Raw genomic sequence first — 65,247 nt, forward strand, 5'->3', positions numbered from 1 at the left:
TAGTTGCTGGATTTTTTCTTTCACCCTTTCTTGAACAGGGGTGTAACATTTGCAATTCTCCAGTCCTCTGGCATCACCCCCATATCTAAGGATGTTTGGAGGTTTTTTGCCAGTACCTCTGCAATTTCCACCGTTACTTCCCTCAGCAACCGAGGATGCATCCCATCCGGACCAGATGACGGATCTACTTTAAGTACAGCCAGCCTTTCCAGTACCTCCTGTTTATGAATTTTGAGCCAATCCAGTATCTCTACAACATCTTCCTTTACTGACACTCTGGCAGCGTCTTCTTCCTTGGGAAAGACAGATGCAATGTATTTATTTAGTACCTCCGCCATGCCCACTGCCTCCCACTGCTACCAATTCGTTATAATCTGGGCCAGTGGTGCAATGGATAATGCATTAGGTTCGATTCCTACCTGGCTTGGATTTTTTAATGCAAAATTTTATGGCCTTCAATACCTTTCAAGCTGTCCTACTTGGTGGTGCTGCCTGGCTCCATACCTGGTAAGTGCCTTCTCAGTGCAGCAAGCAGTGCATCAGTGTCATAATCTGAAGGTCCTGAATTCAATCTTCAGAGAAGGCATCAAGGATTACGAAGCTTTTTTTCCATCTCTCACCTCATCTTTCCATCTTTGCTGCACAGCAAAATCAAGAACTTTTGCTTCCTGCAGCGCATCAAAAGATTTGCTGCCCCTTGATCTCTCTGTACCCAAACACACAGTGAAGTTTAGGAAGTCCATGGGCGATGGACTCACTGACAACACTCTTGTTTCTGTATAATTGCACCAGGACAAACGGTGAGTGGAGAATAGAATCAACGATCCCGCTACTTCTCACAGGCCAAGTGAGCGCTCCACCAGTTGAGCTAATTCCTCGTTTGCTGTTTGTAAATCGCCCCTCACAGTTCCTGCCTCACACTCGCCTTCAAGCTGCTCCAAGACCAGCAGAGAAATCTTGCCTTGGGTTGCCGCTCCCTGAATATATTAAATACTTTGCTCCAATCGGCGGTATCGAGCATCAGCAAGTGAGGAACAGCAGAACGGGAAGCTGCAGTAATCATGAATGATGCTGAGAAGAGCCCGAGCCTTCGGAAGGAAGACGAGGTCACCGGAAAGCAACAGCCGCCCGAGCTCGAGGAGCAGCGAGAGCCCTGACTGACTGATCGAAGACCATTTTGCCTGAAATTGAGGGCGATTTGAAGTGTTGCTGCTCAAAGGCACTCCCTGCTGGTGAGCAGAGGGAAATGCTCGAGTGAAACAGCCGTGCTCGGGCAGACACAGAAAGCTTTCAGGTTTTGGAAAGGAAAAGTGGTGTCCTGTGCCTGAGTGGCAACATGTTAATCTGTGAGCTGCCTGTGAAGTTCAGAGAGCGACCTTGAGGTAATTGCTGCTTATTCCAAAATCACACTCACTCCTTCGAGCCGGAATTGAACCAGCGATCAAAGGATGACTTTATTTTGTTTTATTCACTACAGTCCTCCGCTCTACCCCTGAGCTATCGAAGGGAAGCGATAAACAGTGTTGTCTTTGGTGATTGTTCACCGTGCGCCTGTTGACACGTTCAGACTCGTGGAGTCCGGTGCTGATCGAAGACTTCTTTTGCCTGAAAGCGAGAGCTGAGTGTTTTGAAGTATTGCTGCTCAAAAGCGCTCCCTGCTGGTAAGCAGAGGCAGAGCAGCCTTGTTTGGGCAGACACAGAAAGTTTTCAGCTTTGAGAAAGGAAAAGAGGCGTCCTGTGCCTTCATGGCAACATGTTAATCTGTGAGGTGCCTGTAAAGTTCAGAGAGCGACCTTGAACTAATTGCTGCTTATTGCAAAATCACGCGTTCTCCTTCGAGCAGGAATTGAACAAATGACGGAAGGATGACTTTGTCTTATTTTCCACGACAGTCTTGTCGCTCGACCAGCTGAGGTATCGAAGGGAAGCGGCAAAAATGTTTCACTTTGGTGATTGTTCACCGTGCACCTTTGACACACCCGGACTCGTGGATTCCAGTGCTCATGACTGAGGCTGACTCGGTACCTGCTCATACCGCAGTGCTGTGGGAGTGGGAGCTGCTCCGTGTTCTCCACAGCCTGGGCCAGTGACACAATGAATAATGGGACTGATTATTGATCTGGAGATTGTGGGTTTAAGTTTACGGAGGGTGTAAAGTGGGAGGCCGGGCCTGGAGAGCATTGGAATAGTCGAGTCTGGAGGTAAACAAAGGCACGGATGAGGGTTTCAGCAGCAGAACCTCATTCTGGAAGTTGGGATTTGTTTCTGCTGATGTTAATAACCGCTATAACTGGGCTGAAATTCAATATTCTGGATCGATGTCAAATAAATCAACTTTGTTTCAAACAGAATGGGTCAATTACTTGATGAATTCAAGATAAGAGACTAATTGATGTCCTCATTACCGATTATTCTGCCTTTTCTCCTTTGTCACTGTAGATTATTTCAGTTCTCATACCTTCAATTACTCTCATGGCCAAGTCCCAGCTCCCCGGTCCTTCCCGCGTGCCTCTCCCAGCCTTGGGATCCAGGGAAGGTATCAGTAATGTCCCCGGGATCACTAAACACAAAACCCAGTCTGTGAATCACTTTCAGCTACTGGACTTATCGTGTGTCCCACAGCATCTCTCTCACCTTCGATGTGTGAATAGAGCATCAGGCCTGGGAATCTCGTCTTCAATTTAAATACACTCAGCAAATGTATTTAACAAAATACAAACAAGTAAACACATCACGGCCCAATAATCCAGCACTAAATTCAAAGGAGTAAGTCTGTTATCAAACTCCTTGAGTGGACAGAATAAAGAAAAATCCCAACTCTAAGATCCCCTAGAATCCTTTGCAAATTCCTTACAAATCTTGACAATAATCAACAAGTCTAATTGAATGTTGACCTTTATCTCGAGTGGGGTTGGAATACAGAAGTGATGCTTCAGTTGTAATGAACCTTGGTCAGACCCCACCTGGAGAACTGGGCACCGAACCGAGGGAGAGATAAATCGGCCTTAGAAAAGGTACAGTGCAGATTCACCAGAATGATGCCGGGGTTAAAAGGGTTAAATTATGAGGAGAGGTGGCATAAACTTGGTTTTTATTCCCATGAGTTTAGAACATTGAGATGTGACCTCATCGAGGTGTTTAAAATAATAAAATGATTCAATAAGGTAAATACAGAGAAATGATTCCTTCTGGAGGGGAATCCAGAACAAGAGGGCATAAGAAATAGGAGCAGGAGTGGGCCATACGGCCCCTCGAGCCTGCTCTGCCATTCAGTCAGAATCTGGCTGATCTTCTACCTCAACTCCACTTTCCTGCCTGATTCCTTGATTCACTTGGTGTCCAAAAATCTCTCGATCTCATTCTTGAATATATTCAATGACTGAGCATCCACAGCCCTCTGGGGTAGAGAATTCCAAATATTCACAAACCTCTGAATGAATAATTTTTTCTTCATCTCAGTCCTGAATGGCTGATCCCTTATCCTGAGACTATGCCCCTTAGTTCTCGACTCTCCAGCAAGGAGAAACAGCCTCTCAGCATCTATCCTGTCAAGCTCTCCAAGAATTTTAGACGTTTCAATGAGATCACCTCTCATTCTTCTAAACTCCAGAGAATATAGGGCCATTCTGCTCAATCTCTCCTCATACAAGAACCCTCTCATCCCAGGAATCAATCCAGTGAACCTTCGTTGCACCCCCTCTAAGGCAAGTATATCCTTCCTCAGGTAAGGAGACCAAAACTGTACACAGTACTCCAGGTGTGGTCTCACCAAAGCCCTATATAATTGCACCAAGGCTCCCTTACTCTTATACTCCAACCCCCTTGCAATAAAGGACAACATACCATTTGCTTTCCGAATTGTTTGCTGCACCTGCATATTAACGTTCTGTGATCTGTGTACAAGGACACCCAAATCTCTCTGAACAACCAACATTTCTTCGTCTCTCACCTATTCAAAAAATATTCTGCTTTTCTATTCTTCCGACCAAAGTGAATAATTTCACATTTCCCCACATTATACTCCATCTGCAACCTTCTTGATAATCTTACAATTCGAGCTCGGTCATTTACGAGCAAAATAAGGTAGCAATTTTTCACACAAAGGGTGGTGGAAATCTCAAGATCAACTCCCCGAAAGGCTGTGGATGCTGGGGGTCATTAAAATTTTCAATATTGAGATTGATAGATTTGTGTTGTGTGAGGGTTTAAAGGGACATGGGGCAAAGAAGAGTAAATGGAGTTGTGGTACAGATTAGTCCTGATCCAATTGAACGGCAGAGTGGGCTTCAGGGGCGAAATCACTAATTCCAGTTCCTGAAACAAGTCACTGACACCAATCTCCTCCTGTCTGATATAAACCAATCCCACAGTCACTGACACCAATCTCCTCCTCTCTGATATAAACCAATCCCACAGTAACTGACACCAATCTCCTCCTCTCTGATATAAACCAACCCCATTCTCACTGATACCAATCTCACTGAATGGTGGAACAGGATCGAGGGGCTGAATGGCCTACTCCTGTTCCTAATGTTCCGATGTCACACTGAAGTTTCTAACATTCCTCTTCACAGTTCTTAATGCTCCCGATCTTGGTGTTGTCAGGAAATGTTGATCTTATGCCCTTGTACCCAAGCCCAGGTCATTGCTCTGTATTGAGAAGAGCAATGGTCCCAACACTGCCCCTGGGGGACACCACTGTTTACATCCCCACAGTCTGAAAAACATCCATTAACCAATACTCTGCCCTTTATCAAACTTCCCATCCACACTGACCCACTCCCTGTAATACCGTGAGCTTTAATCTGATCAACAAGCCTCCTGTCCGGCATCTTATCAAACACTTTTTAACAATCCATCTTCACAACATCCATTGCATTTTATCCCGACACTGTGTTATTTCCTCCAATATTCCCTGCTGTCTGTCCTTAATTATCCATTTTATCCCTACACTGTGTTATTTCCTCCAATAATCCCTGCTGTCTGTCCTGAATTAATCCATTTTATCCCGACACTGTGTTATTTCCTCCAATAATCCCTGCTGTCTGTCCTGAATTAATCCACTTTATCCCTACACTGTGTTATTTCCTCCAATATTCCCTGCTGTCTGTCCTGAATTCATCCATTTTATCCCTACACTGTGTTATTTCCTCCAATATTCCCTGCTGTCTGTCCTGAATTCATCCATTTTATCCCTACACTGTGTTATTTCCTCCAATATTCCCTGCTGTCTCTCCTGAATTAATCCATTTTATCCCTACACTGTGTTATTTCCTCCAATAATCCCTGCTGTCTGTCCTGAATTAATCCATTTTATCCCTACACTGTGTTATTCCCTCCAATATTCCCTGCTGTCTGTCCTGAATTAATCCATTTTATCCCTACACTGTGTTATTTCCTCCAATAATCCCTGCTGTCTGTCCTGAATTAATCCATTTTATCCCTACACTGTGTTATTCCCTCCAATATTCCCTGCTGTCTGTCCTGAATTAATCCATTTTATCCCTACACTGTGTTATTCCCTCCAATAATCCCTGCTGTCTGTCCTGAATTAATCCATTTTATCCCTACACTGTGTTATTTCCTCCAATAATCCCTGCTGTCTGTCCTGAATTAATCCATTTTATCCCCACACTGTGTTATTCCCTCCAATAATCCCTGCTGTCTGTCCTGAATTAATCCATTTTATCCCTACACTGTGTTATTTCCTCCAATAATCCCTGCTGTCTGCCCTGAATTAATCCATTTTATCCATACACTGTGTTATTCCCTCCAATAATCCCTGCTGTCTGTCCTGAATTAATCCATTTTATCCCTACACTGTGTTATTTCCTCCAATAATCCCTGCTGTCTGTCCTGAATTAATCCATTTTATCCCCACACTGTGTTATTCCCTCCAATAATCCCTGCTGTCTGTCCTGAATTAATCCATTTTATCCCCACACTGTGTTATTCCCTCCAATAATCCCTGCTGTCTGTCCTGAATTAATCCATTTTATCCCTACACTGTGTTATTTCCTCCAATAATCCCTGCTGTCTGCCCTGAATTAATCCATTTTATCCCTACACTGTGTTATTTCCTCCAATAATCCCTGCTGTCTGTCCTGAATTAATCCATTTTATCCCCACACTGTGTTATTCCCTCCAATAATCCCTGCTGTCTGTCCTGAATTAATCCATTTTATCCCTACACTGTGTTATTTCCTCCAATATTCCCTGCTGTCTGTCCTGAATTAATCCATTTTATCCCTACACTGTGTTATTTCCTCCAATATTCCCTGCTGTCTGTCCTGAATTAATCCATTTTATCCCTACACTGTGTTATTCCCTCCAATAATCCCTGCTGTCTGTCCTGAATTAATCCATTTTATCCCTACACTGTGTTATTCCCTCCAATAATCCCTGCTGTCTGTCCTGAATTAATCCATTTTATCCCTACACTGTGTTATTCCCTCCAATATTCCCTGCTGTCTGTCCTGAATTAATCCATTTTATCCCTACATTGTGTTATTCCCTCCAATATTCCCTGCTGTCTGTCCTGAATTAATCCATTTTATCCCTACACTGTGTTATTCCCTCCAATAATCCCTGCTGTCTGTCCTGAATTAATCCATTTTATCCCTACACTGTGTTATTTCCTCCAATAATCCCTGCTGTCTGTCCTGAATTAATCCATTTTATCCCTACACTGTGTTATTCCCTCCAATATTCCCTGCTGTCTGTCCTGAATTAATCCATTTTATCCCTACACTGTGTTATTCCCTCCAATATTCCCTGCTGTCTGTCCTGAATTAATCCATTTGATCCCTACACTGTGTTATTCCCTCCAATAATCCCTGCTGTCTGTCCTGAATTAATCCATTTTATCCCTACACTGTGTTATTCCCTCCAATAATCCCTGCTGTCTGTCCTGAATTAATCCATTTTATCCCTACACTGTGTTATTCCCTCCAATAATCCCTGTCTGTCCTGAATTAATCCATTTTATCCCTACACTGTGTTATTTCCTCCAATATTCCCTGCTGTCTGTCCTGAATTAATCCATTTTATCCCTACACTGTGTTATTCCCTCCAATATTCCCTGCTGTCTGTCCTGAATTAATCCATTTTATCCCTACACTGTGTTATTCCCTCCAATAATCCCTGCTGTCTGTCCTGAATTAATCCATTTTATCCCTACACTGTGTTATTCCCTCCAATATTCCCTGCTGTCTGTCCTGAATTAATCCATTTTATCCCTACACTGTGTTATTCCCTCCAATATTCCCTGCTGTCTGTCCTGAATTAATCCATTTTATCCCTACACTGTGTTATTTCCTCCAATATTCCCCCCTGTCTGTCCTGAATTAATCCATTTTATCCCTACACTGTGTTATTCCCTCCAATATTCCCTGCTGTCTGTCCTGAATTAATCCATTTTATCCCTACACTGTGTTATTTCCTCCAATATTCCCTGCTGTCTGTCCTGAATTAATCCATTTTATCCCTACACTGTGTTATTCCCTCCAATAATCCCTGCTGTCTGTCCTGAATTAATCCATTTTATCCCTACACTGTGTTATTTCCTCCAATAATCCCTGCTGTCTGTCCTGAATTAATCCATTTTATCCCTACACTGTGTTATTTCCTCCAATAATCCCTGCTGTCTGTCCTGAATTAATCCATTTTATCCCTACACTGTGTTATTCCCTCCAATAATCCCTGCTGTCTGTCCTGAATTAATCCATTTTATCCCTACACTGTGTTATTCCCTCCAATATTCCCTGCTGTCTGTCCTGAATTAATCCATTTTATCCCTACACTGTGTTATTCCCTCCAATATTCCCTGCTGTCTGTCCTGAATTAATCCATTTTATCCCTACACTGTGTTATTCCCTCCAATATTCCCTGCTGTCTGTCCTGAATTAATCCATTTTATCCCTACACTGTGTTATTCCCTCCAATATTCCCTGCTGTCTGTCCTGAATTAATCCATTTTATCCCTACACTGTGTTATTCCCTCCAATATTCCCTGCTGTCTGTCCTGAATTAATCCATTTTATCCCTACACTGTGTTATTCCCTCCAATATTCCCTGCTGTCTGTCCTGAATTAATCCATTTTATCCCTACACTGTGTTATTTCCTCCAATAATCCCTGCTGTCTGTCCTGAATTAATCCATTTTATCCCTACACTGTGTTATTCCCTCCAATATTCCCTGCTGTCTGTCCTGAATTAATCCATTTTATCCCTACACTGTGTTATTCCCTCCAATATTCCCTCCTCTTTGTCCTTTATTAAAGTCCAGTTTTTCCCTCGAGTTTGACATCAATCAGGTTTAAAATTGATGCAGAGTTTCAGCCAATGAGGGAGATCCGGGCTCAGCCCCGCCCACTCGGTGCCGCAAGTCCCGCCCCTCACCCACTCCCATTGGTTGGAGGACCAACCGCCCGCTCGGTCCTCCAGCCCCTCTCCGCTCTTCCTATTGGTCCGGAGCTCCCGTCAATCACCCGGGCAGTGTGAGCTGAGCATGCGCGGCGGGCGGGGAGTGAGGCCGAGATCGTGTCGGCAACAGGTGAGAGATGGGCGGGGGGAGCGGGTTAATAAACCCCGGGGGAGGGGGCGGGGGCTTCACAAACCCCGAGTGCGGCCCCGGGCCCGAATATCAAACAGTGAACATTCTCCTCTCTCTCTCTACACTCCGGGGGCTCCGGTTTAGATCAGACCCGAAACTCAACACACGGCCCGCGGCCTCCGAGCATGCGCAGTGTCAGCGTCAAACCTCGTGACTCATCGAATCAGGGAGCGTCTGTAAATGAAGGAGAAATGGTGATCGGTCAGGGAGCGTCTGTAAATGAAGGAGAAATGGTGATCGGTCAGGGAGCGTCTGTAAATGCAGGAGAAATGGTGATCTCGACATCTTCAGTCATCCAGGGAGCTCGAGCTTTGGATGCTGTTCCTTTCCTCCTCGTGGGAATCTGTCTGCTCTGTTCCCAAACCAACTTCTCCTTGAAGGCCTCCCATTGTTCAATTATTGTTCTGCCTGCCAATTCTTGATGCCAATTAACCTGGACAAGATCCCTTTTTAACTCATGAAATTCGCCCTCCTCCAGTTAAGAATTTTCACATTTGACTGTCCCCAGTCCTTTTCCAAAACTATTCTAAACCGAATGAAATTATGATCACTGCTGCCCCACTGAAACATGCTCCACCTGCCCCACTTCATTCTCCACACCGAGCCCACTGCTGTACTCACACTCTCTCACACTCTCTCACACTCACTCTCTCACACGCACTCTCTCACATTCATTCTCTCACATTCACTCTCTCACATTCACTCTCTCACACTCACTCTCTCACACTCACTCTCTCACCCTTTCACTCATGGTTTCGGGCCACTGAAAGATGATGTGATGGGTTTGGATTTCAGCACAGGGAGGAGGGAGAGTGTGTGGGACGGGGATTTACAGCTTTGAGGAATGAGAGAGGAAATAATGTTCCATAGAAAGTAGAGTTATCTGATCTGAATTTCTATCCTGTACTTACATTGATAACTTTTATCAACTCCTTTAACAGGGGAGGATTTGCAGAGGGAAACTCAAACCAAAGATCACGTCAAGATCTGACAGAGTCACTTGATTCATCAGAACCTGAATATCATCGGCCTTTGAATGTGGAAGGAGAAATGTTTGTCTGTTCTGTCTGTGGGAGAAGATTTCAAACATCAGTGTGAGTGGAAAAGCACCGAGACACACACACACCCGAGTGAGAGTGTTCCAGTGCACTGACTGTGGAAAGAGCTTTAACCAGTTACACAGCCAGAAAAAACATCGCACCATTCACAGCGGGGAGAAACCGTACACGTGTTCTGTGTGTGGACGAGGCTTCAACTGATCGTCCAACCTGGAGAGACACAAGGACACACGGACCACGGAGAAACCGTGGAAATGTGGGGACTGTGGGAAGGGATTCAATTACCCTTCAGAGCTGGAAACTCATCGACGCCGTCACACTGGGGAGAGGCCGTTCACCTGCTCCGTGTGTGGGAAGGGATTCATTCGGTCATCCCACCTCCTGACACACCAGCGAGTTCACTCTGATGAGAGACCTTTTAAATGTTCTGACTGTGAGAAGAGGTTTAAATGCAAAAGGAATCTGCTGACACACCATCGTACCCACACTGGGGAGAGGCCGTTCACCTGCTCCGTGTGTGGGAAGGGATTCACTCAGTCATCCGCCCTGCTGACACACCAGCGAGTTCACACTGGGGAGAGGCCGTTCACCTGCTCCGTGTGTGGGAAGGGATTCACTCAATCATCCACCCTGCTGACACACGAGCGACTTCACACTGATGAGAGACCTTTTAAATGTTCTGACTGTGAGAAGAGGTTTAAAAGCAAAATTGAACTGCTGAGACACCATCGTGCTCGCACTGGGGAGAGGCCGTTCACCTGCTCCGTGTGTGGGAAGGGATTCGCTCTGTCATCACACTTTCTGTCACACCAGCGAGTTCACACTGGGGAGAGGCCGTTCACCTGCTCCGTGTGTGGGAAGGGATTCGCTCAGTCATCGACCCTGCTGACACACCAGCGAGTTCACACTGGGGAGAGGCCATTCCCCTGCTCAGTGTGTGGGAAGGGATTCACTCAGTCATCGACCCTGCTGACACACCAGCGAGTTCACACTGGGGAGAGGCCGTTCACCTGCTCAGTGTGTGGGAAGGGATTCACTTGGTCATCCACCCTGCTGAAACACCAGCGAGTTCACACTGGGGAGAGGCCGTTCACCTGCTCAGTGTGTGGGAAGGGATTCGCTCAGTCATCGACCCTGCTGACACACCAGCGAGTTCACACTGGGGAGAGGCCGTTCACCTGCTCAGTGTGTGGGAAGAGATTCACTCAGTCATCGACCCTGCTGACACACCAGCGAGTTCACACTGAGTGACCTTTAAATGTTCTGACTGTGGGAAGAGATTTAAAATCAGAAACGAACTCCTGAGACATTGACGCACTCACACTGGGGAGAGACTGTTCACCTGCTCCGTGTGTGGGAAGAGATTCACTCGATCATCCCACCTTCTGAAACATTAACTTGTTGACACTATTGAGTGACCTTTTAATGCAGTGACTGTGAGAAGAGCTTTAAAAGCAGAAATGCACTGCTGACACATCAACGCATGCCCATTGGTTGAGAGACTGTTCACCTGCTCCGTGTGTGGGAAGGGATTCACTCAGTCATCACACGTGCTGAGACACCAGCGAGTTCACGAAATGAGCAGGTCCAACGAGCCGGTCTGTAACACAGGCCAATGACTCAGTGCAGCTCGTTACCCAGTCACTGGGCTCCGTTATAGCCTCTCCTGTCAGTAACACACAAAGAGAAATTGTAAATCTGAAACAGAAAGAGATAATGTATAACACTTCATATCAACCACCAGTTTTTCCCTCTTTCCGGCTTTTAAAACAATCTGTTTCACAGTTTGTCAAACCCGAAACAGCCTCTGGGATTTGCTGATTGAGAATTTCAGTGGAAATTGGGACCGTCATTAAGTATCGGAACAAATATCCCCGATGAGGTTTCGGGATTGTTACTGGTTTATTTATATCAGTTAGTGACCGATTTTAAACTAGGTGAGGGTCTAAACCTCAGGTCAGAGCCTGGGATAGACAAGAGATTCTTCAATGTATCAAGTTAAATTGCACTGATTCCACCAACACTGGACATCACATCCCTCAAACATTGTTACCTGTTACTGTATAAAACTGGTGAGGGTGGAAATGGGAAATAACTGAAAAAAACTTCATTGTATCAAAGTTAATTCTGATCATTATTATTATACAAACATTCTACAGCCGGTCCCTAAAAAAGGACCCAATATCAAACCAGTCCCCAGTCCTTGGGCCTGTGCCTATGTTGTGATTTGCACCCGCTTCTGACTGACTTGGTATCAGACGCACTCCCGTCAACAGTAAACGGATGGAGCCGGATCCATAAGAGAAAAATGAGGACCGACCTCCGCGGTTCTCCCAGAGTGCGGGAGGCGGAGTAACAGCAGCAGACAGAGAGATCTCTCTAAACCAGCCGCTGCCGCCGGAGAGAAGCGAATCTCGTTCCGAGCCGTGTCTGTCAGGCGCCCGCTGACCCTCTCTTCACTGAAGGGGACCGATTCAGCACCAACAGCACCATTGGATCATTGAATCACCTTCAACACCTGAATTACATCACCACTTAATCCTCTATACACGAGGAAATACAAACCTTGTCCATGCAACCTGTCCTCATAATGTAACCATTTTAGCCCCGGTATCATTCTGGTCTTTCTGCGCTGCACCTCCTGCAAGGCCAATATATCCTTCCTGAGGTCTGGTGCCCAGGACTGAATGCCGTACTCTAAATGTGGCCTTAGCAGAGTTTATAGAATTCTAACATAAATTCCACCCTTTTGAATTCCAGTTCCCTTGAGATAAAGGCCGACATTCCATTAGCCATTTTAATTATTTTTTGCACCTGTCTGCCAACTCTTCGTGATTTCCCGAAGTATCTCTGCTCACCCACAGTTCCTGGCTTCTCACCATTTTGAAAATACTCTGATTTATCTTGCTTAGGGCCAAAGTGGATGGCCTCACACTTCCCCAGATTGAAACTTTGAACAGTCTGGGGCTCTTTTGTTTCGAAAAGAGAAGGCTGAGGGTGACCTGATACAGGACTTTAAGATTATGCAAGGGTTTGATAGGTCAGATGTAGATAAGGTGTTTGTACTTTTGGGAGTGGGGACGTCAGAACTTAGGGCCATGAATATAATAGTCATCAATAAATCCAATCTGGCATTCAAGAGAAACATATTTATCCAGAGAGGCGTTAGAATGTGCAGCTCGCTCCCACAAGGAGTAGTTCAGGCGAATATCATGGATGCATTTACGGTGAAGCTGGATAAACACATGGAGGAGAAAGGAATATTCAGGTTTGCTCATCGGGTTAGATGAAGAGGGGTTGGAGGAGGCTCGTCTGCAGCATAAACACCGGTATAGTCTGGTTGGGCCGAATTGCCTGTTTCTGTGATGTACATTCGATGTAATTCTATGTAAGCTCCATCTGACACAGTTTTACCAACTCACTGAATCTATCAATTTCCTTTTATAACTTTATGCTCCCATCTACACTACTCACTGCGCCAAACTTGGTGTCGTCGACAAACCTGGATATACCGCTCTCTATTCCTTTATCTGCCTCATTTATGCAGATCCCTGGGGGACACCACTAATCAAATCCTGTCAATTTGAGTACATACCTATTAACCCTACTCTCTGTCTCCTACCTCCAAACCAACTCCCTCCCCATGTCAATGGGTTGCTTTGAATTCCACATGTTCTCATTTCTGTTAACAGTCTCTGATGTTAAACCTTATCGAATGCCTCTGGAAGTCAATATACACATTACCCCCATTGACACTCCATTATTTACCACATTCGTTACATCTTCAAAAAGGTCAACTAGTTTCGTTAGACTTGACTAACACTTTACAAATCCATGCTGGCTCTCTCTGATCAATTCAGAATTATCCAAGTGCTCAGTCATTCTTTCCCTAATAACGGATACTGGTAACTTCCCCACAACAGACGTCAGACTAATAGGTCTATAATTTCCTGCTTTGTCTCTCCTACCCTTCCTAATTAATGGAATGACATTTGAAATTTTTCAATCCATGGAACAATTCCTGAATCAAGAGAGTTTTGAACGATCATGACTAAAGCATGTACAATTTCCTCACCTATTCCCCTTAGTCCCCTGGGATGGTCACCATCAGGTCCTGGAGATTGGTCTATCTTTAGTCTAATTGTTTTCTCCAATACCATTATTTTACTTACACTGAATCCCCTTGATTTATTTTCAGTTTTCCTCGTGTCTCTGGTACATTATCCTCATGCTTTTCTGTGAGTGTCAAAAAAGGCTGCTATTTCCTGATTTTTCAATTACAATATCACCTCCATTTGTCTTTAAGGGGCCCACATTACTCTTAGTCACCCTTCTTTCTCTTAATGTACGTGTAAAAACCTTGAAAGTTGTCCTTAATTTCACTCACTAGTTTTTCTCGTTTTCCCTCTTTGCACCTTTTACGATTTTTTTTTAGTTTCAGCACCACAATAAACAACTCTTCACTGTGAAATTTGCTCAATTAGTTCTTCAGTGTCAGAGCGAGAATTGTCCATCCCAAATTTATTTCAAGTAACAAACACAAGCACAAATATTCATTCGTGTATCAAAGCACTGATGGACACAGAAAGATAAACACAGCTTGAAACGCAGTCACTATCGGGATTCACAGGGAAACGGGCAAGCGAAATAGACAAAGATCAAACAGTCTGAACCCACAACAGAATGTGATGTGTAGCTGATAGATATTAATGAGAGGAGGTGGGAAACAGTACCATGACTTGGCTCCGTGGCTTAGTTGGTTAAAGCGCTTGTTCAGTAAACAAGAGATCCTGGGTTCAACTCCCTTTGTTTAATTCGTGGTGTTTAGTGAATTTTAGACGGAAAAACGCACAGTGCGGTGTTTGTGTTTTGTTCAGGAGCCAACATAGAACTGATCAGGAAGTCTCTTCAAAAATGCCTTTTCATTATACAGACAGCCCTCTCATAGAATGTGTCCGTGACACGTTCTTGTTTCTGGGCTCGTTGAGGTCGGGGGATAATTCTCGATTCGAGGGTCATACCCTGGAGAAGCCCTAATTTAGCCCCAGACTTTTGATCTCGACGTGCGGTTCAAACTTTTGCAAAGAGGAAAAATAAATCCCCAAATCACTCCACCTGAATCTCAAGCGCTTTCGGAAGAAGTTCAGTTCAAACAATCAGGACTTTAAAGGCACCTCAATGACCTGCACTTTCATTGAACGAGCTTTGCTTCCAATTGCATTCGACCTTGAAACCGCTCTGGGCTTTCATCTCACTGAAGCAGAGTGTGGCCGCTCTGTATCTGTGAGCATGTCGGTGACGAGGTTAGCTCTGATATTGGTCGCTTTCAATTTTTAAGATCTCGTCAAGTTCAGGGAAAAGAAACCAAGAATCGAATTGTCCCTGTAAGTGATGAATTGAAGGGATTGGTGCTCCAAGCAGATCTGGAAAATGCGCAGTGTGGTCGCTCAGGAATTCCAAATCCACCCTCTCGCCACTCGGCGATCATATTAACTGAGCTTTACTCTGGCCCAGTGACACCGCGCTGAAATCGAGTATTTCTCCGGCACGTTTCTCTTAACTTCACAGTTGCTGGTTTAAGAGTGAAGACCGGCTCGTTGGATTTTCACTCCTGCAAGTTTCAACCATTCATTTTGGAAAAGTAAACTGACAGTGGACAGCTGTTATATTGGTCACTGCAGCCTCAAGGTTTAGCTCAGTGAATTACTGGTTTCGCAGGTGACCTCTTCACTTGTCTCGATGGTGCTATTGGTTAGATTGATTCGAGCCCTTATTTTATTTTTCCTCAGGATTCATCGCCTCAAAGTTCCAGGGTTTCAATGTGTGTTTTGTCTGCAAGAAAATGTACCGTGATCATTGCCGGCTGAGCAGGGCTGATATTCCACCATTTACCCTGTGGACTAAAAAAAACCTTGTGATCGGAGAGCAGGCACATGAAACTTATAAAGGAATGGAACATTGGCTTCACGGAAATCACAATTCATCTTGAGACAAGGTCCCGAAAGGCGAATTCGCTGTGACATGGAGATTTCTGTAGTGAGCGAGACCAGACTGTTTCTATGTTCAGAGAATAAATGGCGCACGCTTTATGTTGGAAAAGCAAAACGGTGGGGATTTTTGTCATAGCCCGATGCCTTTCGTGTTGTATCAATTGTCCCTCGTTGCGTTACTTTCATCTTGATTGCATAACCAGTTAGGGCGTTCTTGTGATAAATGGCGACAATTGCCTGCTTTGATAAATTTAACAACGGCTGCACCAGATTCCTGGCGTCATAAACACTGAACTTTTAACCCCACTCTTAAGGTACAGTCTGTAAAATAATGAAATTTCATCACTTGCAAAGCACAAAAATCAAAGATTCCAACCACTCGCTGTGTAAAGAAGTTTTTACTCATGTCACCTTTGGTTCTTTTACCAATCACCTTAAATCTATGCCCTTTGGTTCATGTCCCTTCCGCCAATGGGAACAGTTTCACTCTATCTACTCTGTCTAGGCCCTTCATGATTTTGAATATCTCTATCAAATCTCCTCTCAACCTTCTCAGTTCCAAGGAGAACAATCCCAGCGTCTTCAGTCTATCCATGTAATTTAAGTCCCTCATCCCTGGAATCATTCTAGTAAATCTCCTCTGCACCCTCTCAAGGCCTTCACATCCTTCCAAAAGTGCACTGCCCAGAACTGGACACAATACTTCATTTGTGGCCGAAATAGTGTTTTATGAAGGTTCATCATGACTTCCATGCTTTTCTACTCTATGCCCCTCTTTATAAAGCCCAGGACCCCGTCTGCTTTATAAACCGCTTTCTCAACCTGCCCTGCCACTTTCAACGATTTGTGCACATATACCCCAAGATCCCTCTGTTCCTCTCACCCTTTTAGAATTCTGCCCTCTAGTTTATATTGCCTCTCCTCGTTTTTCCCACCGAAATGCATCACCTCGCATTTTTCCGTGTTGAACTTCATCTGCCACGTGTCCGTCCATGCCACCATCGTGTCCATATCCTCTTCAAGTCTATCCACCTCACTGTTCTCTACCCTTCCAAGTTTTGTGTCATCTGCAAATTTTGATATTGTACCCTTTACTCCCAAGTCCAAGTCATTAATATATATCAAGAAAAGTAGTGGTCCCAGCACCGACCCCTATGGAACACCATTGCCCACCTCCCTCCTGTTCGAAAAACAACCATTCACCACAACTCTCTGTTTCCTGTCATTTAGCTAGTGTTGCATCCATATTGCTATTGCCCCCATTATTCCATGGGCTGCAATCTTGACAGCAAGCCTACCACGTGGCACATTATCAAACGCTTTTTGAAAATCCATATACACCACGTCAACTGCATTGACCTCATCCACCCTCTCTGTTACCTCATTAACCAACTCTATCAAGTTGGTTAAACACGATTTGCCTTTAACAAATCCGTGCTGGCTTTCCCTAATCAATCCACACTCGTCCAAGTGACTGTTAATTCTGTCCCGGATTATCATTTCCAAAACTTTCCCCATCACCGAGGTTAAACTGACTGGCCTATAGTTGCTGGGTTTATCTTTACACCCTTTTTTTGAACAAGGTTGTAACCTTTGCAATTCTCCAGTCCTCTGGCACCATCCCCATATCTAAGGATGTCTGGAAGATTATTGCCAGTACCTCTCCAATTTCCCCCTTTACTTCCCTCAGCATCCTCGGGTGCATCCCATCCAGACTAGTTGACTTATCTATATTAAGTACAGCAAGCCTTTCTAGTACCTCTTCTTTCTCATTTTTTAGCCCATCCAGTATCTTGACGATATCTTCCTATATCGAGAATCTGGCAGCATCTTCTTCCTTGGTAAAGAACAATGCGAAGTACTCATTTAGTACCTCAGGCCATGCCCACTGCCTCCATGAGTAGATCTCCTTTATGGTCCCTAATCGTCCCCGCCCCTCCTCTTACTACACGTTTACTGTTAACATGTCTGTAGAAGACTTTTTGATTCCCTTTTATGTTTTCCGCTATTCTTATGCTCTCTCTTTGCCCCTCTGATTTCCTTTTTCACTTCCCCTCTGAACTTTCTATATTCTCTCTGGTTGGTACTTGTGTTATCAACCTGACACCTGTCATACGCCACTTTTTCCCGCTTCATCTTATTCTCTATCTCTTACTATCCAGGGAGCTCTGGCCTTAGTTGCCCGACCTTTCTACCTCGTTGGAATGTACCTTGTCTGTACCCGAATCATCTTTTTAAAAGCCGCCCACTGTCCAATTATAGTTTTGCCTGACAATCTTTAATTCCAATTTACCGGGGTCAGATCTGTTCTCATCCCACTGAAATTGACCCTCCTCCAATTGAGTACTTTTACTTTAGAATGGACAGAGTCCATTTCCATAGCTATTCTAATCCTTATGATACTGATCGCTGCTCCCTAAATGCTCCCCCACTGACACTTGCTCCACTTGGCCCGCCTCATTCCCTTGCACCAAATCCAGTAATGCCTCCTTCCTCAGTGGGCCAGAAACGTACTGGTCGTGAAAGTTATCCTGAACACATTTCAAAAATTCTTCCCCTTCTTTGCGCCTTATATTATTGTTATCCCAGTCTATATGAGGATAGTTGAAATCCCCTGTTATCACTACTCTATGGCTTATGCACCTCTCTGCAATTTCCCTGCAAATTTGCTCCTCTATATCCGTCCCACTGGCTGGTGGCCTATAGAATACACCCAGGAGTGTAATCGCATCTCTATTGTTCCTTAACTTGAACTCAGTACCCAGGAGAAATTCCCTCGTTCCTGGGAACTTTGTATTAAGCAGAAGTTAGCAGCAAAAAGTGTTCGTGATGGGACTGAGAAATGTTTGAACAGCCGGCACCCTGTAAAACAGAGCTCCAAGTATCGGTTTAAATAAAGTCCTGAACTGACAGAGCGGCGAGCAGATGAGGATTGAATTAAATCCCAATTCACTGAATCTAAACAAGGTTTAAATAAGTGAACCTGTCAGGAGTGGGATTCCTGAGCTTGTGTGTGAGCTGAAACTGGATCGGTCCCGTTCTGTAAAGACTGAATGGCAGGCGGCTCCCAGACAGGGCTCAGGCCGGGACTGGCAGCTCTCCGCTGGGAACGGCTGGATTGGAGAGCGGGGCTCCTGCGCTGTTGCTGCTGCTGCTTCCGCCTCTTCGAGTCCCTGTGGCGGTCGGTACCGATCTCCCTCCTATGGATCCGGCTCCAGGTGGGCGCTGTGGACCTCGTGGCGCAACGGTAGCGCGTCTGACTCCAGATCAGAAGGATGCGTGTTCGAATCACGTCGGGGTCATTGCATTTTCGCAACGTTTCAGTGTCACTCTGTTTTATCGCGGGGCAGTCTTTCAGGGATGGTCTGTTCACTGTGTGTAAAATAATATTTATCACAGAATGAACACACCACAGAAGGAGGCCATTCAACCCATCAATCCCTTACCTGCCTTTTGTAAGACCAATCCCATTGGTCCCATTCCCCGTCCCTTTCCCCGGGGCCCTGCATTTTCCCCTTCAAGTATTTATCAAATTCCTTTTTGAAAGCCACGATTGAATCTGCTTCCACCGCCCTTTCAGGCAGCGCATTCCAGATCATAACCATTCGCTGCGTAAAAAAGATTTTCCTCATGTCGCCTTTGGTTCTTTTGCAATCATCTCAAATCTGTGTCCTCTGGTTCTCGACACTTCCGCCAATGAGAACAGCTTCTCTTTATTAACTTTATCTGAACCCTTCTTGACTTTGAACACTTCTATCAAATCTCCTCTGAACCTTCTCTGCTCTGAGGAGAACAACCCCAGCACGGGGTAAATGCGGTCAATTAGCACCAATTTATTTAACTGGGCATTAAACAAAGTGTGAGAGACTGGCAAGGCGTTGTGTGAACGGAGCTCACTGCTTTAAGACAATAAATCCAATCACTGCGTGGGCGCTGGGTTCAAATCTCACAACTGAGAGAATTTCTGACCTGTTCGCAGAAAACCCGATTGTCGTGCGATGGAGCAGAGGATGTGAAAGAAGCTGAAAGTGGAAGTGCAGATATTAGTTTCATCACAGTGACTGGACACGTTTCCACAGGTTCGGGCCTCTCACCTTAAGATTCTTTCCAGCAGAGTGGGACAGGTGATCAGAGTGACCGGGCTCCAGCGGCGCAATCGGTCAGTGCGCGGTCCTTATCTGACAGGACAGGGTCGGGAAATACCGAGGTTGTCAATTCGAGTCTCAGCGAGATCAAACAATCCTTTTGCTTGTGAACATTTTGACCGGAGTTGAAGGTACAATTAGTTTGTTCCAAAATGCATCTACTTATTTGAATTGCCATGTGGTTCCTCCGGATTACGCTGTTGCAATAGCAGATGAGATGTTCAGTATTGCTTGTTTACAGGAGGGACGCTGCGGTTTTGGAGACACAAACTATGATTTTGATCCATCCACAAATCGTGGGATTTAACTGGAGCTTTAAACCAGCGCCTTAGACCGCTCAGCCAGGATACTTTCCAACCTGCACTTCAGGAGCTAGTTTTACAGGAATAGAATTACTACAAGCAAGAATTCTCCCCCTCCAGCACCAATGCTCACACGGCAGCAGGATGCATGTGTCCAGTTAGAAACCTGTCTGAAGGAACATTCAGTCTGACAGAGCCGGAAGTCCAGCAGATTGACTTTCGGTCTGAGCAGATGTTGAGTCTCCTCCTTGAGAGTGTTTCGCCAATCCAGCTCAGAGTGGATTTAGAATCATAAATCCGGGTTTGACTGGAGCCACTTGTGTAAGATGAAGTGTCGGGGGCAGTTTCCCGTCCTTGACGGACATTAATGATCCTGCTGCAAAATTTCACTTCCCAGCTCCCGATCCGTGAACTAAAATCCAACTCTGGTGGGACTCGAACCCACAACCTTTGAATGTCCCCTCCGATTATTAAGTAGAAGTCCAACACGCTGTCCATTGCGCCACAGAGTCAGTGATGGAATTTTAAGGAGAGCGGGGATCCTGTGCTGTGGTTGAGGCGGTCAGGCTGCTCCTGCTTCCGCCTCTCACATTCCGAGAGCCGCGGCGGCAGTCTGCACCGATCGCCCTCCAATGGATCCGGCTCCAGCCGCTTGTTGTGGGCCTGGTGCAAGAACAGTCGCGTCTGACTCCACATCAGAAGGCTGCGTGTTTTGAACCAGGTTGAAATCACAGCATTTTCATTGTGTCTCAGGGTCCTGCCGCCGTGTTTACCGATACTCTGTATCTCTCGCTGTGTTTACCGATACTCTGTATCTCTCCCTGTGTTTACCGATACTCTGTATCTCCCGCTGTGTTTACCGATACTCTGTATCTCTCTGTGTTTACCGATACTCTGTATCTCTCGCTGTGTTTACCGATACTCTGTATCTCTCTGTGTTTACCGATACTCTGTATCTCTCGCTGTGTTTACCGATACTCTGTATCTCCCGCTGTGTTTACCGATACTCTGCAACTCTCCCGCTGTGTTTACCGATACTCTGTATCTCTCGCTGTGTTTACCGATACTCTGTATCTCTCCCTGTGTTTACCGATACTCTGTATCTCTCTGTGTTTACCGATACTCTGTATCTCTCGCTGTGTTTACCGATACTCTGTATCTCTCTGTGTTTACCGATACTCTGTATCTCTCGCTGTGTTTACCGATACTCTGTATCTCCCGCTGTGTTTACCGATACTCTGCAACTCTCCCGCTGTGTTTACCGATACTCTGTATCTCTCGATGTGTTTACCGATACTCTGTATCTCTCGCTGTGTTTACCGATACTCTGTATCTCTCCCTGTGTTTACCGATACTCTGTACCTCTCGCTGTGTTTACCGATACTCTGTATCTCTCGCTGTGTTTACCGATACTCTGTATCTCTCGCTGTGTTTACCGATACTCTGTATCTCTCGCTGTGTTTACCGATACTCTGCATCTCTCCCTGTGTTTATCTCTGTGTCAATCCGTGGGCAGATTCTGAATGAACAATGAAATAAATGAGGGGTTCAGACAATTCTCCCATCTGACACTTAGGAACCAATGAGCGAAACTTTATAATAAGATATTGCTTATTGTGATGCAGCAAAGAAAACATTGTATTTTGAATGTTTTAGGTTCAGTTATGTACAAAAAGAAACTGTGACCACAACGTGTTTGCAACAAGCCGCCTTTTAAGTTGATGTCCGGCTCGCTAACATTACAGCACGAGGTGTGGGCACCGCACTGATAACCTTCAGGTGTATCCGGGCCTTTCAGACACTTCGTGTGACACAAGAGCTTTCCAATCCCCGCCAGCTCCTGGACACCGAGACTTCCGTTGAAGCAGCATTCACCGGCAGGACCGATATCGCGCCCCCTTTGCCGGACTTCAGCAAATTGAACGTTGAAAATACAAAACAGGACGGACAGTATCTGGAAAACAGTTAAACTTTCAGTGTTCAGACTTTAGTCAGAACAATAAACAGGACTTTGGGTAGATATTAAGTGGATGTGCAGTAAGAGTGCGCTCTTGTTTTGTAAACTGTGGGAGTGTAGATATGAGTGTGATGTTCACATAGCAACTGCGGGTGTGTATATATGAGAGCGGTGTATATATATGAACTGTGTGTGTATATATGAGTGCCTTGTTTATTATGAGTGCGATGTTTATATATGAACTGTGGGTGTGTATATATGAGTGCGATGTTTATTTATTTACTTTTTTTCTTTCATGGGATGTGGGCGTCGCTGTCGAGGTCGGCATTTATTGCCCATCCCTAATTGCCCTTGAGACGCTGCGACAACGGATGAACGGACACCGCGCAACAATCGCCAGACAGGAGGGTTCCCTCCCAGTCGGGGAACACTTCAGCAGTCATGGACATTCAGCCACCGACCTTCGGGTAAGCGTTCTCCAAGGCGGCCTTCGAGACACACGACAACGCAAAATCGTCGAGCAGAAATTGATAGCCAAGTTCCGCACCCATGAGGACGGCCTCAACCGGGATCTTGGGTTCATGTCACGCTACACGTTACCCCACCAGCGAACAAATATTATCTGTTTTTAATATAACGGGTCAGTTGCTGTCTTTTCTATGTTTCGACCTCTCGATCTCTGTTTTTTTTTGTTTGTTGTTTTTTTTGGTGATTTGTACATTCTGAGACCTGGCAGGTAACACCTGTCTGTCTGCACACTGATTGCCTTGGCAACGGGCAGTTGAAAAAACTGTCTGCACTCACCAAGCATTGTTCTGTGAATTATAAATGCGATTTCATTTCGAGGATTTCATTTTCACATCGTTCACCTGACGAAGGAGGAAGCCTCCGAAAGCTTGTGAATTTAAAATAAAATTGCTGGACTATAACTTGGTGTTGTAAAATTGTTTACAATTGCCCTTGAGAAGGTGGTGGTGAGCCGCCTTCTTGAACCGCTGCAGTCCATGTGGTGACGGTTCTCCCACAGTGCTGTTAGGAAGGGAGTTCCAGGATTTTGACCCAGCGACGATGAAGGAACGGCGATATATTTCCAAGCCGGGATGGTGTGTAACTTGGAGGGGAACGTGCAGGTGGTGTTGTTCCCATGTGCCTGCTGCTCTTGTCTTTCTGGATGGTAGAGGTCGCGGGTTTTGGAGGTGCTGTCAAAGAAGCCTTGGCGAGTTGCTGCAGTGCATCCTGTGGATGGTACACACTGCAGCCACAGTGCGCCGGTGGTGAAGGGAGTGAATGTTTAGGGTGGTGGATGGGGTGCCATTCAAGCGGGCTGCTTTATCCTGGATGGTGTATGAACTGTGGGTGTGTTTATATGAGTTTGATGTTTATATAGAACTATGAATGTGTATTTTTGAGTGTGATGTTTATATATGAACTGTGGGTGTGTATATATGAGTGCGATGTTTATATATGAACTGTGGGTGTGTATATATGAGTGCGGTGTTTATATATGAACTGTGGGTGTGTATATATGAGTGCGATGTTTATATATGAACTGTGGGTGTGTATATATGAGTGCGGTGTTTATATATGAACTGTGGGTGTGTATATATGAGTGTGATGTTTATATATGAACTGTGGGTGTGTATATATGAGTGCGGTGTTTATATATGAACTGTGGGTGTGTATATATGAGTGTGATGTTCATATATGAACTGTGGGTGTGTATATATGAGTGCGATGTTTATATATGAACTGTGGGTGTGTATATATGAGTGTGATATTTATATATGAACTGTGGGTGTGTATATATGAGTGCGATGTTTATATATGAACTGTGGGTGTGTATATATGAGTGTGATGTTTATATATGAACTGTGGGTGTGTATATATGAGTGTGATGTTTATATATGAACTGTGGGTGTGTAAATATGAGTGCGATGTTTTTATTTGAATTTCGGAATGAACAGGAGGGGCAATTCCTCCTGGGGTTATATTTTTTTGAAGACAATGACATAAAGAGAAACTTTGACATGGGGCGGAAATAGCTCAGTTGGGAGAGCGTTAGACTGAAGATCTAAAGGTCCTTGGTTCAATCCCGAGTTTCGGCAGTTTTTGGTTGTTCAGTTTCTTCTTCCTCGCTTCGATTCTCACATTTATTTCCAGTGAAATTTGATCCCCACCACTGAAGGATTGGGGATGGAATGGAGAGACATCAAGGAAGGGAAATATTTATATCGTCTGTATTTGGTTTTTATTTCTCTGTTACCTTCTGCCTTTTTCTCTTGGTTTTGTCTCTCTTGGTGCCGGGTGACTATTTGATTTGATGCATTTGTTCCAAATTGATGCCTTTTCCCCATCTCGGGGCGGTCAGACCCGCTCTGTCTGTCTGTTGCTGCTGATGATCATTAATGGGAACAGGCCGCGAGTTAAACGTTTATCTGCAAACCGGAGAAAGACAAATAAAAAGAAAGACGTGTTTCTCCGGCCCAGGGGTAAAGTTACGATGGATGTTATTCAATAAACTGTCCCCGTCAATTTGTCTGTGGATTTTTTTTGCAAAGCTTTGATTTTAAAAGGTACAAAAAACCGAAATAAATAAAACAAATTACAAGAATCGAATCCGTGATCATGATATTACGGCATACTCCATGCAAATGAGTTAACCTGCCGGACTAACAGCACATTCGGCTGTTTAATTATTTTTTGTACCTGTACGTTGGTTGGTAGCGGTTTCTGTGCATGGACTCCTAAATCTCTCTGCTCCTCCACAGTTCCGAGCTTCTCACCATTTAGAAAATACACTGATTGATCTTAGATTTAAAGTGGATGACCTCGCTCTCCCCCACATTGAACTCTATTTGCCGCAGTTTTACCCACTCACTTAATTTATCAATTCCCACTTTTCAACTTCCTGCTTCTATCTACATTATTTATTCCGCCACCAGAAGGCTGAGTGTTCAAATCACGGGGTAACAGTTGCTTTTCGAGCTGATCGGATTCTGGATCGTTCCGGGATGAATGTTTTATTTGCTTTTTCTCAATAAACAGAACCTTGCTCTAAAGTCTGCTTCCCGACTTCTCAAATTTCACGAAGGCGTCTCATTTTGCCCTCGACTTTTGATCTTGAACTGTGGTTGAAACTTTTGCAGAGGGAAAACAAGTCCCCAAATCACTCCACCTGAATCTCAAACGCTTTGGGAAGAAGTTCAGTTCAAACAATCAGGACTTTAAAGGCCCCTCAATGACCTGCACTTTCATTGAATGAGTTTTGTTCGCCATTGTATTCGACCGTGAAATCGCTCTCCGCTTTCATCTCACTGGTGAAGAGTGTGACGGCCTTGTATCTGTCAGCGTGTAAGTGACGAGTTTGGGGTGAGCACGGGTCGCGTTTATTTTTGAAATCTCACCAAGCACCGGGGAAAAGAAACTGAGAATCAAACTGTCCCTGTCAGTGATGAATTGAAGTGAATATCGCTCCAAGCAGATCTGGACAATGCGCAGCGCAGCCGCACAGGAGTTCCAAATCCACCCTCTCCCCACTCGGCAATCGCATTAACTGAACTTTACTCTGGCCCAGTGTCACCGCGCTGAAATCAAGTATTTCTCGAACACATTTTTGCTTAACATCATTGTTACTGGTTTAATAGTGAAAACTGCCGTCCGCTTCACTGTAAGTACAAGAGACAACTTTGTAGACACCGTGTAGTGTCACAGACCTGCTCGTTGGACCTGCTCATTTCATCTCATCTCATTTTCAGCAAACCTGAATCTCACTGGAACAGAGAATGGAGAATCACAGCTCAAAAAATCAATCCTCTCGACCACGAGGGGACCGAGTCTTTCAACATACAGGTGTTTAATGGCAAGGTGAGTTTAATGTTCAGAAATAATACAGCACAAATTTTCATTCGGACAAGCTGCACACCCTTTCGTTTGGAAAATTAAACGGCTGGTAACACAGCTGTTATACTGATCGCAGCAAGCTGAAGTTTTAGCTCGATGAATTAGTCCTTGAGCAGCTGCAAGGTCTGTTTCTGTGGCGCAATTGGTTCACTGAAAGGTTTGTGGTTCGAACCCACCCGGGGACGGTTGAGCAACTTTTTACCTGAACATTCATTGTCTCGCATTTCTTGGTTTGAATGTGTCTCTCATCTGCCAGAAAATGTACCGTAAACATTGCCAGCTGAGTGCGTCTGATTTTCCACCATTTATTCTACGGTTGGATAACAGGCATCTGAAAAATATCCAAAAAAAGACGAGATTGGCTTGAACGAAGTCGGAATACTTCTGACAGACAAAGTCCGAAGTTTGCAGGCGAGCTCGTTCACTCTGACATGGATATTTCTGCAGTGAGCGACATCAGGCTGTTTTCACAATGAATGTCACTCCCTTTATTTTGGAAAAGTAAAATGGTATTCACATTCCGACTGGTATCAGTTGATTTGTGAGAGATCGTTAATTTTCGAGGGGCTGAATGGTCTTCTCTTGTCCCGATGTTCCTCTCCTGCTCAGCGCGGGGCTGGACGACTGGTAAAGGGCATCAAACTAACTCCAGAATGAAAAGCGGGTGTTCAGATTCAGCCACCTTGGGATTGTCGGACAAACTGAACCCCGACAGCAACCTCACCACCTGCCTCTCTGCAATAATAGGATGAGAAGGAGCCCTGCCGCTGGCCCGGCTAGCTCAGTCGGTAAAGCACGAGATTCCTAATCTCAGGGTCGTGGGTTTAAACCACACATTGGGCGTTTTGTGGTCTATTTTTCACAGTGGGTGATGAAAGGTTCAAAGTGCAACCTCTTATCTCCAGTTCAAGAAATCCAGTCATATAAACAGACACAACCCTGAGCTGTGTGAAAGGAAACCGTGAGCGTTGCCAAATATCCAGTCCCTCCCGATTCTATCTTCTCATTCCCTCCACATGGGACACGGCAGATACCATTTCAATAGGATTCATTTTTGTTGTTATTAAAAATGTTGATGGTTAGAACGTGTAATATTTAGAAGACGCCAACTCTGGATCCATTCGCCTCTCTGATACCTCCTGAGCCCACCTTACCCTCTTTGATTCTCCCTGAGCTCCTTATCTTCTCTGATACCCTCAGAGAGTCCATTATCCTCTTTGAACTTTGTCAGCGCCCTTTACACTCTCTGGTACCCGCTGAGTGCCCCTCACCCACTGATACGCCCTGAGCGTCCTTACACTCTCTGATACCCTCTGGCAGTCCTTCGCCTGTGCGAGATCTCAATATACTCTCTGATACCCTCTGACTGCCCCTTCCCCTCTCTGATACCCTCTGACTGCCCCTACTCCTCTCTGAGCCCCGTTACACTCTCTGATACCCTCTGACTGCCCCTTCCCCTCTCTGAGCCCCGTTACACTCTCTGATACCCTCTGACTGTCCCTTCCCCTCTCTGAGACCTCAATATACTCTCTGATACCCTCTGACTGCCCCTACCCCTCTCTGAGCCCCGTTACACTCTCTGATACCCTCTGACTGTCCCTTCCCCTCTCTGAGACCTCAATATACTCTCTGATACCCTCTGACTGCCCCTTCCCCTCTCTGAGCCCCGTTACACTCTCTGATACCCTCTGACTGTCCCTTCCCCTCTCTGAGACCTCAATATACTCTCTGATACCCTCTGACTGCCCCTTCCCCTCTCTGAGCCCCGTTACACTCTCTGATACCTCTGACTGCCCCTTCCCCTCTCTGAGTACCGGTACACTCTCTGATACCCTCTGACTGCCCCTTCCCCTCTCTGAGCCCCGTTACACTCTCTGATACCCTCTGACTGCCCCTTCCCCTCTCTGAGATTACTTTGCCCCAGTGCATCGCCACGAAGAAGCCATTAGACGCCCTGATGCCTTCTCAGAACCCGTTACCGTCTCTGATATCAAAGTGCGGTGTAACTTCGCAGGTGGATCTACCGGTCTGTGTTAAGGATGAGATCCAGAGTTTGTTCGGTCGCTGTTGCTTCCGCCTCTCCAACTCCGAGAGCTCTATCGGCGGTCGGTACCGATCTTCCTCCTATAAACTGGGTGTGGATGTGTGAGTGCGCTGCTGATTTATAAACTTTGTGAGTTTATGTATGACAGCGATTTTTATATATCAACTGTGGGTTTGTATATCTGTGTGCGATATTTATAGATGACCTGTGGGAGTGTATCGATGAGTGTGATATTTATATATGAACTGTGGGTGTGTATATATGAGTGCGATGTTTTTATATGAATTGAGGAATGAACAGGAGGGGCAATTCCACCTGGGGTTATGTTTTGTTCCAAGACAATGAAATAAAGGAACATTTTGATGTGGGGCCGAAATAGTTCAGTTGGGAGAGCGTTAGACTGAAGATCTAAAGGTCCTTGGTTCAATCCCGAGTTTCGGCAGTTTTTGGTTGTTCAGTTTCTTCTTCCTCGCTTCGATTCTCACATTTATTTCCAGTGAAATTTGATCCCCACCACTGAAGGATTGGGGATGGAATGGAGAGACATCAAGGAAGGGAAATATTTATATCGTCTGTATTTGGTTTTTATTTCTCTGTTACCTTCTGCCTTTTTCTCTTGGTTTTGTCTCTCTTGGTGCCGGGTGACTATTTGATTTGATGCATTTGTTCCAAATTGATGCCTTTTCCCCATCTCGGGGCGGTCAGACCCGCTCTGTCTGTCTGTTGCTGCTGATGATCATTAATGGGAACAGGCCGCGAGTTAAACGTTTATCTGCAAACCGGAGAAAGACAAATAAAAAGAAAGACGTGTTTCTCCGGCCCAGGGGTAAAGTTACGATGGATGTTATTCAATAAACTGTCCCCGTCAATTTGTCTGTGGATTTTTTTTGCAAAGCTTTGATTTTAAAAGGTACAAAAAACCGAAATAAATAAAACAAATTACAAGAATCGAATCCGTGATCATGATATTACGGCATACTCCATGCAAATGAGTTAACCTGCCGGACTAACAGCACATTCGGCTGTTTAATTATTTTTTGTACCTGTACGTTGGTTGGTAGCGGTTTCTGTGCATGGACTCCTAAATCTCTCTGCTCCTCCACAGTTCCGAGCTTCTCACCATTTAGAAAATACACTGATTGATCTTAGATTTAAAGTGGATGACCTCGCTCTCCCCCACATTGAACTCTATTTGCCGCAGTTTTACCCACTCACTTAATTTATCAATTCCCACTTTTCAACTTCCTGCTTCTATCTACATTATTTATTCCGCCACCAGAAGGCTGAGTGTTCAAATCACGGGGTAACAGTTGCTTTTCGAGCTGATCGGATTCTGGATCGTTCCGGGATGAATGTTTTATTTGCTTTTTCTCAATAAACAGAACCTTGCTCTAAAGTCTGCTTCCCGACTTCTCAAATTTCACGAAGGCGTCTCATTTTGCCCTCGACTTTTGATCTTGAACTGTGGTTGAAACTTTTGCAGAGGGAAAACAAGTCCCCAAATCACTCCACCTGAATCTCAAACGCTTTGGGAAGAAGTTCAGTTCAAACAATCAGGACTTTAAAGGCCCCTCAATGACCTGCACTTTCATTGAATGAGTTTTGTTCGCCATTGTATTCGACCGTGAAATCGCTCTCCGCTTTCATCTCACTGGTGAAGAGTGTGACGGCCTTGTATCTGTCAGCGTGTAAGTGACGAGTTTGGGGTGAGCACGGGTCGCGTTTATTTTTGAAATCTCACCAAGCACCGGGGAAAAGAAACTTAGAATCAAACTGTCCCTGTCAGTGATGAATTGAAGTGAATATCGCTCCAAGCAGATCTGGACAATGCGCAGCGCAGCCGCACAGGAGTTCCAAATCCACCCTCTCCCCACTCGGCAATCGCATTAACTGAACTTTACTCTGGCCCAGTGTCACCGCGCTGAAATCAAGTATTTCTCGAACACATTTTTGCTTAACATCATTGTTACTGGTTTAATAGTGAAAACTGCCGTCCGCTTCACTGTAAGTACAAGAGACAACTTTGTAGACACCGTGTAGTGTCACAGACCTGCTCGTTGGACCTGCTCATTTCATCTCATCTCATTTTCAGCAAACCTGAATCTCACTGGAACAGAGAATGGAGAATCACAGCTCAAAAAATCAATCCTCTCGACCACGAGGGGACCGAGTCTTTCAACATACAGGTGTTTAATGGCAAGGTGAGTTTAATGTTCAGAAATAATACAGCACAAATTTTCATTCGGACAAGCTGCACACCCTTTCGTTTGGAAAATTAAACGGCTGGTAACACAGCTGTTATACTGATCGCAGCAAGCTGAAGTTTTAGCTCGATGAATTAGTCCTTGAGCAGCTGCAAGGTCTGTTTCTGTGGCGCAATTGGTTCACTGAAAGGTTTGTGGTTCGAACCCACCCGGGGACGGTTGAGCAACTTTTTACCTGAACATTCATTGTCTCGCATTTCTTGGTTTGAATGTGTCTCTCATCTGCCAGAAAATGTACCGTAAACATTGCCAGCTGAGTGCGTCTGATTTTCCACCATTTATTCTACGGTTGGATAACAGGCATCTGAAAAATATCCAAAAAAAGACGAGATTGGCTTGAACGAAGTCGGAATACTTCTGACAGACAAAGTCCGAAGTTTGCAGGCGAGCTCGTTCACTCTGACATGGATATTTCTGCAGTGAGCGACATCAGGCTGTTTTCACAATGAATGTCACTCCCTTTATTTTGGAAAAGTAAAATGGTATTCACATTCCGACTGGTATCAGTTGATTTGTGAGAGATCGTTAATTTTCGAGGGGCTGAATGGTCTTCTCTTGTCCCGATGTTCCTCTCCTGCTCAGCGCGGGGCTGGACGACTGGTAAAGGGCATCAAACTAACTCCAGAATGAAAAGCGGGTGTTCAGATTCAGCCACCTTGGGATTGTCGGACAAACTGAACCCCGACAGCAACCTCACCACCTGCCTCTCTGCAATAATAGGATGAGAAGGAGCCCTGCCGCTGGCCCGGCTAGCTCAGTCGGTAAAGCACGAGATTCCTAATCTCAGGGTCGTGGGTTTAAACCACACATTGGGCGTTTTGTGGTCTATTTTTCACAGTGGGTGATGAAAGGTTCAAAGTGCAACCTCTTATCTCCAGTTCAAGAAATCCAGTCATATAAACAGACACAACCCTGAGCTGTGTGAAAGGAAACCGTGAGCGTTGCCAAATATCCAGTCCCTCCCGATTCTATCTTCTCATTCCCTCCACATGGGACACGGCAGATACCATTTCAATAGGATTCATTTTTGTTGTTATTAAAAATGTTGATGGTTAGAACGTGTAATATTTAGAAGACGCCAACTCTGGATCCATTCGCCTCTCTGATACCTCCTGAGCCCACCTTACCCTCTTTGATTCTCCCTGAGCTCCTTATCTTCTCTGATACCCTCAGAGAGTCCATTATCCTCTTTGAACTTTGTCAGCGCCCTTTACACTCTCTGGTACCCGCTGAGTGCCCCTCACCCACTGATACGCCCTGAGCGTCCTTACACTCTCTGATACCCTCTGGCAGTCCTTCGCCTGTGCGAGATCTCAATATACTCTCTGATACCCTCTGACTGCCCCTTCCCCTCTCTGATACCCTCTGACTGCCCCTACTCCTCTCTGAGCCCCGTTACACTCTCTGATACCCTCTGACTGCCCCTTCCCCTCTCTGAGCCCCGTTACACTCTCTGATACCCTCTGACTGTCCCTTCCCCTCTCTGAGACCTCAATATACTCTCTGATACCCTCTGACTGCCCCTACCCCTCTCTGAGCCCCGTTACACTCTCTGATACCCTCTGACTGTCCCTTCCCCTCTCTGAGACCTCAATATACTCTCTGATACCCTCTGACTGCCCCTTCCCCTCTCTGAGCCCCGTTACACTCTCTGATACCCTCTGACTGTCCCTTCCCCTCTCTGAGACCTCAATATACTCTCTGATACCCTCTGACTGCCCCTTCCCCTCTCTGAGCCCCGTTACACTCTCTGATACCTCTGACTGCCCCTTCCCCTCTCTGAGTACCGGTACACTCTCTGATACCCTCTGACTGCCCCTTCCCCTCTCTGAGCCCCGTTACACTCTCTGATACCCTCTGACTGCCCCTTCCCCTCTCTGAGATTACTTTGCCCCAGTGCATCGCCACGAAGAAGCCATTAGACGCCCTGATGCCTTCTCAGAACCCGTTACCGTCTCTGATATCAAAGTGCGGTGTAACTTCGCAGGTGGATCTACCGGTCTGTGTTAAGGATGAGATCCAGAGTTTGTTCGGTCGCTGTTGCTTCCGCCTCTCCAACTCCGAGAGCTCTATCGGCGGTCGGTACCGATCTTCCTCCTATAAACTGGGTGTGGATGTGTGAGTGCGCTGCTGATTTATAAACTTTGTGAGTTTATGTATGACAGCGATTTTTATATATCAACTGTGGGTTTGTATATCTGTGTGCGATATTTATAGATGACCTGTGGGAGTGTATCGATGAGTGTGATATTTATATATGAACTGTGGGTGTGTATATATGAGTGCGATGTTTTTATATGAATTGAGGAATGAACAGGAGGGGCAATTCCACCTGGGGTTATGTTTTGTTCCAAGACAATGAAATAAAGGAACATTTTGATGTGGGGCCGAAATAGTTCAGTTGGGAGAGCGTTAGACTGAAGATCTAAAGGTCCTTGGTTCAATCCCGAGTTTCGGCAGTTTTTGGTTGTTTAGTTTCTTCTTCTTTGGGTCGATTCTCGCATTTATTTACAGTGAAATTTGATCCCCGCCACTGAAGGATTGGGGATTGAATGGAGAGACATCAAGGATGGGAAATATTTATATCGTCTGTATTTGGTTTTTATTTCTCTGTTACCTTCTGCCTTTTTCTCTTGGTTTTGTCTCTCTCGGTGCCGGGTGACTATTTGATTTGATGCATTTTGTTCGAAATTGATGCCTTTTCCCCATCTCGGGGCGGTCAGACCCGCTCTGTCTGTCTGTTGCTGCTGATGATCATTAATGGGAACAGGCCGCGAGTTAAATATTTATCTGCAAACCGGAGAAAGACAAATAAAAAGAAAGACGTGTTTCTCCGGCCCAGGGGTAAAGTTACAATGGATGTTATTCAATAAACTGTCCCCGGGAATTTCTCTGTGGACCTGTTTGTAAAGCTTGGGTTTAAAAGTTAAAAAACCCGAAATAAATAAAGTAAATTACAAGAATCGAATCCGTGATCATGATATTACGGTAAACTCTATGCAAATGAACTAACCGGCCGGACGAAGGGCACATTCGGCTGTTTAATTAATTTTTGTTCCTGTGCGCTGGTTGGGAGCGGTTTCTGTACATGGACCAAAAATCTCTCTGCTCCTCCACAGTTCCTAGTTTCTCACCATTCAGAAAATACACTGATTGATCTTAGATTTAAAGTGGATGACCTCGCTCTCCCCCACATTGAACTCTATTTGCCGCAGTTTTGCCCACTCACTTAATTTATCAATTCCCACTTTTCAACTTCCTGCTTCTATCTACATTATTTATTCCGCCACCAGAAGGCTGAGTGTCCAGATCACGGGGTAACCGTTGCTTTTCGAGCTGATCGGATTCTGGATCGTTCCGGGATGAATGTTTCATCTGCTTTTTCTCAATAAACAGAACCTTGCACTCAAATCTGCTTCTCTGGTTCCCAATTTTCAGGAAGGCGTCTCATTCTGCCCTCGACTTTTGATCTTGAACTGTGGTTGAAGATTTTGCAAAGAGGGAAAAGAAGTCCCCAAATCGCCCCACGTGAATCTCAAACGCTTTGGGAAGAAGTTCAGTTCAAACAATCAGGACTTTAAAGGCACCTCAATGACCTGCACTTTCTTTGATTGAGTTTTGTTCGCCATTGTATTCGACCGTGAAATCGCTCTCGATTTTCATCTCACTGAAGTGAAGAGTGTGAGGGCCTTGTATCTGTCAGATTGTAAGTGACGAGTTTGGGGTCGGTATGGGCCGCTTTCAATTTTGAAATCTCACCAAGCACCAGAGAAAAGAAACTTAGAATCAAACTGTCCCTGTCAGTGATGAATTGAAGTGAATATCGCTCCAAGCAGATCTGGACAATGCGCAGCGCAGCCGCACAGGAGTTCCAAATCCACCCTCTCCCCACTCGGCAATCGCATTAACTGAACTTTACTCTGGCCCAGTGTCACCGCGCTGAAATCAAGTCTTTCTCGGCCACATACTTTCTTAACATCATAGTTACTGGTTTAAGAGTGAAAACTGCCGTCCGCTTCACTGTAAGTGCAAGAGACAACTTTGTAGACACCGTGTAGTGTCACAGACCTGCTCGTTGGACCTGCTCATTTCATCTCATCTCATTTTCTGCAATACTGGAACAGAGAATGGTGAATCACAGCTCGAGAAATCAATCCTCTCTCCGACTGGGGGAGCGAGTCTTCCAACATACAGGCATTTAGGGCCAAGGGGAGTTTGATGTTCAGAAAGAAGACGGCACCGATTTTCACTCGTGCAAACTGCACACCCTTTATTTTGGAAAAGTAAACTGATGGTCAGACAGCTGTGACATTGGGCGCTGCAAGCTGAAACGGTAGCTCGGTGAATTAGTGGTTCAAGGAAGCCACTGCTGTGTGCACTGTGGTGCAATTGGTTAGCGCGTCCGGTTATTAACTGTAACGGTTGGTGGTTCGAGCCCACCCGGAGACAATAGGGAGCTTTTACCTGAAAATTCGTTATTTCGCATTTCCAGGTTTCAAATGTGTGTTCTGTTCACAGAAAAATGTACCGTAAACATTGCCAGCTGAGCGCGGCTGATATTCCACCTGCCGCTGGATAACAGGTATCTGAACAATATCCAAAAAACCGAGAATGGCTTGAAGGTGATCGAAATACTTCTTGACAGACAAGGTTCAAAAGGAGGGCTCACGATTAAAGTGAAATATTATTCACCCTCCGACAGGTTTCAGTTTATTTGTGACAGATCGTTAAAGGATCCTGCAGCGCTTCCTCAGTTAACAAAAGCAGTTCTCAGCCGCATTTTTGACGCAGCATCAAACCCATCAGTTTTTCGCTGTTCCCCAGCTCCCCGAGTGAGTGAGGCCGTGACAGCAGCAACATTGTCCGGCCCCGCTCTCTCCAATCACCCGCTGCCGGCGGAAAGCAGCGAATGCAGCCTCAGACAGCGCATTACTGTCCATCCCTGGGAAACAATTTCCAACTGAAACAGATTGGAGTTGTGCTGAGCTTTGAGTCTGTAGCGTGTCCGTGACGAGTTTCAGGTTGATATCATCCATTCATTTTTTTATATCTCAGAAACGCACCAGGAGAAAACCGGAACTGAGAATCAAATTGTCCCTGTAGGTGATGAATTCAAGGGAATACCGCTCCAAGCAGATCTGTGAAAGTCACAGTGCAACCGCACAGAAGTTCCAAATTCTCCCTCTCGCCACTCGGCAAACATTAACTGACCTTTGCTCTGGCCTGGTGTCGCCTCGCTCAAACCGTCTCTTTCGCGTATGATTTTTTTACGAGTGCAAAGCGTCCCCCGCTTCAGTGAAGCTGCAATCGACATTTTCTTCTAGATGCCATGTCATGGGCCAAATAAAGGATGTGAACAGTTACTGCTGAGAACAAATTAAAAAGTAGCAGAAGTTCATCAAAGTTGCACCATTGAAAGTCCTGGGTGGAGGTTTAGAGGCTGCGATTGTGGGAAGAGTTTTGTTGCGATTCTAACAGACCCTCGAGTGAATTTCCGGGATGTCCAGAGCACCGAAATAACTCAGTCAGACTGAAGATCTAAAGGGTTCAGTCTCGGGTTTCAGGAGCGTTTTCTCTCCCTCTCTGTTATCTTGATACCTCCTCCGTGCCCTTTCCATTTTCTGATACTCTCGGAGGGCCCCTTACCCACTGACACACCCTGACTCTCCCTGATAACATCTGGCAGTCCCTTGCCCTCCCTGATAACATCTGGCAGTCCCTTGCCCTCCCTGATAACATCTGGCAGTCCCTTGCCCTCCCTGATAACTTCTGAGAGTGCCGTAAACTCTTTGATACCTCATAGCCTCACACCCCTTGATAACCCCTGAGAAGCCCTTTGATTCCCGTTGCCCCACCGGATCCACACTAATAAACCCTTAGACTCCCTGATTCATTCTCAGGAGCCATTAACCTCTCTGCTACCCAAGTGCGATTTAATTCCACATGTGGATCTGCCAGTCTGTGTTAAGGATCAGATCCACGGTTTGTTCGCTCTCATTACTCCGAAGCACTCTGTTCACCGAGAGGGAAATCGCATCAACGTTTATGTGATTTTCAAAGAAAAATAAAACATTGCATGTACAGAAAACAGAAATAGCTCAGATGGGGTAGCGTTAGAATTAAAATCCACAGATCCTTTGTTCAATCTCCGCTTAAGGCGGCCTTTTTTCCTCTTTCTCTGTTGGCGGAATGCATAATGAGGGGGCTTAATCTTGAAATTAGTGCTCGATTAATGAGGCGAGAAATCAGGAATCACTTTCGCAAACAAAATCCGGCCGAAAGCTGGAACTCTCTCGGCCAAAAGGATGTGGATTGAGGCTCAATTCAAATTTTCAATCTGATATTCATCGATCTTTTTTCTGTTCGGGTCCCATGGGATTTGAGTCCAAGGCAGGGAAACAGAGTTGAATTACTGATCACTTCATGATCTAATTGAATGGGACACGAGGTTCGAGGGGCTGAATGGTCTTCTCCTGTCCCGATGTTCGTCTCCTGCTCAGTGCGGGGCTGGACGACTGGTAAGAGGCATCAGACCGACTCCAGAATGAAAAGCGGGTGTTCAGATTCAGCCACCTTGGGATTGTCGGACAAACTGAACCCCGACAGCAACCTCACCACCCGCCTCTCTGCAATAATAGGATGGGAAGGAGCCCTGCCGCTGGCCCGGCTAGCTCAGTCGGTAAAGCACGAAATTCCTAATCTCAGGGGCGTGGGTTTAAACCACACATTGGGCGTTTTGTGTTCTACTTTTCACAGTGGGTGATGAAAGGTTCAAAGTGCAACCTGTTATCTCCAGTTCAAGAAATCCAGTTATATAAACAGACACAACACTGAGCTGTGTGAAAGGAAACCGTGAGCGTTGCCAAATATCCAGTCCCTCCCGATTCTATCTTCTCATTCCCTCCACATGGGACACGGCAGATACCGTTTCAATAGGATTCATTTTTGCTGTTATTAAAAATGTTGATGGTTAGGAAGTGTAATATTTAGAAGATGCCAACTCTGGATCCATTCGCCTCTCTGATACCTCCTGAGCCCACCTTACCCTCTTTGATTCTCCCTGAGCTCCTCATCTTCTCTGATACCCTCAGAGAGTCCATTATCCTCTTTGAACCTTGTCAGCGCCCTTTACACTCTCTGACACCCGCTGAGTGCCCCTCACCCACTGATACACCCTGAGCGTCCTTACACTCTCTGATACCCTCTGGCAGTGCTTCCCCTGTGCGAGATCTCAATATACTCTCTGATACCCTCTGACTGCCCCTTCCCCTCTCTGAGCCCCGTTACACTCTCTGATGCCCTCTGACTGCCCCTTCCCCTCTCTGAGCCCCGTTACACTCTCTGATACCCTCTGACTGTCCCTTCCCCTCTCTGAGCCCCGTTACACTCTCTGATACCCTCTGACTGTCCCTTCCCCTCTCTGAGCCCCGTTACACTCTCTGATGCCCTCTGACTGTCCCTTCCCCTCTCTGAGCCCCGTTACACTCTCTGATGCCCTCTGACTGTCCCTTCCCCTCTCTGAGCCCCGTTACACTCTCTGATACCCTCTGACTGTCCCTTCCCCTCTCTGAGCCCCGTTACACTCTCTGATACCCTCTGACTGTCCCTTCCCCTCTCTGAGCCCCGTTACACTCTCTGATGCCCTCTGACTGTCCCTTTCCCTCTCTGAGATGCCCTTGCCCCAAAGCCTCGCCACTAAGAAGCCATTAGACGCCCTGATGCCTTCTCAGAACCCGTTACCGTCCCTGCGAACAAAGTGCGGTGTAACTTCACAGGTGGATCGACCGGTCTGTGTTAAGGATGAGATCCAGAGTTTGTTCGGTCGCTGTTGCTTCCGCCTCTCCAACTCTGAGAGCTCCATTGGCGGTCGGTACCGATCTCCCTCCTATAAACTGGGTGTGGATGTGTGAGTGCGCTGCTGATTTATAAACTTTGTGAGTTTATGTATGACAGCGATTTTTAGAAACCAACTGTGGGTTTGTATATATGTGTGCGATATTTATAGATGACCTGTGGGAGTGTATCGATGAGTGTGAATTTTATATATGAACCGTGGGTGCATCTCCATGAGTGCGATGTTTTTATATGAATTGAGGAATAAACAGGAGGGGCAATTCCACCTGGGGTTATATTTTCTTCCAAGACAATGAAATAAAGGAACTTTTTGATATGGGGCCGAAATAGCTCAGTTGGGAGAGCGTTAGACTGAAGATCTAAAGGTCCTTGGTTCAATCCCGAGTTTCGGCAGTTTTTGGTTGTTTCGTTTCTTCTTCCTCGCTTCGATTCTCGCATTTATTTACAGTGAAATTTGATCCCCGCCACTGAAGGATTGGGGATGGAATAGAGAGACATCAAGGATGGGAAATATTTATATCGTCTGTATTTGGTTTTTATTTCTCTGTTACCTTCTGCCTTTTTCTCTTGGTTTTGTCTCTCGGTGCCGGGTGACTATTTGATTTGATGCATTTGTCCTGAACTGATGCCTTTTCCACATCTCGGGGCGGTCAGGCCCGCTCTGTCTGTCTGTTGCTGCTGATGATCATTAATGGGAACAGGCTGCGAGTTAAACATTTACCTGCAAACCGGAGAAAGACAAATAAAAAGAAAGACGTGTTTCTCCGGCCCAGGGGCAAAGTTATAATGGATGTTATTCAATAAACTGTCCCCGTGAATTTGTCTGTGGACCTGTTTGTGAAGCTTCGATTTAAAAGTTAAAAAACCCGAAATAAATAAAGTAAATTACAAGAATCGAATCCGTGATCATGATATTACGGTAAACTCTATGCAAATGAACTAACCGGCTGTCCGAATGGCACATTCGGCTGTTTAATTAATTTTCGTACCTGTGCGCCGGTTGGTAGCGGTTTCTGTACATGGACCAAAAATCTCTCTGTTCCTCCACAGTTCCTCGTTTATCACCATTTAGAAAATACACTGATTGATCTTAGATTTAAAGTGGATGACCTCGCTCTCCCCCACATTGAACTCTATTTGCCACAGTTTTACCCACTCACTTAATTTATCAATTCCGACTTTTCAACTTCCTGCTTCTGTCTACATTATTTATTCCGCCACCAGAAGGCTGAGTGTCCAAATCACGGGGTAACCGTTGCTGTTCGAGCTGATCGGATTCTGGATCGTTCCGGAATGAATGTTTCATCTGCTTTTTCTCAAATCTGCTTCTCTGGTTCCCAATTTTCAGGAAGGCGTCTCATTCTGCCCTCGACTTTTGATCTTGAACTGTGGTTGAAGATTTTGCAAAGAGGGAAAAGAAGTCCCCAAATCGCCCCACGTGACTCTCAAACGCTTTGGGAAGAAGTTCAGTTCAAACAATCAGGACTTTAAAGGCCCCTCAATGACCTGCACTTTCATTGATTGAGTTTTGTTCCCCATTGTATTCGACCGTGAAATCGCTCTCCGCTTTCATCTCACTGGTGAAGAGTGTGACGGCCTTGAATCTGTCAGATTGCAAGTGACGAGTTTGGGGTCGGTATGGGCCGCTTTCAATTTTGAAATCTCACCAAGCACCGGGGAAAAGAAACTTAGAATCAAACTGTCCCTGTCAGTGATGAATTGAAGTGAATATCGCTCCAAGCAGATCTGGACAATGCGCAGCGCAGCCGCACAGGAGTTCCAAATCCACCCTCTCCCCACTCGGCAATCACATTAACTGAACTTTACTCTGGCCCAGTGTCACCGCGCTGAAATCAAGTCTTTCTCGGCCACACACTTTCTTAACATCATAGTTCCTGGTTTAAGAGTGAAAACTGCCGTCCGCTTTACTGTAAGTGCAAGAGACAACATCGTAGACACCGTGTCGTGTCACAGACCTGCTCGTTGGACCTGCTCATTTCATCTCATCTCATTTTCTGCAATACTGGGACAGAGAATGGTGAATCACAGCTCGAAAAATCAATCCTCTCTCCGACTGGGGGAGCGAGTCTTCCAACATACAGGCATTTAGGGGCAAGGGGAGTTTGATGTTCAGAAAGAAGACGGCACCGATTTTCACTCGTGCAAACTGCACACCCTTTATTTTGGAAAAGTAAACTGATGGTCAGACAGCTGTTACATTGATCGCTGCAAGCTGAAACGGTAGCTCGGTGAGTTAATGGCTCAAGATGGCCACTGTGGTACAATTGGTTAGCGCGTTTGGTTATTAACTGTAAAGTTTGGTGGTTCGAGCCCACCCGGGGACAATAGGGAGCTTTTACCTTAAAATTCGTTGTTTCGCATTTCCAGGTTTCGAATGTGTGTTCTGTTTACAGAAAAATGTACCGGAAACATTGCCAGCTGAGCGCGGCTGATATTCCACCTGCCGCTGGATAACAGGTATCTGAACAATATCCAAAAAACCGAGAATGGCTTGATGGTGATCGAAATACTTCTTGACAGACAAGGTTCAAAAGGAGGGCTCACGATTAAAGTGAAATATTATTCACCTTCCGACAGGTTTCAGTTTATTTGTGAGAGATCGTTAAAGGATCCTGCAGCGCTTCCTCAGTTAACAAAAGCAGTTCTCAGCCGCATTTTTGACGCAGCATCAAACCCATCAGTTTTTCGCTGTTTCCCCAGCTCCCCGAGTGAGTGAGGCCGTGACAGCAGCGACATTGTCCGGCCCCGCTCTCTCCAATCACCCGCTGCCGGCGGAAAGCAGCGAATGCAGCCTCAGACAGCGCATTACTGTCCATCCCTGGGAAACAATTTCCAACTGAAACAGATTGGAGTTGTGCTGAGCTTTGAGTCTGTAGCGTGTCCATGACGAGGTTCAGGTTGATATCATCCATTCATTTTTTTATATCTCAGAAACGCACCAGGAGAAAACCGGAACTGAGAATCAAATTGTCCCTGTAGGTGATGAATTCAAGGGAATATCGCTCCAAGCAGATCTGTGAAAGTCACAGTGCAACCGCACAGAAGTTCCAAAATTCTCCCTCTCGCCACTCGGCAAACATTAACTGACCTTTGCTCTGGCCTGGTGTCACCTCGCTCAAACCGTCTCTTTCGCGTATGATTTTTTTACGAGTGCAAAGCGTCCCCGCTTCAGTGAAGCTGCAATCGACATTTTCTTCTAGATGCCATGTCATGGGCCAGATAAAGGATGTGAACAGTTACTGCTGAGAACAAATTAAAAAGTAGCAGAAGTTCATCAAAGTTGCACCATTGAAAGTCCTGGGTGGAGGTTTAGAGGCTGCGATTGTGGGAAGAGTTTTGTTGCGATTCTAACAGACCCTCGAGTGAATTTCCGGGATGTCCAGAACACCGAAATAACTCAGTCAGACTGAAGATCTGAAGGGTTCAGTCCCGGGTTTCAGGAGCGTTTTCTCTCCCTCTCTGTTATCTTGATACCTCCTCCGTGCCCTTTCCATTTTCTGATACGCTCGGAGGGCCCCTTACCCACTGACACACCCTGACTCTCCCTGATAACATCTGGCAGTCCCTTGCCCTCTCTGATAACATCTGGCAGTCCCTTGCCCTCTCTGATAACATCTGGCAGTCCCTTGCCCTCTCTGATAACATCTGGCAGTCCCTTGCCCTCTCTGATAACTTCTGAGAGTGCCGTAAACTCTTTGATACCTCATAGCCTCACACCCCTTGATAACCCCTGAGAAGCCCTTTGATTCCCTGACAGCCTCTGGGATCCCGTTGCCCCACCGGATCCACACTAATAAACCCTTAGACTCCCTGGTTCATTCTCAGGAGCCATTAACCTCTCTGCTACCCAAGTGCGATTTAATTCCACATGTGGATCTACCAGTCTGTGTTAAGGATCAGATCCACGGTTTGTTCGCTCTCATTACTCCGAAGCACTCTGTTCACCGAGAGGGAAATCGCATCTACGTTTATGTGATTTTCAAAGAAAAATAAAACATTGCATGTACAGAATACAGAAATAGCTCAGATGGGGTAGCGTTAGAATTAAAATCCACAGATCCTTTGGCGGCCTTTTTTCCTCTTTCTCTGTTGGCGGAATGCATAATGAGGGGGCTTAATCTTGAAATTAGTGCTCGATTAATGAGGCGAGAAATCAGGAATCACTTTCGCAAACAAAATACGGCCGAAAGCTGGAACTCTCTCGGCCAAAAGGATGTGGATTGAGGCTCAATTCAAATTTACAAGACTGATATTGACAGATCTTTTTTCGGTTCGGGTCCCAAGGGATATGTTTCCAATGCGGGGAAATAGAGTTGAGTTACAGACCACCTCATGATCTAATTGAATGGCACAGCAGGAAGAGGGGCTGAGTGGCCCTCTCCTGTCTCGATGTTCCTCTCCTGCTCAGCGCGGTGCTGGAGGACGGGGAAAAGGCATCAGACTGACTCCAGAATGAAAAGCGAGTGTGCAGAAGGAGCGACGCTGGGATTGTCAGACAAACTGAACCCCTGCAGCAAAATCAACAGCTGCCTCTCTACAATAATAGGATGGGAAAAGACATTGAAGGCGGCCTGACTAGCTCAGTCTGGTAGAGCATGAGACTCTTAATCTCAGGGTCGTGGGTTCGAGCCCCACGCTGGGCGTTTTGTGTTTTATTTCTCAAACTGGGTGATAAAAGGTCCAAAGTGCGACCTCTTATCTCCAGTTCATGAAATCCAGTTATCTGAACAGACACAACACTGAGCTGTGTGAAAGGAAACCGTGAGCGTTGCCAAATATCCAGTCCCTCCCGATTCTATCTTCTCATTCCCTCCACATGGGACACGGACAGATTATCGGTTCAACCGGCTTCATTTTTCGCTGTTATTAAATGTGTTGATGCCTACAAAATGTAAGATTTAGAAGATGACAACTCTGGATCCATTCGCCTCTCTGATACCTCCGGAGACCCCCTTACCTGATTTGATTCTCCCTGAGCTCCTCATCTTCTCCGATATGGTCCGAGAGTCCATTATCCTTTTTGAACCTTGTCAGCGCCCTTTACACTCTCTGATACCCGCAAAATGCTCCTTACCCACTGTTACGCCCTGAGTCCTCTTACGCTCTCTGATACCCTCTAACACTCCCTTCCCCTCTCTGAGATCCACTTACGCTCTCTGATACTCTCTGACACTCCCTTCCCCTCTCTGAGATCCACTTACGCTCTATGATACCCTCTGACAGTCCTTTCCTCTCTCTGAGATCCCCTTACACTCTCTGATACCCTCCGACAGTCCTTTCCCCTCTCTGAGATCCCCTTGCACTCTCTGATATCCTCCGACAGTTCCATCCCCTCTCTGAGATCCACTTACACTGTCTGATACCCTCTGACACTCCCTTCCCTTCTCTGAGATCCTGTTACACTGTCTGATACCTTCTGACACTCCCTTCCCCTCTCTGAGCCCTCTTACGCTCTCTGATATCCTCTGAGATACCCTTACACTCTGTGATACTCTCTGACAGTTCCATCCCCTCTCTGTGATCCCGTTACACTCTCTGATACCCTCTGACTGCCCCTTCCCCTCTCTGAGATTACTTTGCCCCAGTGCATCGCCACGAAGAAGCCATTAGACGCCCTGATGCCTTCTCAGAACCCGTTACCGTCTCTGATATCAAAGTGCGGTGTAACTTCGCAGGTGGATCTACCGGTCTGTGTTAAGGATGAGATCCAGAGTTTGTTCGGTCGCTGTTGCTTCCGCCTCTCCAACTCCGAGAGCTCTATCGGCGGTCGGTACCGATCTTCCTCCTATAAACTGGGTGTGGATGTGTGAGTGCGCTGCTGATTTATAAACTTTGTGAGTTTATGTATGACAGCGATTTTTATATATCAACTGTGGGTTTGTATATCTGTGTGCGATATTTATAGATGACCTGTGGGAGTGTATCGATGAGTGTGATATTTATATATGAACTGTGGGTGTGTATATATGAGTGCGATGTTTTTATATGAATTGAGGAATGAACAGGAGGGGCAATTCCACCTGGGGTTATGTTTTGTTCCAAGACAATGAAATAAAGGAACATTTTGATGTGGGGCCGAAATAGTTCAGTTGGGAGAGCGTTAGACTGAAGATCTAAAGGTCCTTGGTTCAATCCCGAGTTTCGGCAGTTTTTGGTTGTTTAGTTTCTTCTTCTTTGGGTCGATTCTCGCATTTATTTACAGTGAAATTTGATCCCCGCCACTGAAGGATTGGGGATTGAATGGAGAGACATCAAGGATGGGAAATATTTATATCGTCTGTATTTGGTTTTTATTTCTCTGTTACCTTCTGCCTTTTTCTCTTGGTTTTGTCTCTCTCGGTGCCGGGTGACTATTTGATTTGATGCATTTTGTTCGAAATTGATGCCTTTTCCCCATCTCGGGGCGGTCAGACCCGCTCTGTCTGTCTGTTGCTGCTGATGATCATTAATGGGAACAGGCCGCGAGTTAAATATTTATCTGCAAACCGGAGAAAGACAAATAAAAAGAAAGACGTGTTTCTCCGGCCCAGGGGTAAAGTTACAATGGATGTTATTCAATAAACTGTCCCCGGGAATTTCTCTGTGGACCTGTTTGTAAAGCTTGGGTTTAAAAGTTAAAAAACCCGAAATAAATAAAGTAAATTACAAGAATCGAATCCGTGATCATGATATTACGGTAAACTCTATGCAAATGAACTAACCGGCCGGACGAAGGGCACATTCGGCTGTTTAATTAATTTTTGTTCCTGTGCGCTGGTTGGGAGCGGTTTCTGTACATGGACCAAAAATCTCTCTGCTCCTCCACAGTTCCTAGTTTCTCACCATTCAGAAAATACACTGATTGATCTTAGATTTAAAGTGGATGACCTCGCTCTCCCCCACATTGAACTCTATTTGCCGCAGTTTTGCCCACTCACTTAATTTATCAATTCCCACTTTTCAACTTCCTGCTTCTATCTACATTATTTATTCCGCCACCAGAAGGCTGAGTGTCCAGATCACGGGGTAACCGTTGCTTTTCGAGCTGATCGGATTCTGGATCGTTCCGGGATGAATGTTTCATCTGCTTTTTCTCAATAAACAGAACCTTGCACTCAAATCTGCTTCTCTGGTTCCCAATTTTCAGGAAGGCGTCTCATTCTGCCCTCGACTTTTGATCTTGAACTGTGGTTGAAGATTTTGCAAAGAGGGAAAAGAAGTCCCCAAATCGCCCCACGTGAATCTCAAACGCTTTGGGAAGAAGTTCAGTTCAAACAATCAGGACTTTAAAGGCACCTCAATGACCTGCACTTTCTTTGATTGAGTTTTGTTCGCCATTGTATTCGACCGTGAAATCGCTCTCGATTTTCATCTCACTGAAGTGAAGAGTGTGAGGGCCTTGTATCTGTCAGATTGTAAGTGACGAGTTTGGGGTCGGTATGGGCCGCTTTCAATTTTGAAATCTCACCAAGCACCAGAGAAAAGAAACTTAGAATCAAACTGTCCCTGTCAGTGATGAATTGAAGTGAATATCGCTCCAAGCAGATCTGGACAATGCGCAGCGCAGCCGCACAGGAGTTCCAAATCCACCCTCTCCCCACTCGGCAATCGCATTAACTGAACTTTACTCTGGCCCAGTGTCACCGCGCTGAAATCAAGTCTTTCTCGGCCACATACTTTCTTAACATCATAGTTACTGGTTTAAGAGTGAAAACTGCCGTCCGCTTCACTGTAAGTGCAAGAGACAACTTTGTAGACACCGTGTAGTGTCACAGACCTGCTCGTTGGACCTGCTCATTTCATCTCATCTCATTTTCTGCAATACTGGAACAGAGAATGGTGAATCACAGCTCGAGAAATCAATCCTCTCTCCGACTGGGGGAGCGAGTCTTCCAACATACAGGCATTTAGGGCCAAGGGGAGTTTGATGTTCAGAAAGAAGACGGCACCGATTTTCACTCGTGCAAACTGCACACCCTTTATTTTGGAAAAGTAAACTGATGGTCAGACAGCTGTGACATTGGGCGCTGCAAGCTGAAACGGTAGCTCGGTGAATTAGTGGTTCAAGGAAGCCACTGCTGTGTGCACTGTGGTGCAATTGGTTAGCGCGTCCGGTTATTAACTGTAACGGTTGGTGGTTCGAGCCCACCCGGAGACAATAGGGAGCTTTTACCTGAAAATTCGTTGTTTCGCATTTCCAGGTTTCAAATGTGTGTTCTGTTCACAGAAAAATGTACCGTAAACATTGCCAGCTGAGCGCGGCTGATATTCCACCTGCCGCTGGATAACAGGTATCTGAACAATATCCAAAAAACCGAGAATGGCTTGAAGGTGATCGAAATACTTCTTGACAGACAAGGTTCAAAAGGAGGGCTCACGATTAAAGTGAAATATTATTCACCCTCCGACAGGTTTCAGTTTATTTGTGACAGATCGTTAAAGGATCCTGCAGCGCTTCCTCAGTTAACAAAAGCAGTTCTCAGCCGCATTTTTGACGCAGCATCAAACCCATCAGTTTTTCGCTGTTCCCCAGCTCCCCGAGTGAGTGAGGCCGTGACAGCAGCAACATTGTCCGGCCCCGCTCTCTCCAATCACCCGCTGCCGGCGGAAAGCAGCGAATGCAGCCTCAGACAGCGCATTACTGTCCATCCCTGGGAAACAATTTCCAACTGAAACAGATTGGAGTTGTGCTGAGCTTTGAGTCTGTAGCGTGTCCGTGACGAGTTTCAGGTTGATATCATCCATTCATTTTTTTATATCTCAGAAACGCACCAGGAGAAAACCGGAACTGAGAATCAAATTGTCCCTGTAGGTGATGAATTCAAGGGAATACCGCTCCAAGCAGATCTGTGAAAGTCACAGTGCAACCGCACAGAAGTTCCAAATTCTCCCTCTCGCCACTCGGCAAACATTAACTGACCTTTGCTCTGGCCTGGTGTCGCCTCGCTCAAACCGTCTCTTTCGCGTATGATTTTTTTACGAGTGCAAAGCGTCCCCCGCTTCAGTGAAGCTGCAATCGACATTTTCTTCTAGATGCCATGTCATGGGCCAAATAAAGGATGTGAACAGTTACTGCTGAGAACAAATTAAAAAGTAGCAGAAGTTCATCAAAGTTGCACCATTGAAAGTCCTGGGTGGAGGTTTAGAGGCTGCGATTGTGGGAAGAGTTTTGTTGCGATTCTAACAGACCCTCGAGTGAATTTCCGGGATGTCCAGAGCACCGAAATAACTCAGTCAGACTGAAGATCTAAAGGGTTCAGTCTCGGGTTTCAGGAGCGTTTTCTCTCCCTCTCTGTTATCTTGATACCTCCTCCGTGCCCTTTCCATTTTCTGATACTCTCGGAGGGCCCCTTACCCACTGACACACCCTGACTCTCCCTGATAACATCTGGCAGTCCCTTGCCCTCCCTGATAACATCTGGCAGTCCCTTGCCCTCCCTGATAACATCTGGCAGTCCCTTGCCCTCCCTGATAACTTCTGAGAGTGCCGTAAACTCTTTGATACCTCATAGCCTCACACCCCTTGATAACCCCTGAGAAGCCCTTTGATTCCCGTTGCCCCACCGGATCCACACTAATAAACCCTTAGACTCCCTGATTCATTCTCAGGAGCCATTAACCTCTCTGCTACCCAAGTGCGATTTAATTCCACATGTGGATCTGCCAGTCTGCGTTAAGGATCAGATCCACGGTTTGTTCGCTCTCATTACTCCGAAGCACTCTGTTCACCGAGAGGGAAATCGCATCAACGTTTATGTGATTTTCAAAGAAAAATAAAACATTGCATGTACAGAAAACAGAAATAGCTCAGATGGGGTAGCGTTAGAATTAAAATCCACAGATCCTTTGTTCAATCTCCGCTTAAGGCGGCCTTTTTTCCTCTTTCTCTGTTGGCGGAATGCATAATGAGGGGGCTTAATCTTGAAATTAGTGCTCGATTAATGAGGCGAGAAATCAGGAATCACTTTCGCAAACAAAATCCGGCCGAAAGCTGGAACTCTCTCGGCCAAAAGGATGTGGATTGAGGCTCAATTCAAATTTTCAATCTGATATTCATCGATCTTTTTTCTGTTCGGGTCCCATGGGATTTGAGTCCAAGGCAGGGAAACAGAGTTGAATTACTGATCACTTCATGATCTAATTGAATGGGACACGAGGTTCGAGGGGCTGAATGGTCTTCTCCTGTCCCGATGTTCGTCTCCTGCTCAGTGCGGGGCTGGACGACTGGTAAGAGGCATCAGACCGACTCCAGAATGAAAAGCGGGTGTTCAGATTCAGCCACCTTGGGATTGTCGGACAAACTGAACCCCGACAGCAACCTCACCACCCGCCTCTCTGCAATAATAGGATGGGAAGGAGCCCTGCCGCTGGCCCGGCTAGCTCAGTCGGTAAAGCACGAAATTCCTAATCTCAGGGGCGTGGGTTTAAACCACACATTGGGCGTTTTGTGTTCTACTTTTCACAGTGGGTGATGAAAGGTTCAAAGTGCAACCTGTTATCTCCAGTTCAAGAAATCCAGTTATATAAACAGACACAACACTGAGCTGTGTGAAAGGAAACCGTGAGCGTTGCCAAATATCCAGTCCCTCCCGATTCTATCTTCTCATTCCCTCCACATGGGACACGGCAGATACCGTTTCAATAGGATTCATTTTTGCTGTTATTAAAAATGTTGATGGTTAGGAAGTGTAATATTTAGAAGATGCCAACTCTGGATCCATTCGCCTCTCTGATACCTCCTGAGCCCACCTTACCCTCTTTGATTCTCCCTGAGCTCCTCATCTTCTCTGATACCCTCAGAGAGTCCATTATCCTCTTTGAACCTTGTCAGCGCCCTTTACACTCTCTGACACCCGCTGAGTGCCCCTCACCCACTGATACACCCTGAGCGTCCTTACACTCTCTGATACCCTCTGGCAGTGCTTCCCCTGTGCGAGATCTCAATATACTCTCTGATACCCTCTGACTGCCCCTTCCCCTCTCTGAGCCCCGTTACACTCTCTGATGCCCTCTGACTGCCCCTTCCCCTCTCTGAGCCCCGTTACACTCTCTGATACCCTCTGACTGTCCCTTCCCCTCTCTGAGCCCCGTTACACTCTCTGATACCCTCTGACTGTCCCTTCCCCTCTCTGAGCCCCGTTACACTCTCTGATGCCCTCTGACTGTCCCTTCCCCTCTCTGAGCCCCGTTACACTCTCTGATGCCCTCTGACTGTCCCTTCCCCTCTCTGAGCCCCGTTACACTCTCTGATACCCTCTGACTGTCCCTTCCCCTCTCTGAGCCCCGTTACACTCTCTGATACCCTCTGACTGTCCCTTCCCCTCTCTGAGCCCCGTTACACTCTCTGATGCCCTCTGACTGTCCCTTTCCCTCTCTGAGATGCCCTTGCCCCAAAGCCTCGCCACTAAGAAGCCATTAGACGCCCTGATGCCTTCTCAGAACCCGTTACCGTCCCTGCGAACAAAGTGCGGTGTAACTTCACAGGTGGATCGACCGGTCTGTGTTAAGGATGAGATCCAGAGTTTGTTCGGTCGCTGTTGCTTCCGCCTCTCCAACTCTGAGAGCTCCATTGGCGGTCGGTACCGATCTCCCTCCTATAAACTGGGTGTGGATGTGTGAGTGCGCTGCTGATTTATAAACTTTGTGAGTTTATGTATGACAGCGATTTTTAGAAACCAACTGTGGGTTTGTATATATGTGTGCGATATTTATAGATGACCTGTGGGAGTGTATCGATGAGTGTGAATTTTATATATGAACCGTGGGTGCATCTCCATGAGTGCGATGTTTTTATATGAATTGAGGAATAAACAGGAGGGGCAATTCCACCTGGGGTTATATTTTCTTCCAAGACAATGAAATAAAGGAACTTTTTGATATGGGGCCGAAATAGCTCAGTTGGGAGAGCGTTAGACTGAAGATCTAAAGGTCCTTGGTTCAATCCCGAGTTTCGGCAGTTTTTGGTTGTTTCGTTTCTTCTTCCTCGCTTCGATTCTCGCATTTATTTACAGTGAAATTTGATCCCCGCCACTGAAGGATTGGGGATGGAATAGAGAGACATCAAGGATGGGAAATATTTATATCGTCTGTATTTGGTTTTTATTTCTCTGTTACCTTCTGCCTTTTTCTCTTGGTTTTGTCTCTCGGTGCCGGGTGACTATTTGATTTGATGCATTTGTCCTGAACTGATGCCTTTTCCACATCTCGGGGCGGTCAGGCCCGCTCTGTCTGTCTGTTGCTGCTGATGATCATTAATGGGAACAGGCTGCGAGTTAAACATTTACCTGCAAACCGGAGAAAGACAAATAAAAAGAAAGACGTGTTTCTCCGGCCCAGGGGCAAAGTTATAATGGATGTTATTCAATAAACTGTCCCCGTGAATTTGTCTGTGGACCTGTTTGTGAAGCTTCGATTTAAAAGTTAAAAAACCCGAAATAAATAAAGTAAATTACAAGAATCGAATCCGTGATCATGATATTACGGTAAACTCGATGCAAATGAACTAACCGGCTGTCCGAATGGCACATTCGGCTGTTTAATTAATTTTCGTACCTGTGCGCCGGTTGGTAGCGGTTTCTGTACATGGACCAAAAATCTCTCTGTTCCTCCACAGTTCCTCGTTTATCACCATTTAGAAAATACACTGATTGATCTTAGATTTAAAGTGGATGACCTCGCTCTCCCCCACATTGAACTCTATTTGCCACAGTTTTACCCACTCACTTAATTTATCAATTCCGACTTTTCAACTTCCTGCTTCTGTCTACATTATTTATTCCGCCACCAGAAGGCTGAGTGTCCAAATCACGGGGTAACCGTTGCTGTTCGAGCTGATCGGATTCTGGATCGTTCCGGAATGAATGTTTCATCTGCTTTTTCTCAAATCTGCTTCTCTGGTTCCCAATTTTCAGGAAGGCGTCTCATTCTGCCCTCGACTTTTGATCTTGAACTGTGGTTGAAGATTTTGCAAAGAGGGAAAAGAAGTCCCCAAATCGCCCCACGTGACTCTCAAACGCTTTGGGAAGAAGTTCAGTTCAAACAATCAGGACTTTAAAGGCCCCTCAATGACCTGCACTTTCATTGATTGAGTTTTGTTCCCCATTGTATTCGACCGTGAAATCGCTCTCCGCTTTCATCTCACTGGTGAAGAGTGTGACGGCCTTGAATCTGTCAGATTGCAAGTGACGAGTTTGGGGTCGGTATGGGCCGCTTTCAATTTTGAAATCTCACCAAGCACCGGGGAAAAGAAACTTAGAATCAAACTGTCCCTGTCAGTGATGAATTGAAGTGAATATCGCTCCAAGCAGATCTGGACAATGCGCAGCGCAGCCGCACAGGAGTTCCAAATCCACCCTCTCCCCACTCGGCAATCACATTAACTGAACTTTACTCTGGCCCAGTGTCACCGCGCTGAAATCAAGTCTTTCTCGGCCACACACTTTCTTAACATCATAGTTCCTGGTTTAAGAGTGAAAACTGCCGTCCGCTTTACTGTAAGTGCAAGAGACAACATCGTAGACACCGTGTCGTGTCACAGACCTGCTCGTTGGACCTGCTCATTTCATCTCATCTCATTTTCTGCAATACTGGGACAGAGAATGGTGAATCACAGCTCGAAAAATCAATCCTCTCTCCGACTGGGGGAGCGAGTCTTCCAACATACAGGCATTTAGGGGCAAGGGGAGTTTGATGTTCAGAAAGAAGACGGCACCGATTTTCACTCGTGCAAACTGCACACCCTTTATTTTGGAAAAGTAAACTGATGGTCAGACAGCTGTTACATTGATCGCTGCAAGCTGAAACGGTAGCTCGGTGAGTTAATGGCTCAAGATGGCCACTGTGGTACAATTGGTTAGCGCGTTTGGTTATTAACTGTAAAGTTTGGTGGTTCGAGCCCACCCGGGGACAATAGGGAGCTTTTACCTTAAAATTCGTTGTTTCGCATTTCCAGGTTTCGAATGTGTGTTCTGTTTACAGAAAAATGTACCGGAAACATTGCCAGCTGAGCGCGGCTGATATTCCACCTGCCGCTGGATAACAGGTATCTGAACAATATCCAAAAAACCGAGAATGGCTTGATGGTGATCGAAATACTTCTTGACAGACAAGGTTCAAAAGGAGGGCTCACGATTAAAGTGAAATATTATTCACCTTCCGACAGGTTTCAGTTTATTTGTGAGAGATCGTTAAAGGATCCTGCAGCGCTTCCTCAGTTAACAAAAGCAGTTCTCAGCCGCATTTTTGACGCAGCATCAAACCCATCAGTTTTTCGCTGTTTCCCCAGCTCCCCGAGTGAGTGAGGCCGTGACAGCAGCGACATTGTCCGGCCCCGCTCTCTCCAATCACCCGCTGCCGGCGGAAAGCAGCGAATGCAGCCTCAGACAGCGCATTACTGTCCATCCCTGGGAAACAATTTCCAACTGAAACAGATTGGAGTTGTGCTGAGCTTTGAGTCTGTAGCGTGTCCATGACGAGGTTCAGGTTGATATCATCCATTCATTTTTTTATATCTCAGAAACGCACCAGGAGAAAACCGGAACTGAGAATCAAATTGTCCCTGTAGGTGATGAATTCAAGGGAATATCGCTCCAAGCAGATCTGTGAAAGTCACAGTGCAACCGCACCGAAGTTCCAAAATTCTCCCTCTCGCCACTCGGCAAACATTAACTGACCTTTGCTCTGGCCTGGTGTCACCTCGCTCAAACCGTCTCTTTCGCGTATGATTTTTTTACGAGTGCAAAGCGTCCCCGCTTCAGTGAAGCTGCAATCGACATTTTCTTCTAGATGCCATGTCATGGGCCAGATAAAGGATGTGAACAGTTACTGCTGAGAACAAATTAAAAAGTAGCAGAAGTTCATCAAAGTTGCACCATTGAAAGTCCTGGGTGGAGGTTTAGAGGCTGCGATTGTGGGAAGAGTTTTGTTGCGATTCTAACAGACCCTCGAGTGAATTTCCGGGATGTCCAGAACACCGAAATAACTCAGTCAGACTGAAGATCTGAAGGGTTCAGTCCCGGGTTTCAGGAGCGTTTTCTCTCCCTCTCTGTTATCTTGATACCTCCTCCGTGCCCTTTCCATTTTCTGATACGCTCGGAGGGCCCCTTACCCACTGACACACCCTGACTCTCCCTGATAACATCTGGCAGTCCCTTGCCCTCTCTGATAACATCTGGCAGTCCCTTGCCCTCTCTGATAACATCTGGCAGTCCCTTGCCCTCTCTGATAACATCTGGCAGTCCCTTGCCCTCTCTGATAACTTCTGAGAGTGCCGTAAACTCTTTGATACCTCATAGCCTCACACCCCTTGATAACCCCTGAGAAGCCCTTTGATTCCCTGACAGCCTCTGGGATCCCGTTGCCCCACCGGATCCACACTAATAAACCCTTAGACTCCCTGGTTCATTCTCAGGAGCCATTAACCTCTCTGCTACCCAAGTGCGATTTAATTCCACATGTGGATCTACCAGTCTGTGTTAAGGATCAGATCCACGGTTTGTTCGCTCTCATTACTCCGAAGCACTCTGTTCACCGAGAGGGAAATCGCATCTACGTTTATGTGATTTTCAAAGAAAAATAAAACATTGCATGTACAGAATACAGAAATAGCTCAGATGGGGTAGCGTTAGAATTAAAATCCACAGATCCTTTGGCGGCCTTTTTTCCTCTTTCTCTGTTGGCGGAATGCATAATGAGGGGGCTTAATCTTGAAATTAGTGCTCGATTAATGAGGCGAGAAATCAGGAATCACTTTCGCAAACAAAATACGGCCGAAAGCTGGAACTCTCTCGGCCAAAAGGATGTGGATTGAGGCTCAATTCAAATTTACAAGACTGATATTGACAGATCTTTTTTCGGTTCGGGTCCCAAGGGATATGTTTCCAATGCGGGGAAATAGAGTTGAGTTACAGACCACCTCATGATCTAATTGAATGGCACAGCAGGAAGAGGGGCTGAGTGGCCCTCTCCTGTCTCGATGTTCCTCTCCTGCTCAGCGCGGTGCTGGAGGACGGGGAAAAGGCATCAGACTGACTCCAGAATGAAAAGCGAGTGTGCAGAAGGAGCGACGCTGGGATTGTCAGACAAACTGAACCCCTGCAGCAAAATCAACAGCTGCCTCTCTACAATAATAGGATGGGAAAAGACATTGAAGGCGGCCTGACTAGCTCAGTCTGGTAGAGCATGAGACTCTTAATCTCAGGGTCGTGGGTTCGAGCCCCACGCTGGGCGTTTTGTGTTTTATTTCTCAAACTGGGTGATAAAAGGTCCAAAGTGCGACCTCTTATCTCCAGTTCATGAAATCCAGTTATCTGAACAGACACAACACTGAGCTGTGTGAAAGGAAACCGTGAGCGTTGCCAAATATCCAGTCCCTCCCGATTCTATCTTCTCATTCCCTCCACATGGGACACGGACAGATTATCGGTTCAACCGGCTTCATTTTTCGCTGTTATTAAATGTGTTGATGCCTACAAAATGTAAGATTTAGAAGATGACAACTCTGGATCCATTCGCCTCTCTGATACCTCCGGAGACCCCCTTACCTGATTTGATTCTCCCTGAGCTCCTCATCTTCTCCGATATGGTCCGAGAGTCCATTATCCTTTTTGAACCTTGTCAGCGCCCTTTACACTCTCTGATACCCGCAAAATGCTCCTTACCCACTGTTACGCCCTGAGTCCTCTTACGCTCTCTGATACCCTCTAACACTCCCTTCCCCTCTCTGAGATCCACTTACGCTCTCTGATACTCTCTGACACTCCCTTCCCCTCTCTGAGATCCACTTACGCTCTATGATACCCTCTGACAGTCCTTTCCTCTCTCTGAGATCCCCTTACACTCTCTGATACCCTCCGACAGTCCTTTCCCCTCTCTGAGATCCCCTTGCACTCTCTGATATCCTCCGACAGTTCCATCCCCTCTCTGAGATCCACTTACACTGTCTGATACCCTCTGACACTCCCTTCCCTTCTCTGAGATCCTGTTACACTGTCTGATACCTTCTGACACTCCCTTCCCCTCTCTGAGCCCTCTTACGCTCTCTGATATCCTCTGAGATACCCTTACACTCTGTGATACTCTCTGACAGTTCCATCCCCTCTCTGTGATCCCGTTACACTCTCTGATACCCTCTGAAAGTCCCTTCGCCTCTCTAAGATCCCCTTACACTCTCTGATACCCTCTGACACTCCCTTCCCTTCTCTGAGATCCCCTTACACTCTCTGATACCCTCTGACAATCCCTTCCCCTCTCTGCGATCCCCTTACACTCTTTGATACCCTCTGACACTCCCTTCCCTTCTCTGAGATCCTGTTACACTGTCCGATACCCTCTGACACTCCCTTCCCATCTCTGAGATCCTGTTACACTGTCTGATACCCTCTGACAATCCCTTCCCCTCTCTAAGATCCCCTTACACTCTCTGATACCCTCTGACACTCCCTTCCCCTCTCTGAGATCCCCTTACACTGTCTGATACCCTCTGACACTCCCTCCCCTCTCTGAGCCCTCCTACGCTCTCTGATACCCTCTGACAGTCCCTTCGCCTCTCTAAGATCCCCTTACACTCTCTGATACGCTCTAATAGTCTCTTCCCCTCTCTAAGATCCCCTTACACTCTCTGATACGCTCTAATAGTCTCTTCCCCTCTCTGGGATCCCTTTGCCCCACCGGATCGCCACTAAGAAGCCATTAGACTCCCTGAACCCTTCTCAGAGCCCATTACCCTTCCTCATACCCAAGTACGATGTAATTTCACAGGATGATCTATCGGCTTGTGTTCAGAATGAGATCCACAGTTTGTACGGCCCATGCTGCTTCCGCCTCTCCCACTCCGAGAGCCCAAGAGGCGGTCGGAACCAATCTCCCTCCTATAAACTCGGAGTGTAAGGATGAGTGCGCTGTTGTTTCATAAACTGTGGGTGTGTATATATGAGTGCGATGTTTATATATGAACTGTGAGAGTGTATATATGAGTGCGATATTTATATATGAACTGTGGGTGTGTATATATGAGTGTGATGTTTATATATGAACTGTGGGTGTGTATATATGAGTGCGATATTTATATATGAACTGTGGGTGTGTATATATGAGTGTGATGTTTATATATGAACTGTGGATGTGTATATATGAGTGTGATGTTTATATATGAACTGTGGGTGTGTATATATGAGTGCGATATTTATATATGAACTGTGGGTGTGTATATATGAGTGCGATATTTATATATGAACTGTGGGTGTGTATATATGAGTGTGATGTTTATATATGAACTGTGGGTGTGTATATATGAGTGCGATATTTATATATGAACTGTGGGTGTGTATATATGAGTGTGATGTTTATATATGAACTGTGGGTGTGTATATATGAGTGTGATGTTTATATATGAACTGTGGGTGTGTATATATGAGTGCGATGTTTATATATGAACTGTTGGTGTGTATATATGAGTGTGATGTTTATATATGAACTGTGGGTGTGTATGTATGTGTGTGATGTTTATATATGAACTGTGGGTGTGTATATATGAGTGCGATGTTTATCTATGAAGTACGGTAATGAACAGGAGGAGCAGGGCTTCGGAGGGGTTATATTTTCTTGGAAGACAATGGCGCAAAGTTGCATTTGCTCTGGGGTCCAAATACTCAGTTGGAATTCCATTGAACTGAAGATTTAAAGGTCTTTGGTTTAATCCCGAGTTTCGGCAGTTTTTGGTTGTTCAGTTTCTTCTTCTTTGGGTCGATTCTCGCATTTATTTACAGTGAAATTTGATCCCCGCCACTGAAGGATTGGGGATTGAATCGAGAGACATCAAGGATGGGAAATATTTCTATCGTCTGTATTTGGTTTTTATTTCTCTGTTACCTTCTGCCTTTTTCTCTTGGTTTTGTCTCTCTCGGTGCCGGGTGACTATTTGATTTGATGCATTTGTTCGAAACTGATGCCTTTTCCACATCTCGGGGCGGTCAGACCCGCTCTGTCTGTCTGTTGCTGCTGATGATCATTAATGGGAACAGGCCGCGAGTTAAACGTTTCTCTGCAAACCGGAGAAAGGCAAATAAAAAGAAAGACGTGTTTCTCCGGCCCAGGGGCACAGTTACAATGGATGTTATTCAATAAACTGTCCCCGTGAATTTGTCTGTGAATCTGTTTGTAAAGCTTTGATTTAAAAGTTCCGAAAATCCAAAATAAAGCCCCTTAACAGCCCATACAGGAATCAAACCCACGATTACAACATTATGGTGTGTTTTAAGCAAGTCAGCTGACCAGCCGTAACGAACATCCCAATCATCGTTTTTTTTTACCTATACTAGTTTGAAGTGATTTCTGTACACGGACCCCTAAATCTCTCTGACCCTCCACAGTTCCCAGCTTCTCACCATTTAGAACGTACCCTGTTCTATCCTTTTTTGATCCAAAGTGGATGACCTCCAGAAAAAGTGACTAAAGTAGTGGACAGGGGAATGTCAATGGATGTTATTTATATGGACTTCCAGAAGGCATTTGATAAGGTCCCACATAATAGACTGTTAGCAAAGATAGAAGCCCATGGAATCGAGGGAAAAGTACGGACTTGGTTAGGTAGTTGGCTGAGCGAAAGGCGACAGAGAGTAGGGAGAATGGGTAGGTACTCACATTGGCAGGATGTGACTAGTGGTGACCCGCGGGGATTTGTCTTGGGGCCTCAATTATTCACAATATTTATTAACGACTCAGATGAAGGCATAGAAAGTCTCATATCTAAGTTTGCCAATCACACGACGATTGGTGGCATTGTAAGCAGTGTAGATGAAAACATAAAATTACAAAGTGATATTGATAGATAAGGTGAATGGGCAAAACTGTGGCAACTCATGGACCAGCATATTCCTCACTCTACCATTACCAACAAGCCAGGGGATCAACCCTGGTTAAATGAGGAGTGTAGAAGAGCATGCCAGGAGCAGCACCAGGCGTACCTAAAAATGAGGTGCCAACCTGGTGAAGCTACAACTCAGGACTACATGTGTGCTAAACAGCGGAAGCAACATGCTATACACAGATTTAAGCGATTCCACAACCAACGGATCAGATCAAAGCTCTGCAGTCCTGCCACATCCAGTCGTGAATGGTGGTGGACAATTTAACAACTAACGGGAGGAGGAAGCTCTGCAAAAATCCCCATCCTCAATGATGGCGGAGTCCAGCACGTGAGTGCAAAAGACAAGGCTGAAGCGTTTGCAACCATCTTCAGCCAGAAGTGCCGAGTGGATGATCCATCTCGGCCTCCTCCCGATATCCCCACCATCACGGAAGCCAGTCTTCGGCCAATTCGATTCACTCCACGTGATATCAAGAAACGGCTGAGTGCACTGGATACAGCAAAGGCTATGGGCCCTGACAACATCGCAGCTGTCGTGCTGAAGACTTGTGCTCCAGAACTAGCTGCGCCTCTTGACAAGCTGTTCCAGTACAGCTACAACACTGGCATCCACCCGACAATGTGGAAAATTGCCCAGGTATGTCCTGTCCACAAAAAGCAGGACAAATCCAATCCGGCCAATTACCGCCCCATCAGTCTGCTCTCAATCATCAGCAAAGTGATGGAAGGTGTCGTCGACAGTGCTATCAAGCGGCACTTACTCACCAATAACCTGCCCCCCCTCCCTCTCTCTCTTCCCCCTCCCTCTCTCTCTTCCCCCTCTCCCCCCCTCCCTCACCCCTCCCTCACCCCTCCTCCCTCTCCTCCCCCCCTCCTCCCTCTCCCCCCCCCCTCCTCCCTCTCCCCCCCCCCCCCTCTCCCCCCCCCCCCTCCCCCTCCCCCCTTGAGGTGGGGGCGGGCGGCCGGCTGTTCGCTCAGCTCGGACTCTCCGCTCACCAGCCTGTCCTTGTGGATCTCCTCCCGCAGACACTTCCTGGCGTTGGACGGCAGCTGGAAGGAGATGGCGCCGGCGGCCAGCAGCTGGTTCAGGGCGGCGAGGGGCAGGAGCAGGGCGGGGGGAGGAGGTGAGGGCCTGAGGCCGGGGACTGGGAGTCGGGGAGGGGCCTGAGGCCGGGGACTGGGAGTCGGGGAGGGGCCTGAGGCCGGGGACTGGGAGTCGGGCCTGAGGCCGGGGACTGGGAGTCGGGGAGGGGCCTGAGGCCGGGGACTGGGAGTCGGGGAGGGGCCTGAGGCCGGGGACTGGGAGTCGGGCCTGAGGCCGGGGACTGGGAGTCGGGGAGGGCCTGAGGCCGGGGACTGGGAGTCGGGGAGGGGCCTGGTGCTGGGGACTGGGAGTCGGGGAGGGCCTGAGGCCGGGGACTGGGAGTCGGGGAGGGGCCTGAGGCCGGGGACTGGGAGTCGGGGCGGGCCTGAGGCCGGGGACTGGGAGTCGGGGAGGGGCCTGAGGCCGGGGACTGGGAGTCGGGGCGGGCCTGAGGCCGGGGACTGGGAGTCGGGGAGGGCCTGAGGCCGGGGACTGGGAGTCGGGGAGGGGCCTGAGGCCGGGGACTGGGAGTCGGGGAGGGGCCTGAGGCCGGGGACTGGGAGTCGGGGAGGGGCCTGAGGCCGGGGACTGGGAGTCGGGGAGGGGCCTGAGGCCGGGGACTGGGAGTCGGGGAGGGCCTGAGGCCGGGGACTGGGAGTCGGGGAGCGGCCTGAGGGTCGGGGACTGGGAGTCGGGGAGGGGCCTGAGGCCGGGGACTGGGAGTCGGGGAGGGCCTGAGGCCGGGGACTGGGAGTCGGGGAGGGCCTGAGGCCGGGGACTGGGAGTCGGGGAGCGGCCTGAGGGTCGGGGACTGGGAGTCGGGGAGGGGCCTGAGGCCGGGGACTGGGAGTCGGGGAGGGCCTGAGGCCGGGGACTGGGAGTCGGGCCTGAGGCCGGGGACTGGGAGTCGGGGAGGGGCCTGAGGCCGGGGACTGGGAGTCGGGGAGGGCCTGAGGCCGGGGACTGGGAGTCGGGGAGGGGCCTGAGGCCGGGGACTGGGAGTCGGGGAGGGCCTGAGGCCGGGGACTGGGAGTCGGGGAGGGGCCTGAGGCCGGGGACTGGGAGTCGGGGAGGGCCTGAGGCCGGGGACTGGGAGTCGGGGAGGGGCCTGAGGCCGGGGACTGGGAGTCGGGCCTGAGGCCGGGGACTGGGAGTCGGGGAGGGCCTGAGGCCGGGGACTGGGAGTCGGGGAGGGGCCTGAGGCCGGGGACTGGGAGTCGGGGAGGGGCCTGAGGCCGGGGACTGGGAGTCGGGGAGGGGCCTGAGGCCGGGGACTGGGAGTCGGGGAGGGGCCTGAGGCCGGGGACTGGGAGTCGGGGAGGGCCTGAGGCCGGGGACTGGGAGTCGGGGAGGGGCCTGAGGCCGGGGACTGGGAGTCGGGGAGGGGCCTGAGGCCGGGGACTGGGAGTCGGGCCTGAGGCCGCTCTCGGGTCGCTCGGTTCCTGCGCGGTTTCCAGGGGCAACGGATTCCGGGCCCAGGCCCAGCGACCGTTACTATGGGCGGCCTGGTATTATGGGATGGAGGGAGAGGCCTGTCCCCAACTTTAGTTCTTTAAATGTGGACGCCGGGCAGGGTGGGATGTGTCGGAGGTCCCCGGGGTGTTTGGGTCACGAGGGGAGGGGGGAGACAGGCTGAGGGTGGGGGGGACTCGGTTTGGGGTGAGGGAAGAGGGGGAGACAGGCTGAGGGTGGGGGGGACTCGGTTTGGGGTGAGGGAAGAGGGGGAGACAGGCTGAGGGTGGGGGGACTCGGTTTGGGGTGAGGGAAGAGGGGGAGACAGGCTGAGGGTGGGGGGGACTTGGTTTGGGGTGAGGGAAGAGGGGGAGACAGGCTGAGGGTGGGGGGGACTCGGTTTGGGGTGAGGGAAGAGGGGGAGACAGGCTGAGGGTGGGGGGGACTTGGTTTGGGGTGAGGGAAGAGGGGGAGACAGGCTGAGGGTGGGGGGGACTTGGTTTGGGGTGAGGGAAGAGGGGGAGACAGGCTGAGGGTGGGGGGGACTCGGTTTGGGGTGAGGGAAGAGGGGGAGACAGGCTGAGGGTGGGGGGGACTTGGTTTGGGGTGAGGGAAGAGGGGGAGACAGGCTGAGGGTGGGGGGGACTCGGTTTGGGGTGAGGGAAGAGGGGGAGACAGGCTGAGGGTGGGGGTGAGGGAAGAGGGGGAGACAGGCTGAGGGTGGGGGAGACTCAGTTTGGGGTGAGGGAAGAGGGGGAGACAGGCTGAGGGTGGGGGAGACTCAGTTTGGGGTGAGGGAAGAGGGGGAGACAGGCTGAGGGTGGGGGTGACTCGGTTTGGGGTGAGGGAAGAGGGGGAGACAGGCTGAGGGTGGGGGGGACTCGGTTTGGGGTGAGGGAAGAGGGGGAGACAGGCTGAGGGTGGGGGGGACTCGGTTTGGGGTGAGGGAAGAGGGGGAGACAGGCTGAGGGTGGGGGGGACTCGGTTTGGGGTGAGGGAAGAGGGGGAGACAGGCTGAGGGTGGGGGGGACTCGGTTTGGGGTGAGGGAAGAGGGGGAGACAGGCTGAGGGTGGGGGGGACTCGGTTTGGGGTGAGGGAAGAGGGGGAGACAGGCTGAGGGTGGGGGGGACTCGGTTTGGGGTGAGGGAAGAGGGGGAGACAGGCTGAGGGTGGGGGGGACTCGGTTTGGGGTGAGGGAAGAGGGGGAGACAGGCTGAGGGTGGGGGGGACTCGGTTTGGGGTGAGGGAAGAGGGGGAGACAGGCTGAGGGTGGGGGGGACTCGGTTTGGGGTGAGGGAAGAGGGGGAGACAGGCTGAGGGTGGGGGGACTCGGTTTGGGGTGAGGGAAGAGGGGGAGACAGGCTGAGGGTGGGGGGGACTCGGTTTGGGGTGAGGGAAGAGGGGGAGACAGGCTGAGGGTGGGGGGGACTCGGTTTGGGGTGAGGGAAGAGGGGGAGACAGGCTGAGGGTGGGGGGGACTCGGTTTGGGGTGAGGGAAGAGGGGGAGACAGGCTGAGGGTGGAGGGGACTCGGTTTGGGGTGAGGGAAGAGGGGGAGACAGGCTGAGGGTGGGGGGGACTCGGTTTGGGGTGAGGGAAGAGGGGGAGACAGGCTGAGGGTGGAGGGGACTCGGTTTGGGGTGAGGGAAGAGGGGGAGACAGGCTGTGAGGGTTTCAAATCAGTAAAATAGGTCCTTGAAATGTGGCTCATTCCAGCAGACAGGTCTCCTGGTCAAACCAGTCCTGCCCTGGGCTGTCCCTGGATTAACATGAGAACGGACAGGTCCCTGAGGGAGACCCATTGAGATTCAGTCTCATATCTCAAATGATGTGGAGATGCCGGTGATGGACTGGGGTGGACAAATGTCAGGAATCTTACAACACCAGGTTATAGTCCAACAGTTTTATTTGAAAATCACAAGCTTTCGGAGGCTTTCTCCTTTGTCAGGTGAGTGTGGGATTCCATGAAAGGCACCGCTTTATAGTCAGAGCACAATGCCTGGTGATCACAGATAATCTTTCCAACTGCCCGTTGTCAAGGCAATCAAAGGAGTCGAATAGTGTTCAGACAGAGAGACACGACATACGGGACAATCAGTATATTAAGTAGTCCCGTATGTAACGTCTCTCTGTCTGAACACTATTCGAATCCTTTGATTGCCTTGACAACGGGCAGTTGGAAAGATTATCTGTAATCACCAGGCATTGTGCTCTGACTATGGAATCCCACACTCACCTGACAAAGGAGAAAGCCTCCGAAAGCTTGTGATTTTCAAATGAAACTGTTGGACTATAACTTGGTGTTGTAAGATTCCTTACATAATATCTCAAAGGCTGAAGTGGAGAGCTCCCCGGGGGGAGGGGATGGCCGTGAGTCTCGTCCCAAACCCTCCCCAGGGGCGGGGACAATCTCTCAGTCTGCCGGGGTCCTCCAGCCTGTCCTGAGTGTATTTCTCTCTCCCAACTTTTCTCTCTTTAGATTCTCTGGTTTGTAACCGGGATTTGTGTTTCAGTGTTGGGGCTGAGGGATTGTCGGTGTAACTGGGAGAGGGAGTGGGAGGGAGGGGGGAGAGAGGGGGAGTGGGAGGAGAGGAAGCTCTGGGCTCTTGCTGTGCCTTTTTAATCCCTTGCTTTTGTGTTGCAATCAATTCCCTCTCTCTCTCTCTCTCTCCCCTCAGGAAACTTTTCAATGAAATGCTGCAAGCAGATGATCCAGAAAGAGACATTTTGTGAGAAGGAGGAGGATGAGGGGGAATCCTGGGCCAAGAATCGTTCTCTCCGCTGGAGACTGACTGACTGAGACCTTCACCGCAGCCTGGACCTGATGGGGGTCACGTGAGTAATGTCTGGGTTACTCTGGGATCACTGGGACATTCAGGGGACATTGGGGGATCACTGGGACATTCTGGGGACATTGGGGGATCACTGGGACATTTTGGGGACACTGGGGGATCACTGGGACATTTTGGGGACACTGGGGGATCACTGGGACATTTTGGGGACACTGGGGGATCACTGGGACACTGGGGGATCACTGGGACACTGGGGGATCACTGGGACACTGGGGGATCACTGGGACACTGGGGGATCACTGGGACACTGGGGGATCACTGGGACATTTTGGGGACACTGGGGGATCACTGGGACATTTTGGGGACACTGGGGTGGGTCACTGGGACATTCTGGGGACACTGGGGGATCACTGGGACATTCTGGGGACACTGGGGGATCACTGGGACATTCTGGGGAGTCTGGGGGATCACTGGGACACTGGGGGATCACTGGGACATTCTGGGGACACTGGGGGAATCACTGGGACATTCTGGGAAACTGGGGGGTCACTGGGACATTCAGGGGACACTGGGACATTCTGGAGACACTGGGGGATCACTGGGACATTCTGGGGACACTGGGACATTCTGGGGACACTGGGACATTCTGGAGACACTGGGGGATCACTGGGACATTCTGGGAAACTGGGGGGGTCACTGGGACATTCAGGGGACACTGGGACATTCTGGAGACACTGGGGGATCTCTGGGACATTCTGGGGACACTGGGACATTCTGGGGACACTGTGGGATCACTGGGATATTCTGGGGACACTGGGGGATCACTGGGACATTCTGGGGACACTGTGGGATCACTGGGATATTCTGGGGACAGTGGGGGATCACTGGGGGATCACTGGGACACTGGGGGATCACTGGGACACTGGGGGATCACTGGGACATCTGGGGGATCACTGGGACATTCTGGGGACACTGGGGGATCACTGGGACATTCTGGGACACTGGAGGATCACTGGGACATTGTGCAGGAGCTGACACTGAGACACACACTGACCATCTGACAGTGCAGCGCTCCCTCAGTACCGACCGTCCGACAGAATATCACCATCTGTTCGAGCCCAAATTCCTCCCTTCGTTCATTGCAAGTGCAACTTTTCAGAAATAACACAAAGTGGATCAAACTATTATTCAGAGGCTGACAATGTGACATATCTCGGGTCTGAATTGAATTTAAAAGCACTTTCAGGGAGCGTCCTGCAGCACCCAGAGGGCCAAATGTGAAAACAGCCTCCAAATGTTTTCTTAGTTTGAAGTTTAATTTTTGAAAAGGTCACTGACAACTCAGAAAGAAATCGTGTTAATTCTGAAGCCATTTTGGGCCCCCATGTGAAATTGTATTGTAATGGAATCACACAGACACATGGGGAAGCTCGGGAGCAAACTGATTGGAATTTGAGATTTTAATCCCATATTCATTTGTGGCACAGCTCAGCTCAATTCAAACCCAATGTCTGTGCAAGGGACACGTGTCTCCTGACTGTACAGTGTGTGTGTGTGTGTGTGTGTGTGTGTGTCTCAGTCTCACTGGTCCCATAACATAACTTTAAAGCAGTAAAATTAACCAGAACCTGCTCCAATGACAAAACCGATCCAGATCTTGAAGGTGTGATGATTTCCTCCTTCTCTCTGCTCTGTTGGTGGGAGGCTCATTTTCCAGTCCCAGGTATTTGTCTATTCCCCATGTCTGATGGGTTGGTTCCTGTGAACAGTTTGTCAGAGAGTGTTTCACTGCTTCAGGGTGTTTACAGAGAGATGTGTGGAATCTGACAACACCAGGTTTTGGTCCAATAGTGTTATTCAACTCCTTTGATTGCCTTGACACGGGCAGTTGGAACGATTATCTACCCCCCTCTCTCCATCACTCCCA

At 47.4% G+C, this 65,247-nt stretch overlaps 13 non-coding genes across 13 annotated transcripts; 11 read left to right on the top strand and 2 right to left on the bottom strand.

The window, feature by feature from the left end:
• Positions 1-1,414: 1,414 nt before the first annotated feature.
• Positions 1,415-1,507, bottom strand: trnay-gua (transfer RNA tyrosine (anticodon GUA)). The gene is made up of 2 exons: positions 1,472-1,507; positions 1,415-1,450 (listed from the first exon to the last, which is right to left on the bottom strand). It is a non-coding gene; the product is annotated as a tRNA-Tyr (tRNA).
• A 17,385-nt stretch (positions 1,508-18,892) lies between these two features.
• On the top strand, positions 18,893-18,964 carry trnaw-cca (transfer RNA tryptophan (anticodon CCA)). The gene has a single exon. It is a non-coding gene; the product is annotated as a tRNA-Trp (tRNA).
• A 1,565-nt stretch (positions 18,965-20,529) lies between these two features.
• On the bottom strand, positions 20,530-20,621 carry trnar-ucu (transfer RNA arginine (anticodon UCU)). Its single transcript is given in 2 exon segments — positions 20,530-20,565; positions 20,585-20,621. It is a non-coding gene; the product is annotated as a tRNA-Arg (tRNA).
• A 3,477-nt stretch (positions 20,622-24,098) lies between these two features.
• Positions 24,099-24,171, top strand: trnaf-gaa (transfer RNA phenylalanine (anticodon GAA)). Its single transcript has one exon. It is a non-coding gene; the product is annotated as a tRNA-Phe (tRNA).
• A 2,565-nt stretch (positions 24,172-26,736) lies between these two features.
• On the top strand, positions 26,737-26,809 carry trnar-ccu (transfer RNA arginine (anticodon CCU)). Its single transcript has one exon. It is a non-coding gene; the product is annotated as a tRNA-Arg (tRNA).
• A 1,570-nt stretch (positions 26,810-28,379) lies between these two features.
• trnaf-gaa (transfer RNA phenylalanine (anticodon GAA)) lies at positions 28,380-28,452 on the top strand. The gene has a single exon. It is a non-coding gene; the product is annotated as a tRNA-Phe (tRNA).
• Positions 28,453-31,017: 2,565 nt separating this feature from the next.
• Positions 31,018-31,090, top strand: trnar-ccu (transfer RNA arginine (anticodon CCU)). Its single transcript has one exon. It is a non-coding gene; the product is annotated as a tRNA-Arg (tRNA).
• A 1,570-nt stretch (positions 31,091-32,660) lies between these two features.
• trnaf-gaa (transfer RNA phenylalanine (anticodon GAA)) lies at positions 32,661-32,733 on the top strand. Its single transcript has one exon. It is a non-coding gene; the product is annotated as a tRNA-Phe (tRNA).
• A 5,715-nt stretch (positions 32,734-38,448) lies between these two features.
• trnaf-gaa (transfer RNA phenylalanine (anticodon GAA)) lies at positions 38,449-38,521 on the top strand. Its single transcript has one exon. It is a non-coding gene; the product is annotated as a tRNA-Phe (tRNA).
• Positions 38,522-42,718: 4,197 nt separating this feature from the next.
• trnak-cuu (transfer RNA lysine (anticodon CUU)) lies at positions 42,719-42,792 on the top strand. The gene has a single exon. It is a non-coding gene; the product is annotated as a tRNA-Lys (tRNA).
• Positions 42,793-44,223: 1,431 nt separating this feature from the next.
• Positions 44,224-44,296, top strand: trnaf-gaa (transfer RNA phenylalanine (anticodon GAA)). Its single transcript has one exon. It is a non-coding gene; the product is annotated as a tRNA-Phe (tRNA).
• A 5,715-nt stretch (positions 44,297-50,011) lies between these two features.
• trnaf-gaa (transfer RNA phenylalanine (anticodon GAA)) lies at positions 50,012-50,084 on the top strand. Its single transcript has one exon. It is a non-coding gene; the product is annotated as a tRNA-Phe (tRNA).
• A 4,197-nt stretch (positions 50,085-54,281) lies between these two features.
• On the top strand, positions 54,282-54,355 carry trnak-cuu (transfer RNA lysine (anticodon CUU)). Its single transcript has one exon. It is a non-coding gene; the product is annotated as a tRNA-Lys (tRNA).
• The last annotated feature ends 10,892 nt before the right edge of the window (positions 54,356-65,247 follow it).

Source organism: Heptranchias perlo, unplaced genomic scaffold (genome assembly GCF_035084215.1).
Source record: "Heptranchias perlo isolate sHepPer1 unplaced genomic scaffold, sHepPer1.hap1 HAP1_SCAFFOLD_590, whole genome shotgun sequence".
Classification (NCBI taxonomy): Eukaryota; Metazoa; Chordata; class Chondrichthyes; order Hexanchiformes; family Hexanchidae; genus Heptranchias; species Heptranchias perlo.